The 66,312-nt window shown below is 45.5% G+C and overlaps 2 protein-coding genes across 3 annotated transcripts in view; both read left to right on the top strand.

The window, feature by feature from the left end:
- The window catches only part of LOC106546120 (dual specificity protein phosphatase 22-A), a 17,468-nt gene extending 16,545 nt beyond the window's left edge, over positions 1-923 (top strand). For both annotated transcript variants that reach the window (XM_087729086.1, XM_087729087.1), the window contains one exon: positions 90-923. In XM_087729086.1, coding sequence (XP_087585212.1) covers positions 90-260 — 171 coding nt within the window. In that variant the 3' untranslated portion in view covers positions 261-923. The remainder of the gene's footprint in view (positions 1-89) is intronic.
- Positions 924-6,041: 5,118 nt separating this feature from the next.
- On the top strand, positions 6,042-26,107 carry IRF8 (interferon regulatory factor 8). Its single transcript, XM_087728953.1, is given in 9 exon segments — positions 6,042-6,123; positions 9,543-9,717; positions 11,897-12,084; positions 14,713-14,800; positions 16,125-16,239; positions 17,573-17,623; positions 20,035-20,403; positions 21,898-22,013; positions 25,621-26,107. Coding segments are annotated over 9 exon segments (1,290 nt in total). The 5' UTR covers positions 6,042-6,112; the 3' UTR covers positions 25,798-26,107.
- Positions 26,108-66,312: the final 40,205 nt, after the last annotated feature.

Genomic DNA, 66,312 nt, shown 5'->3' with positions numbered 1-66,312 from the left:
TATAAGTCTAACTGATATTGCTATTGCTACTCTCTGTATCTTGGCCCAACCTTCTCACTTGCAGCTCCTCTGGAATTTTGTCTTGGCAGTACCGAACCTGGGTCCAGACGGAGTATGGCAAGAACCCCCTCCCTGACCAAGAGGAGCTACGGCGGTTGCTGTCCCCCAAAGAAGAGAAAGTGAATGAGCCACCAACAGGACTCGGAGAATCCAAATGGAACGGGGCTCCCAGCCCAGGGGACCACCAGCCGATAGGGTGACAGCAGCACCAGCAGCCACCACCAAGAAACCAACCAAGGAGCATTTGGAAAGAACCTTTTCGGCTTCTTCTTCTGATCGATATGAAGATCGATATGTTGCCTTCCTTTCTGGTCTTTCCTTGAATGTGTTCAGACTCCTTGTGGGTTGGGCTGCAACAGTGGACTTCTCCAGAGGTCAACCTAAGTGCCCTCTTGCTGTCCATTTGGAGGCTGCCCATGTCTAGAAGAAGAAAAATTGGGGGTCATTTAAACAGTTTCAAGGAGATGGGGGTACAGTTATCCCAAGCGTTTTGCTGGCTGAGAAGACGCAAAATATTTTGGAAATTCTTGAGGGATGTTCTCAAAAGTGACATGGAAGAACACTTGATTTGAACAGGAGTGGTGACTATGGTTGACAGGAGCATCCATCTTGGGAAACAGGTGATTTTTTAAAAAAAATTAGTAATAATCCTTAGAATTGGGAGTAATTTCAGCTTTTGAGAAACAGGTTTTATTAGGTTCGCTTCGACTGTTGTTTGAATTAGTGCCCCAAATTAGATGCGCTGTGATGGGAACAATTACTAAGATAAAGCCACCAATGAACTTAAATAATGCAAATCAATATGATGTTTACATGAACAACAACTAATACCCAACAATATAAGCCTGCCATTCTCTACGAAATGTCTAGGGTTCTACCATGTTATCGGATTGCCCTAAGTTTCTTTTCGTGATACTGCTTAAAAGGGATTTTCACACACATGCTCAAAAGAAGCCCTTGTTTAGTTTAGTTTTTAGTTTTCACTTTATTTGTATGCCACCCTTTTCCCTGGGGGGACTCAGGGCGGCTCACAGTTCAAAGGGGGGGGGGAAGGACAAACAATTTACAACATAAAGACACAACATCATTTAAGAACTCAACAGTCATACAATTCGAGTAGGGGTTAGAGTCTTTAACCCCAGGCCTGCCGGGATAGCCAGATTTTAAGGGCGGTGCGGAAGGTCTGGAGGGTGGTGAGGGTCCGGATCTCCACGGGGAGTTCGTTCCAAAGGGTCGGAGCAGCCACCGAGAAGGCTCTCCTCCGGGTAGTTGCCAGTCTACACTGGCTGGTTGATGGAATTCGGAGGAGGCCTAATCTACGCGATCTTATCGGTCTAGTGGAGGTAGATTTGCACAAATCTGGGCCTGCAACCTTCACACAACCACCATCAGGTCCCACAAACATTTAACTAGGGAAGGAAGCCCGATTTTTGCCATCAACACTGGGGATCTGTGGGCAAGATTTTTGTAGCAGAAGCTCCACCTTTTCAATTAATTTATTGTATCGTTATCCGTTTTAGATAAAGCGGACGTTCTTATAGCCCTTAGACTTATATCCCACTTCACAGTGCTTTACAGTCCCCTCCAAGTGGTTTACGGAGTCAACCTCTTGCCCCCAAGTATCTGGCTTCTCATTTTATTGACCTTGGAAGGTTGGAAGGCTGAGTCAACCTTTGAACCGGTCAGGATCGAACTTCTGCAGCGGGCAGAATCAGTCTGCAAAACTGCATTCTGACTACTGTGCCATGACAGAAGGAAGGAAGGAAGGAAGGAAGGAAGGAAGGAAGGAAGGAAGGAAGGAAGGAAGGAAGGAAGGAAGGAAGGAAGGAAGGAAGGACCGACCAGCAATAGCGCTTAGACTCATATCCCACTTTACAGTGTTTTACAGTCTTAAGTGGTTTACGGAGTCAGCCTCATGCTCCCGACCATCTGGCTTCACATTTTACTGACCTCGGAAGGATGGAAGGCTGAGTCAACCTTGAGCAGTTGTGCGCAAGAACCATCCTCCCCAAATCAGCAAGCCAAATCCCTTTGCTCCTTTGCTTGGGAGCCTGGCCTGCAGCCTCAACGGAGAAGCATCTGCAATTTTGCCAGTGGGTCAAAAAAATGGCTAATGAGGGAAGTTCAGAAGCAGCCTAGACAACTTGTCTGGCTCTTCTGCAAACAACACAGGAAGCCCACATGGGAACTCGGCTCGGAGAGACAAAATAGGCTGCTGCCTCTGGTAGGGACAGGAAATCATCGTAGATATGTGATAAGCAGAGATTACTTTTACAACGCTGCTGCTAGCAGATCAAAGCTACGGCAGGATATGTTGCCGAAATGAGAGCATTTGATTCCTGGATCCCAGCCTGAAAGATCTCCCACCCAGTTTGCGGTCTCACAGGGCGCACAATCCGTGTTTCTGGGAGAAAGGGCCTGGGTAGGAATTTCAGAGGTAAAAATCCTGTAGCGACAATATCTTGGAGCAGTGGTCCAAGCAGAGAAAATTTTGGTGCTCCACAGAAAAATCATGTGCATTTTTTTTTAATATTGCCCTAAATACTATTTATCTTTTTGAAAAATGCACATTAGTGGTCCGCGGGATTTAAAATTACGAATTTAGTGGTTCCTGAGGTCCGAAAGGTTGGTGACACCTGTCCTGGAGGGTTCTCCCTTATCAAGACTCAAAAATCAAATCTCAAAAGTTACTTTTTATCTATGGACATCCAAGAAGGTAGATGAAGAGGATCTCCCCAAAGGGTTGGTTTTTTAAAAAATAATCTTTTATTTTTAATTTTCAAAACAAACATCACACATAAAATCTTCTTTCTTTACATACTGTAGAAAGTGTTTCAGTTGGTTACAAAAAGCTGCATCTCTTCCACCGTCATCAAGTATAGTTCATACTTAACTCGAGTATTTTAACTCCAATGTTTATATATGTTACCATCATCATATCTCCAGTTTCATTTGACTTATCATTGTTTAGACGTCCTTCATCTTAAAATGTACCAAAATTTAATACGTAACCACATTCTGGCGTTTCATTGACTATTTCTAAAATCCTCCAATAGTACTGAGTCCTTATATCCTATTCTAACATCCATAATATTTAGTAACAAAATTTTCCAATCCTCCTTTTCAAAACACTGTTTGCAATTTACATCCAGTTTCCTTATGATGTACCCATACCTATATATAAATTATTTATCATTAACCCTTCTTTATTTGGCTATATCCTATAACATTTTCCCCCTAATAGTCAAAACTTGACTGTATCTAATTTAGTTCTTTTTTAAAACTGACCTTTATATATAATCCAAAAGGTTTTCTAGTTGTTTTTCAAAAAGCAACTAGATTTACTTTACTTTCCCACCAAGATGTGTCTCATCCACGAAACGTCTTCAGAACTGAAAAAAACTGTTTGGATGAGAAGTGAAACGTCTTTGTGGAAGAACATATGGCTGTAGCCCAGTGGTGAAATTCAAATGTTTTTACTACTGGTTCTGTGGACTTGGTGGGCGTGGCAGGGGAAGGATACTGCAAACTCTTCATTCCTTCCCCACTCTGGGGCCAGGCACAGGTGGCATTTGCCGGTTCTCCGAACTACTCAAAATGTCTGCTACCGGTTCTCCAGAACCTATCAGAACCTGCCGAATTTCATCCCTGCTGTAACCCCGTCTCTTTTCAACCCTTAGTAGCAATTCAGTTTGCTCCAACTATACCCCAGCTCTGCTTCTAAAATCATTTGCTAAGAGATGAGCAGCATCGGACCGGATAAACATTTCGAAGCAAAAGGTCTTTCATGCAAGAGATGAAGAACCATTAGCCATCCTTTGGGTTTCCAGGAATGAAGAGGAGGATGAGATAACTATGAATCGTGAATTTCCAAGAAACAGAAGAACAGAGATTTTGACCCAAGTCTCGACTTCCTTTTTTCAAGATTTGTCTGTTGCAAAGATTGAGTAGATTCCAATGTAGGAGCATATTTGTAGTTTTGGATTGAAATGAGGAGTTTTTGGTGCTCTCTGAGCTTGGTGGTTTCCTTGCTCCTCCTCCCCCCTCCTCCTCTTCTTCCTCCTCCCCTCCTCTTCCTCCTCCTCCCCTCCTCCTCTTCCTCCTCCTCTCCTCCTCCTCTTCCTCCTCCCCCCTCCTCCCCCCTCCTCTTCTTCCTCCCCTCCTCCTCCCCCTCCTCCTCTTCCTCCTCCCCTCTTCTTCCTCTTCTTCCTCCTCCTCTTCCTCCTCCTCCCCTCCTCCTCTTCCTCCTCCTCCACTCCTCTTCCTCCTCCACTCCTCCTCTTCCTCCCCCTCCCCCTCTTCTTCCTCCTCCTCCCCTCCTCCTCTTCCTCTTCCTCCTGCCCTCCTCCTCTTCCTCCTCCTCCCTTCCTCCTCTTCCTCCTCCTCCCCTCCTCCTCCTCTTCCTCCACTCCTCCTCTTTCTCCTCCTCCTCCCCCTCTCCTCCTCCTCTTCCTCCTCCTCCTCCTTTCCATGTACCCCACTCCCTTCTAGCACTAAGGAAGTTCCCTTGTTGGCTAATGAAACGTTTTAAGAAACCAGCCAAGCTCCGAGAGCACCAAGGACCCTCACTGGACAGATTTGACTGAAAGGGGGGGGTCATCTCCCACTCCTCATTTGCAAACTGAACTCCAAGGCTGAACTGCAGCCAGACAAGGAAGTTAAACCGGGTTGATCAAACATGAAGATGAGGTGCGAGATCCTAGCTTCCATATCCCTGGGAAGGCAAACAATATTTCAGGGCAGTTGGCCCCTTAGATTTGATAAACACTGGAGACTGCGTGACTTCCCTCGTCCAGGCCTTTGCAAACCTCCTTGGGGAAGTTTAACCTTCAGGACGAAACTTTATTGAAATGCATGGAATGTGGGCAGCATATAGACAGAGAGAGAAAATAAATGCATCAAATGAGGAAAATGCGCTGGGTTACCAACTCTCTACCAGCTGGCCAAATACTTCTGTAAGCTTTACAGTTTCCTCCGTAGCATAACTGTAGGCGAGGAAGGAAGAAATGCCATTTTAAAGAAAGTCCCTGGAAATGAGAGAAAGCTGCCTCCAATATTGTCCTGTAGTGACGTTTCTCAAATTTTTAAATAGATGTTCAGCTGCCGGGCCCTCACAATTCTCACCCTCCTTGTGGTGACACCCTTAGAAATTGACACAATTGCCGCCCTTCCGGTGGAGGAGCCCGTCCTTCACCTGTCAACCTCTGCTAAGTTTCCACCCTAGTCATCTTTTTTTCCCATGCTTCGGACCTCTCCCCCTTACCTCTTTCCTGGCCTCCCCCCCCTTCCGCCATTAACTAAGAAAATCAATAAAAGAAACAAAACAAATAAAGTGGAAAGACAGAAAGACAAAAGAAAGGGAAAGAGAAGAAAGAAAAAACAGGAAGGCAAACGAAAAAAAGGAAAGGAAGAGAAAGATAGCAGCGAGGCAGGAAAAAAGAGCAAAAGAAACGATAGGGAGGAAGGGAAGGAGAGAGGGAGAGAAATGAGGGGGAAGGGAGGAAGGAAGGAATGAAGAAGTAGGGAGTGGAGAGGGAGAGAGATGGAAGGGAGGAAGGGAGGGAGGAAGGAAAGGAGGGGTGGGAGAGACAGAGGGATGAAAGAAAGAAAGGAAGGAAACAGAAAAGGAAAGGAAGGCAAGGCAGAAAAAGTTTTCCGACAAGGAGAAGCAGATACTCCTGGCCAAACCACGCAACTCCTCCGTCTCCGCCTCGCGGGCGCCCAAGAGTTCCCTCCACCCCCGGACGGGCAGTTCAACGACCGGGGCACGGCCAGGAAGACTCCCACCTGTCGGGAGAGAGTGACGCGCCCGCCCCGCTGATTTCTCTGAAACGGCTCCAGTGGCAAGAAACCCCTGGGCATGCTTCCCCTCCCATTGGCCAGCCTGCCTCCCGCTCTCGCTCGCCATTGGCTGAGCGACCCGCGGGGCCGACCCCCTCCGCTCGGCCGGAGTATAAAAACTACTCAAAGCTTGCGAGTTTCGGGCTAACTTTGCGGGCGGTGCGCGTATCCCGGGAGAGCTACTCACCTTGCTGCAGGCGGCGCAGTCCAGATGTGGAGCAGGTCAGCTGGAGGAGAGGGGGGGGGGAGAGGACTTCCATGGAGGAGGGTGGACACTAGGCAGGTCTTGCCAGCCTAGTAGCTTGTTGGGTCTTCTCCTGGAAGGAAGATAGGCTTCCAGATCCAAGGTTCTTAGGTTCTTAGCATCCAGAGAAGGTCCCCTTTCTCCTGGGCTTCTGGACATTCAGGACCTTGGACATCTTCTCTGTTGTTTTTGGACCTTTTCTTTTGACCTCGTAGTTGCCATCTTTGCTTGATTTGGGTTGGTTCTTGCAGCTTTGGGCTGCCCCCCGCCCCACTCTGAAGTCGGATGAGCTGTCATCCCTTGGCATGGCCTTCTCCAAGGTCTCCAGCTTTTTTTCTCCTGAAGTAGGGGCTTCAGAAGGAGAAATGGAGGCAGAAGAAGGAGGGAGAAGAGACGGAAGGGGAGGACACAGATGGGCATGCCTCCCCATGGCAGGGAGACCAAGCGATGGTGCAATCAGCATCTGTCTTGAACAAGGTTTCTCAACTCAACCACTTTCCGATGTGTGGATTTCGATTCCCAGAATTCCCCCGGCTGGGGCGTTCTGGGAGTTGAAGTCCCCACGTCGGAAAGTGGTTGAGGTTGAAGAAGGCTGATCTAGAAGCCACTTGGGGACATTTCTGCTGGCCCCGAAGAACATAGAAGCTGCTGTTCTCCTATATTTATGCGTCCTGCACGGGGGCCGACTCGTGAATGATCTTACAGGGAGAGGAGGTCTTCCTGTAGACTTCTTCATTGGACTGTGGTTGCTATTTTGTGACAGCCTTCAAAAGGAAATTGTGGCCACGGCTTCAAAAAAATGGCTCACCGGCTTGAGAAGCCCAAATTAGAAACCTCCCCCTAACGCTGAAATTTAGAACGCAAAATTCTAACCAAGAATTTGCAGTGAGATATTCTAGATCGCTGTTTAAACGCGGTTTGTGTGACCCGTACCCACACTTTAATTCCGGTTCTCTAAGGCTCATGACATTCTAACTTAAGACTTCTTGGATTGCAGTGTTTTCTTTAAAACAACAACATGAAAGGAATCTTTGAACCAGTCCTATGATTCTATGATTATTCAGATGCTGCTCAGAAGCTGTTCTTCAGATAAGTTTCTTGAGAAAAGAACAACAAAGATGATTAGGGGACTGGAGACTAAAACATATGAAGAACAGTTGCAGGAACCCAATATGTGTAGTCTGATGAAAAGAAGGACCAGGGGAGACATGATAGCAGTCTTCCAATATCTCAGGGGTTGCCACAAAGAAGAGGGAGTCAAGCTATTCTCCAAAGCACCTGAGGGCAGGGCAAGAAGCAATGGGTGGAAACTAATCAAGGAGAGAAGCAACTTGAGATTGAGATTTGTTTTATTTATATGCCGCCCTATTCCCGGAGGGACTCAGGGCGGCGAACAACTCAAAGGGGGAAAGGGAACACAAAAGTACAAGACAGGATTTAAAATAGCCAACAGCCACACAAGTCGAGAGGGGAAGGGAACTCATCAACCCCAGGCCTGCCGACACAGCCAGGTTTTAACGGCTGTCCGGAAGGCCTGGAGAGAGGTGAGGGTCCGAATCTCTGCAGGGAGTTCGTTCCAAGGGGCCGGAGCTGCCACCGAGAAGGCCCTCCCCCGGGTCGTAGCCAGATGGCATTGGCTGGTAGACGGAACCCGGAGGAGGCCAACCCTGTGCGATCTAACGGGTCTTTGGGAGGTAATTGGCACTTCAAACTGAGGAGAAACTTCCTGACACTGAGAACAATTAATCAGTGGAACGACTTGCCTCTAGAAGTTGTTGGTGCTCCATCACTGGAGGCTTTTAAGAAGAGATTGGGCAACTATTTGTACTGGTGCAGGGGTCTCTTGCTTTAGCAGGGGGTTGGACTAGAAGACCTCCAAGGTCCCTTCCAGCTCTGTTATTCTGTTAAAATATCTCTCCATTAGAAAACATCTGCTTAGCTCTTATTGGAGTTTAGGGCTAGCAATAACACAGGTGAACAGTGGGCATTGACATGTGAATAAATACTGTTGGGACAGTTGACCTGTTCTTAAATAAACAAATAAATCTATAAATAAACAAATAAATCTATAAATAAACAAATAAATAAACAATCTATCTTAGTAGGGATGGTTACAGTTTAGGAAATGGGTGCAGAAGCCCCAGCTTTTCACCTATTTTAACAAAACAACAAGAATCACAAAACATGAAGCTTTAATCTTAGTGTTCTAGAATAGATTATCCACCATGGACATCTGAAGATTTCCATTTGTATTAAGAGAGCGAGGGGGGAATCTGATTTTTACAACATTTTGAGGAAGCTCTTTTTCAGGGAAAATTGTTGATAGTTCTTGATTAAAGATCGTTTGGGCAATCCCCCCCCCGCCCCCCGCAGTCAGCTGATACATTTTCTCACACAGTTTTTACACTTGTTTGTGAAGAGACTTCCCTAAAATGCAGTTGAAATCGCCTCTCTTGTGCAGTTTTGGGGGTTCCATATTTTTTTCCCCCTCAGTTGTGGTGTATCTCTGTCTCTTGCCTTCAGTGAAACTTCTGGTGACTGATTTTAAGAAAAATCACGGCCCTTGAAAACACTTAGAATTTTGTCGTGTTGATCTTTCCCTAATATTGATATAAGCAATTTGAGAATTTTCACTCAAAAGCTCCCCAAGGACATAAGTCTCCACCTGTTATAAAATATTGTTCCTAATTTGGATCTCTTGTTGACCCTCAAGTCAAACCTGTCTCCTCAAGTCCTCCTGGACATGTCCATTCCATATTGTTATTTGTCAGATGTGTTTGTTATCCATTTTGCTTCGAAGCAATAATGCAAAAACACGGAAATTGTTATGACTGGCATCGGGAACAATTTCTCCCCCTAGTCTTCAGCCCCAAAAATCCAAGTTCTAACTATGATTGACTCTGCCGATCAGTTTCAGAATGAGCCAACATTGAATTTAAGTGTTGTTATCTAGCTAGCTTTGAATGCACATCAACATCTGCTAATATAAAAGATGTTTGAGCTGAATTCATGACTTTTGGTACAAAAGCATTTCATAAGGCCAGTCTATCTGCCTCAAGCATTCTGTGGTTTATACATTATATTACAACTACTAGACTTTTTCTTATTATTTCCTAGATCTGAATTTACTACACAAATGCACACCTTGTTTCTTGAGGTCCTCCCTGCTTACACCTGTTAGTTCAATTTCATAGAGGGTTAAAAATGGGGCACAGGATCAAAGCAGGTCTAAGGTGGGTGGACCTCAACTCCCAGAATTCCTCAGCCAGCCATGGATGAGAAACACTAGATTAGGGATGGAATTTTTTGACAATATCGACAAAAAAACTTTGCTGGAACTTTCCACAGCAAAAGAGCACAAGTGTTGAAGAAAACTGTTGACGTGTTCTCCTTACAGGGTGTGTGACCGAAACGGTGGAAGGCGGCTTAGACAATGGCTGATCGAACAAATTGACAGTGGACAGTATCCTGGTTTGATCTGGGAGAATGAGGAGAAAACCATGTTTCGTATCCCGTGGAAACATGCGGGAAAACAGGATTATAACCAAGAAGTGGATGCATCTATTTTCAAGGTATTAAAAGCTATCTTTTGATGGTAACCATAGGCATTCCTTGATTGGGTTATTGGTAGCTTGGCCTAAGATCCAGAGAAGTCTCAAATACGAAGTTTTCTATCCCCTTTTTTTGAATTTTACTAAACTCAAGCCCATCCATTTCTTGTATTTATTTACCACGTCAAATACATAAATAGATTTGTTGCGCCAAATCATCTTGCTAGCCAAATCATGGTGTCCAACTTAGATTTCTTTTAGAAGGTCTCTTCTCCTCGCCTCCATCCTGTAAAAACTGGTTCCTACTTTGGAACAACTATTGTTTAGGTCAGTGTTTCTCAACCTTGGCAACTTGAAGATGTCCGGACTTTAACTCCCAGAATTCCCCAGCCAGCGAATGCTGGCTGGGGAATTCTGGGAGTTGAAGTCCGGACATCTTCAAGTTGCCAAGGTTGAGAAACACTGGTTTAGGTGATTATCTACAATTTGTTTTGAATTGCCCGTCAAGTCGGATGATGGTTAAATAGATGAGATGCCAATTTCTCACTCCCACCCTCACCTAGGAGATATTTTTGTTTATTTTGTCACTAAGTATTGCCATGTTGTGGCATGCGGTGGCTCAGTGGCTAAGACACTGAGCTTTTCTTGATCAAAAAGGTCGGCAGTTCGGCGGTTCGAATCCCTAGCGCCATATAACAGAGTGAGCTCCCGTTACTTGTCCCAGCTTCTGCCAACCTAGCAGTTCGAAAGCACGTAAAAATGCAAGTAGAAAAATAGGGATCACCTTTGGTGGGAAGGGAACAGTGTTCTGTGCGCCTTTGGCATTTAGTCATTCCGGCCACATGACCACGGAGACGTCTTCGGACAGCGTTGGCTCTTTAGCTTTGAAACAGAGATGAGCACTGGCCCCTAGAGTGGGGAACGACTAGCACATATGTGCAAGGGGAACCTTTACTTTTACCTTTAAGTATTGTCATAGTACTGAATTGGAGAGCTGGGTAATTTAGATTGTAGAGCTGGCAGTAATCATGGAAAAAACAGCTGAACACACACCTTGGTTCTCTGTAGAAATTATATTTTAAAGGGGTTACCTGCAGGCCTTGTGTTTAAACACAAGATGTTTCAATGTGGCACTAACTAGACGTAGAAGAAATCCAAGAATAAGAACGAGAAATGATCTCCACGGGACCAATGTCCCATCAAGGCGCTTGGATGGTGGAAATGGCCTTACTAACCGTCTTCCTTATTTTCTATTTAATTTTTTTGATTTGCACCCCACTTTTATTATTTTTATTTCTTTGCATCCTGCCTTTATTATTTATACAAATAACTCAAGGCAGTGAACACACCTAAAACTTCTTCCTCTTCCTGTTTCCCTCACACCCCAGCCCTGTGAGGTCTGAGAGAGGGGGGGGGGGTCTGGCCCAAAATTGCACGTACACTTGAGTGCTTTTGCACCACCAGAGAGATGTTCCTTGTGTGTCTAGTCACACCTGGCCAAATAAAGTATAATGTAAACTTGCCCAGCGGGTTTTCGTGGCTAGGATGGGACTTGAACTCACAATCCCCCGCTTTCTAGCCTGATGCCTTAACCGATAAACCAAGCTGACTCTCCTTTGTCCCTTTCTTGGGAATCTTTCTCTCTTGGGAGTCCCTTTCTCTCCACTGTGTCCCTGACTCTCCTTTGTCCCTTTCTTGAGAATCTTTCTCTCTTGGGAGTCCCTTTCTCTCCTTAGTGTCCCTGACTCTCCTTTGTCCCTTTCTTGGGAATCTTTCTCTCTTGGGAGTCCCTTTCTCTCCTTAGTGTCCCTGACTCTCCTTCGTCCCTTTCTTGGGAATCTTTTTCTCTTGGAAGTCCCTTTCTCTCCTCTGTGTCCCTGACTCTCCTTCGTCCCTTTCTTGGGAATCTTTCTCCCTTCCTTGGGAGTCCCTTTCTCTCCTCTGTGTCCCTGACTCTCCTTCGTCCCTTTCTTGGGAATCTTTCTCCCTTCCTTGGAAGTCCCTTTCTCTCCTCTGTGTCCCTGACTCTCCTTCGTCCCTTTCTTGGGAATCTTTCTCCCTTCCTTGGAAGTCCCTTTCTCTCCTCTGTGTCCCTGACTCTCCTTCGTCCCTTTCTTGGGAATCTTTCTCCTTTCTTAGAATCAGGATCTCAAGCACTTGAGTCCTTCCTTGTAAGAACTCTTCCTCTCCTCCCTTGTAGGCTTGGGCGGTATTCAAAGGCAAGTACAAAGAAGGCGAGAAGGCCGAGCCGGCCACGTGGAAAACCAGACTCCGTTGTGCCTTAAACAAAAGCCCGGACTTTGAAGAGGTGACGGAGAGGTCACAGCTGGACATTTCTGAGCCCTACAAGGTTTACCGCATTGTTCCAGAGGAAGAACAGAAATGTAAGTGGGGCCCGGCCGCACAGCTTTGCATCTGCCCACTGCAACTGTGCCCGGTTGTAGGTATTAGACGGTGGGCATCGTTTTTAATTGGCTTCTCTTCAAAAACCAAAACCTTTCCCAGGATAAATTGCACGTATTCTAAAAATCTTTAGAGCTGCAGAAGTTGAGAAACGATTCGAATGGTTTCTCTCCAAATCAGTGTTTCTCAACCTTGGAGACTTGAAGTCTTGTGGACTTCAACTCCCAGAATCCCCCAGCCAGCACAGCTGGCTGGGGAATTCTGGGAGTTGAAGTCCACAGGACTTCAAATCTCCGAGGTTGAGAAACACTGCTCCAAATTATCGGAGGGAAGAGAAGTAGATCTCCCCTTGCTTAAGAAGGGCTAAACACTGGGGCATTTAAAATAAATGGTTCCCTGAAAAAAAAATAGCGTGATTACAGGTAATTATTATTATTATTATTATTATTATTATTATTATTATTATTATTATTATTATTTAATGGATTTATAGGCCGCCCAATCCCGGAGGACTCAATCCCGTAATCCTTGAGTTAAAATAACAATAGCACATATACTGCTTACCAGTGCTTTACAGCCCCCTCTAAGCAGTTGACAAAGTCAGCATATTGTTCCCAACAATCTGGGCCCCTCAATTTAACAAACTTCAGAAGGACGGAAGGCTGAGTCAATTTTGAGTTGGTCAGGATCGAACTCCTGGCATTGAGCAGAGTCAGCCTGCAATGCTGCATTCGAACCACCGCACCGGCCCCAAACAACAACCATTGCTAACATTTGTTTAGAAACTGTTTGAAGTTACAGTGGCACTCAAAAAGTGACTTAGGACTAGTTTTGGGGGCCATGCTTAAGACACACATGGAAGTGGCATCAAGCAAAGGACTGCCCTTTCCAGCCAGATGTTAGGACTTCAACTCCCAGAATTCTCCAGCTGGAAAACGATAATACAAGCAAAACCATTTTAAGTTTTGATTTTGCACATCTGGTGCATTGAGAAAGTATCTCAAGCAGCTTGCTGTCCCCCAGCCGTCTCTCTTAATCCGCCATGCCGGTGAGAAGGTTTGCTCCCCCTTTAATCGAGCACTTCTGCGCCCCCCCCTTCCAAAACTCCATTTTCCGGGATTGTGAGAATGGGCAAAAATACAACTCTGGGTCAGCTCTTTTGTCGCAGCTCAATGTTGTGGTTACAGAACACCATGTCTGACTTTGCCGGAGATGTACAGCCTGCATTATTTTTAGCTGTGGTTCTTCTGGTGTGGTGTCTTTTCAACCATGCAAAACTGAATTTCAAGAAATCTGTCTCTGCAACAGGCCTTCTGCTGCTGATTGCATGAACTCTTTTGCCTGGGAAGCAACCCAAAATGCTGTTTTCTCACTCCCTTTGCGTGATGTGTCGAAGGTGTCAAGGTGGGGGGGTCTCTGCAGCGAAACCCACAACGCTTGGTTCCCTGCGATCAAAAGACAATTTGTTTTCTCTTTGTTTTGCATTTAAAAACTAATAGGAAAGTGAGTTTGTCATCCGCCCTCCCCCCCACTCCAAAGAGGCCACTTTATTTAGATTTTAAAACATGTTCAAAATATCGCTCTGTTTTTTCTGTGCTCTGTCTTTTTGATTTAATGGGAAGAAAATCCTCATCAGGTTTAGAGTTCTGAATATTCCTCATTTCTCCCCCATCTCAAGTGCCAAATCCACAGATTTGGAATTGCTTTTTCAAAAGACAGCTGGAGGTTTTTTTCCCCCCCTTGAAGATGTTTTGCTTCTCATCCAAGAAACATCTTTGTTCTGACTGAATGTTGCGGATGAAGATGTTTTAACTTCTTAACTGAAGAGGCTTTGACTCAGGGATCTCCAAACTTGGCAACTTTAAGACTTGTGGACTTCAACTCACAGAATTCCCAGGCCAGCTGGGGGCAGTTGAAGTCCACAAGTCTTAAAGTTGCCAAGTTTGGAGTCCACAAGTCCACAAGTCTTAAAGTTGCCAAGTTTGGAGACTCCGGCTTTAACTGAAGATGTTTCTTGTATGAGAGGCGAAATGCCTTCAAGGTAAAACAAAGTCCAGTTGCCTTTGAAAAAGCACCATTGCAACAACCAGGACCTGGATGGTTGAGAACCTCTACAGACAGGTTGACAGAATAACAGAAGGAACCTTCGAGGTCTTCTAATCCACCCCCCTGCTCAAGCAGGAGGCCATATATTATTTCAGACAAATGGGCATCCAGTCTGCTCTTAAGAACCTCCAGCGATGGAGCATCCAAGGCAAACTGTTCTACTGGTTTAATTGTTCCCACTTGCAGGAAATTTCTTCTTTAGTTCCAGCTTGCTTCTCTCCTTGATTCGTTTCCATCCGTTCTTCTTCTCCTTCAGGCGCTTTGCAAAATAGTTTGACTGCCTCTTCTTTGTGGTAGCCCCTGAAATATTGAAACACTGCTATCATGCCACCCCCAGTCCTCCTTTTCACGAAACCAGACATACAGGTTTTTAGAATCATTTTTTTCTTCTTGCTTTTCTGTACTTCTTCTCCTGTTGATCTCCTTGTTATAAAGACCCACTGAATCTCTCGCAGAATGACGTCCTTGTAGAGTGTGCAGTTGGACTCAAAGGCTTTTTACTTCCAGGTAAATTGGGATGGGGACCAAATGCACCTTGAATGAGATGACAGATATGGGCTGCAATCCTTCCTCCATAGAAGAGTTAATGAAAGAGGTAAGTAACTAACTTTGTTGCATGCCGGGCTAAAATATCAATTTTTCTCTCTCTCTCCTTGGAATTGTCTCTTCTGGCCAGAATTTCTCCATACAGTAGGGTCTCAACCTGTGATTTGCAGACCCCCACAGTGGGGTCATCTCAAGGGGTCTCTGAATGCTTGAAAAAAACATTATGTCTTAAATCTTGAGTTAAGTCTTGGCGGTCAATGGCCACAAAAGGAAGTCCATGGTGAGAAAAAGTTATAGTAGAGTAAATGAACCAATGGTGGGATTCAAATAATTTAACAACCGGTTCTCTGCCCTAATGATTTCTTCCAGCAACCAGTTCACTAAACTGCTTAGAAAGTTTACCAACTGGTTCTCCCGAACTGGCTGAATCCCACCACTGAAATTAACCCTAGTCCAATAAAATGGTTGCAGGATGGAAGAAATTGGTAAAACCCTTTCTCAGGACTTGGCCCTTCCACCGATGATGGGTGCCATTCATCCATTAGGGTGCAACCATTCTCCTCTAAGTGGATTCAGTGGTGTCTGGAGAGCGTGGATTAAAAAAAGCCAACCTGAACCTTTTCACGTACATTAAACACACAACTGGTATGTTGTGCAAACTCTGATTGCACTGCCATGGCCGCCATTTTGGTTTTTCTAATCCCACCAGGGTGGCTCCGTGGCTAAGATGCTGAGCTTTTCGATCAGAAAGGCCGGCAGTTTGGCAGTTTGAATCCCCAGTGCCGCATAACGGAGTGAGCTCCCGTTACTTGTCCCAGCTTCTGCCAACCTAGCAGTTCGAAAGCATGTAAAAAATGCAAGTAGAAAAATAGGAACCACCTTTGGTGGGAAGGTAACAGCGTTCCGTGTGCCTTTGGCATTGAATCTTGCCGGCCACGTGACCACCGAGACGTCTTCAGACAGTGCTGGCTCTTTGGCTTTGAAACGGAGATGAGCACTGCCCCCTAGAGTTGGGAACGACTAGCACCTATGTGCAAGGCTAACCTTTATCTTTAATCCCACCTAACTGACAAACCCCTGAGTGCTAATTGCTGTGTACACTGGAGGCAATTGAATCTGTTATGGGAAGGGTATCTCCAGCCTTCTTTTCAGCTCCTTCCACCCTCTAAGTACAATTCAGGAGGACAAATGTGTCGGTGACAATATGGAAGAAAGATCATAGACAAAATTAATAATAATGGGCCACTAAATATAGCATTCAGAGATGGCCAATCTCAAAATGGTTTATGGCAAGATAAACTGCTTTCGGGAGGCAGCCTTGTTTGCTTGGTCGTCTCAAAGGTTCCATGTCGTCTTCTCCATAAACTCCACAGACTCCTTCAACCGTGGAGGAATACCTTGGCACAATCAAAAGGAGCCCTTCACCACCACAGGAGAGCAGCCGAAATCCACCTATCCCAGACTGGTGGATCCATCAGTCGAATCCTGGTAAGGATTACCTGTAGCTCAGGGTTGAATTGTGGGGTTCTTGGTCCTCCCTGAGCCTGGTTGATTGATAGTTTGCAGATGTTTCATTATTCGACGTGATACAATGAGCATCGTTATCACACTGATGAGGCTGGCCAATGAAACATCTGTAAGCAAACAAGCCACCTCAGACAGAAGTCATTCCTTATCATAGGCATCCATTGATTGGGAGAAGGAGACAGCAGGTAATGTCACTCTTGTCATAAGATAAGATAAGATAAGGGTGAATATAATCTTGACAATTCCATCAAGATACTACAGAAAGTATATAAACTGGACTTTGAGGAAGTGAATTAGGATGCCAAATTTGAAGAAGGGCAAGAAAATTACCAATTACCTCCACTAGACCGATTAGATCCCACAGATTAGGCCTCCTCCGAATCCCATCCGCCGGCCAATGTCGACTGGCGACTACCCGGAGGAGAGCCTTCTCTGTGGCTGCTCCGACCCTCTGGAACGAACTCCCCGTGGAGATTCGAACCCTCACCACCCTCCAGGCCTTCCGCAAAGCCCTCAAAACCTGGCTGTTCCGACAGGCCTGGGGCTAAAGAGCTGTTGCCCCCGTCTCGAATGGTATGACTGTTGTGAGTTTTTAAATTATATATTGTTATCTTGTTGTTTTTAAATCTTTTTGTCTGTATTCCCCTCCCCGGTTCGAGTTGTGCGCCGCCCTGAGTCCCCTTCGGGTGAAAAGGGCGGCATATAAATTTAATAAATTGAATTGAATTGAATTGAATTGAAAACCCAATTAAATCGGTCCTTGACTTAACATCCAGGAATGGCAGTTTCTGGTCTTGAACCCAAGCAAACTTCTGGCTGAAGGCGCAAAGTTCAATGCCCAACATTGAGACTTCTCCATCTCGGTTGGTAGAAAGTGATGGGAATCTTCAAGAGTTGCTCCCCATGAGTCAACAGCCCTCGTCTTAGATGAAGTGGTTCATCTAAGGTGGCCAAGGTGGCGCAGTGGTTAAATGCAGCACTGCAGGCTACTGCTAGATCAGCAGGTCAGCGGTTCAAATCTCACCGGCTCAGGGTTGACTCAGCCTTCCATCCTTCCGAGGTGGGTAAAATGAGGACCCAGATTGTTGTTGGGGGCAATATGCTGACTCTCTGTAAACCGCTTAGAGAGGCCTGAAAGGCCTATGAAGCGGTATATAAGTCTACTGCTATTGCTATCATCTGAATTTTAGTCCAGCACCGAAGTTAGAGAAGGGAAGCCTCGATTTGGAGATTCCGGATGTATATTCTGCTCAGGAGAAAAAATTAATAATAATTTTCTTTCTTTCACCCATAGCTTTATCCCTGGTGACTGGTTTTGCTGCATACGAGCCGCAGCCGCTTCTAGGTATGTTTTTTCAATCAGGATCCGGTGTGATTAGCTTAGATTTAGACTTAGAATAACTTTATTCTCACTTTGGCAGACATTAAAATGAAATTTCGTTGCACACAATTGGAATTGGAATTGGAATTTTATTATTTATATGCCGCCCTTCTCTGGGAGGACTCAGGGCGGCGAACAATTCAAGGGGGAAAAAAGGGGGAACATAAAAAACAAAATACAAATAATAAAAGTAAACAACAGTCGCACAACCATACATGTCGAGAGGGGAGGGGAACTCATCACCCCCAGGCCTGTCGGCAAAGCCAGGTTTTGACGGCTTTTCGGAAGGCCTGGAGAGAGGTGAGGGTCCGAATCTCTGCGGGGACCTCGTTCCAGAGGGCCGGAGCTGCCACAGAGAAGGCCCTCCCCCGGGTAATAGCCAGGTGGCATTGGCTGGTAGACGGAACCCGGAGGAGGCCAACCTTGTGAGATCTAATGGGTCTGTGGGAGGTAATTGGCAGCAGGCGGTCTCTCAAGTACCCAGGTCCAATACCATGAAGGGCTTTATTAAAAATAATGATGCCACTCCACTTCCTTTTCAATTAGCTTCATCTCTCCCCCCCCCCCCCATGTTAAACAGCATAAGCATTATGCCTACCTTCAGGGAGAACATTGGAATTAAGAATGCCAATATTAATACCGATAATACTGTGGAATCAAATACAAGACCTCAATACCAGCAATCGATTTACGTTTGAGGGCAGAACTTTGATATATTGAATCGAATCAGAAGAGAGCTGGAAGGGACCTTGGAGGTCTTCTAGCCCAACCCCCTCCTCAAGCAGGAGACCCCTGACTATACCATCCCAGACAAGTGGTTGTCTTCTTAGAAACCTCCAGTGATGGAGCATCTACAACTTCTGAAGGCAAAGCTGTTCCAGGGTTAATTGTCCTCATAGTTAGGGAATTTCTCCTGAATTCCAAGTTGCTTCTCTCCTTGTTTAGTTTCCATCCGTTGTTTCATCTCCTGCCATCAGGTGCTTTGGAAAATGAGCTGACACCCCCCCCTTTTCTTTGTGGCAGCAGCCCCTCAAATATTGCAATACTGCTATCATGTCACCCCTTTTCTCTAGCTCATCCATGCCCAGTTTCTGCAATAGGATGACACTTTTTTGCAACAGATTTTTTAAAATTATTTTTTCCCTTCTACAACACCTTACAGTCATTACATCAACATTGTTATGTCATCATACCTGTACATGTATATAATATTTCACTTCTATATTTACACACCTTTATACACAGTTCTGTATATATTGTTTTTGGGCTTAATTAATTTTGTTCCTGTTTTGCAGCCATTTGTACCAATTGTTCCAAATTTCATAATATTCCGACTCTTCTTTATCTTTTAAGTTCAGTGTTAATTTGTCCATCTCTGTACAAGCCAAAGTTTTTTTAATCACTAATTCATCCGAGGGGGTATTATTTTGTCTCCAGCATTGGGAAAATGCTATTCTAGCTGTAGTTAGCAGATGTACTTAAGTTTCTTTGTATATTTCCCTTTGATTATTCCCAGTAGGAAGATTTCGGGTTTGTATCTTATCTGTTCTCCTGTAATTTCTTGCGCCCATTTCCAAATTTTTGTCCTATATTTTTGTGCTTCTGGGCAGGTCCACCATATGTGATAATAAATCCCTTGTACTTTTTTTACACTTCCAGCAGGTCGGCTTCATGTTTGGGTACATTTTAGCCAATCTTGTTGGTGACAAGTGCCAAAGATAAAACATTTTGTATATATTTTCTTTAAGTGCTGCTGATCACTCACTCTCTCACCCACTCTCACCCATGTACTCGAGAGACCGCCTGCTGCCAATTACCTCCACTAGACCAATTAGATCCCACAGACTAGGCCTCCTCCGAATTCCATCCGCCGGCCAGTGTCGCCTGGCGACTACCCGGAGGAGAGCCTTCTCTGTGGCTGCTCCCGACCCTCTGGAACGAACTCCCCGTGGAGATTCGCACCCTCACCACCCTCCAGGCCTTCCGCATAGCCCTTAAAACCTGGCTGTTCCGACAGGCCTGGGGCTAAAGATTCGCTGCCCCTATCTCGAATGGTATGATTGTTGTGCTTTTTAACTATGTATTGTTTTGCGTTGTTGTTAAACTGTCTGTATGCCCCCCTTCCCTTCTTTGAGTTGTGAGCCGCCCTGAGTCCCCTTAGGGAAAAGGGCGGCATACAAATGAAATAAAACTCTAAACTCACCACTCATGAAGTTTGATGTTGTCTTCTCCTTGACTTGCATCCTGGAATCCTTTCTTCTTCCACACCATTGTCCCGTTTTTGAGTTGACCACATGGGCCCTACCCCTTGCAGTCCTCCAAACGGAGTACCTGCAGGCTTCCCTGTTGATTTCTGTCTTTGTGTGTCTTTCTAGTCTACTCCCAACTGGTGATCAACTTCTACTATGGAGGGAAGCTGGTGGGAAGCACCACCACCTCTCGCCCCGAGGGCTGCCGGATCTCCCTGGGAGAGGCGCCCTACTGCATGGACAGCCTGGAACACGTGCAGTTCCCGTCTGCAGAGCTAATACCCAATGAACGCCAGAGGCAGATTACCAGGAAGCTCTTCGGGCACCTGGAACGGGGCGTTCTTCTCCACTGCAACAAACAAGGCATCTTCATCAAGCGTCTGAGCCAGGGAAGGGTCTTCTGGAGCGGGAACACCATGGCCTGCAAGGAGAAACCCAACAAACTGGACCGGGACGAGGTGGTCAAAATCTTTGACACCAACTACTTCCTCAGAGGTCAGTTGAGGACTTCCTTGGGTTTTGCCTAGGGAGACCAAATCACCCATGACGGGGGACTCCAACCGTGGCAGCTTTAAGCCTGAAGGACTTCAACTCCCAGAACTCTGCAGCCAGCTGGCTGGGGAATTCTGGGAGTTGAAGTCCTCCAGGCTTAAAGTTGCCAAGGGTGGAGATTGCTGATCTATGAGTCTCGGTGGCACAGTGGTTAGAGTGCAGTGCAGGCTACTTTAAAAAAAACAACAACATATTTTTATTTCCATTTTCATAACATACAATCACATGTATACTATACATAGCCAGTATCATATAGTATTAAATAATGATTACATCAGTTCCTCTTGTCCTCAACGCCCCAAAAAGATTAACACCCATTATTAGCTCTTCTACTCTCCCTACACCTCTTTCTTCTACCTCTCTCTTACTTCCTATCTTCCTTCCATCTTCCTTTCCTACTCCACTTCCCGTTCCTTTCTCCTTCTCCTCTCTCTTCATTCCACTCCTCCTTATCCTCCTCATCTTCCCCCCTCACCCTCTCTCCTATCCCTCTCTTCCTATCTTCTGCTCTCCTCTCCTTCCGACTCTTCTACATCCTGTCTTCCCTCCATCATTTTCTACTCTACTTCCCCTTCCTTTCTCCTTCTCCTCTCTCTACATTCCACTCCTCCTTATCCTCCTCATCTTCCCCCCCCCCTTGCCCTCTCTCCTATCCCTCTCTTCCCACCTTTCTTCTCCCTTCTGCTTCCCACTCTTCCTCTCATTGGTGTATTTCCGCTTCCATACTACTCTACTTCCCCTTCCTTTCTCCTTCTCCTCTCTCCCCTTACCACTCCTCCTTATACACATCATATTCCCCCCTCACCCTCTCTCCTATCCCTCTCTTCCTATCTTCTGCTCTCCTCTACTTCCGACTCTTCTACATCCTGTCTTCCCTCCATCATTTTCTACTCTACTTCCCCTTCCTTTCTCCTTCTCCTCTCTCCCCTTACCACTCCTCCTTATACACCTCATCTTCCCCCTTCACCCTCTCTCCTGTCCCTCTCTTCCTATCTTTCTTCTCTCCTGCTTCCCACTCTTCCTCTCATTGGTGTATTTCCGCTTCCATACTACTCTACTTCCCCTTCCTTTCTCCTTCTACTCTCTCCCCTTACCACTCCTCCTTATACACCTCATCTTCCCCTTTCACCCTCTCTCCTATCCCTCTCTTCCTATCTTCTTCTCTCCTCTACTTCCGATGAGTCAGTGCAGGCTACTTCTGCTGCCTGCCGGTTGCCTGCAATTTAGTAGTTGGAATCTCACAGAGGCTCACGATTGGCTCAGCCTTCCCCCCTTCCAAGGTCAGTAATACGAGGACCTAGATTGTTGTGGGCAATAGGCTGACTCTGTAAACCACTTAGAGAGGGTGATGAAGCACTGTAAAGCGGTATGTAAGCTTTAAGTGCTGTTTCTATTCCTGGTTTCATTGAAGTTTGCTTTTTTCCCCTCCCCTTCTAGAGCTCCATCAGTATTATAACAATCAAGGACGCTTTCCGAACAGCAAAGTGATCCTGTGTTTTGGAGAAGAATTTCCAGATGCCGTCCCCTTACGTTGCAAGCTGATCTTGGTGGAGGTGAGCAGGAGAACCGGTCAGGAATCGGTCAGTCACGGAACCAGCTCTGACTTGAGTTCCCAGGTCAAATTTCAGGACTTGCTAAGGTTCATTGCAAAGCTGGCCCTCCTTGTTTGGGTTAGATCCACTTTCCTTTTTCAAAACAGCCACATATGATAAGAGGACAATCAACCCATGGAACAGGAAGTTGCCTTCGGAAGTGGTGGGAGCTTCGTCACTGGAAGCTTTCAAGAAGAGGCTGGACATCTGCCATATGTCAGAAATGGCATAGGGCTGGGATGGCAAGCCTATGGCATGCAGAGCCCTCTCTGTCACTAGCTTTCTTCTGTTTTTGGGCCAGCTGGTCTTCGCAGGTACCAAAGCACTAGAAAGCGGTCTGAAAAACAGCCAAAAAACCAGGCCATTTTCAGGCCGTTTTTGCACACCAGACAGCTGGTCTTTGCAGGCACCACAGCTCCAGAAAATGGCCTTAAAAACAGATTAAAACAGGCTGTTTTGGGGCCATTTTCTGCCATTTTGGGGCTGTTCTTTTGAGCCAGAAAAAGGCCTGAAAATGGCCTGGAAAAAAAAACCCTGAAAATGGTGTGAAAAACAGCCTGAAAACGGCCCCAAAACAGGCATGTGCCCACTGGCCAGCTGGTCTTCAGATTTTTGGTGTTCCGGCATGCCGAATACTCAGTGCGGAAAATGTTTGCTATCACTGGTGTAGGATCCCTTGCTTGAGTAGGAGGGTGGGCTTTCCAACTCTGTTAATCTGAGTAGTGGGATCCATTCTATGACTGACACTCATGTTTTGGGACCTTATTTGATGTGGGTGATTTGGAGTGTCTTGTTTCCCACACGGACCCTCTGCTTTTTCTTCCTTGGCCTTTGAAACTGCTTGCTAAAAATCTCTCTGCTTCTGAATATCTTGGCTTGGCATGCATTTGCTGCTCTTCAGCATAGCAATAGCAGTTAGACTTATATACCGCTTCATAGGGCTTTCAGCCCTCTCTAAGCGGTTTACAGAGTCAGCGTATCGTCCCCACAGTCCGGGTCCTCATTTTACCCACCTCGGAAGGATGGAAGGCTGAGTCAACCTTGAGCCGGTGAGATTAGAACCGCTGAACTGCAGATAACAGTCAGCTGAAGTGGCCTGCAGTACTGCACCCTAACCACTGCGCCACCTTGGCATGGATTTGCCATAGTAGCAATGACGGGCCATGTCATAAATAGCAAAAACTCATATTTCTTGGGGCACAACTGAAGTGTGCATCGAACGGAGATGGCTGGCATTGGCTCCCAAGTTGAGGGCAAACCCAACATAAAATCCAAAGAGCATGCAGTGAACCACCAAGAGGGTTATTCAAAACGTTGGCATGGTTGACAGAGAGCTGGCTTGGACCACCTGCCTGCACCAAATAAAGTCACCTCAAACCCTCAAGCTTGGCCAGGCAGCTCCTGATACTTCTTTGCAACTTGCCTTGACTTCCTTGTTGAACGTCGTTGCCAAAAATCTATCTGGTTTGGGCTGGTTTAGTGCAGGGAATTAAAGAGGGCATATCTTATTAAAGATGCCCCTAAGATATGCCCTCTTTAATTCCCTGCACTAAACCAGCTCAAACGGAAGGGCCCTATAAGTCAAGAAAGTGGTCCTGATTATGAGCTCAAAGCTTTCTGTGAGCTTTCAACATGTCTATATGCAGGAGCCTTCTCATATGACTTCTATCAGGCTCCTCTGCTGATTCTGGACTCTCAAGGTGACTCAATGAACTCAACGACCCACACAAGGTGGAGTGCGAGGAACGCAGTGCGAAGACACAACAGGATTAACGAACAATGGAAGACTTGGCAACAGAGAAGCATCTTATAAATGTCCCCAGGAATCTCAATGCAATTTGGGAGAAAGAGCATCCCCCAGTTTAGGAGCGAGGGAGGGGAGTTGGAAGAGGGGCGAGCCCTTGGCATGAAGGGGCATCTTCTGGAGGGTCTTCCTCCAAGCCTTAATGCCCAAGAGAGGGGCCGGCTGGAGCTGTGCTAAGGATTCATGATGTACTCAACCATATTCTCTTAAATAAGCCACAGCTGGATGGAGGCATGCACAGGCTGAGGGCAATGCATGGCTCTTCTCACCACAAAGGCTATGCTCATGTTTGAACGAAACCAGAGAAACCACCCGAGAGCTCGACGCAATGTCTGAACCAGAGAAGTCTCTCCTTGCTGGAGCAGCTCAGCTGGCTGGGCTGAGGAGAGCAAAGGAAGCGGCAAGCGTCATGGCTGCTGCCTGCAGAGCTCTTTGGCTTAGCTAACAGGTGACCCGTTGCATTGACTCCCCTATGCTGTGCAGAGACCAGAAAGCTGTTAATCAGGAAATCCTCCTTCACCGTCGGGCTCGAGAACCAAGAGCAGCAAGTGAAGTTCCTTCACAATCATTTCCTCCATTCTTCTCTCACCGACAGACAGAATCTTGCCTCTCTTTGCTCAGTTTCCATCCGTTGCTGCTTGTCCTGCCTTCTGGTCCTTTGGAAAATAGCAATAGCAATAGCAGTTAGACTTATATACCGCTTCATAGGGCTTTCAGCCCTCTCTAAGCGGTTTACAGAGTCAGCATATCGCCCCCAACAATCTGGGTCCTCATTTCACCCACCTCGGAAGGATGGAAGGCTGAGTCAATCTTGAGCCAGTGAGATTAGAACTGCTGAACTGCAGATAACAGTCAGCTGAAGTGGCCTGCAGTGCTGCACTCTAACCATTGCACCACCTTGGCTCTCTTCTTCTTAGGTGGACCTTTTCTTCTTTGCGGAAGCCCCTCACGGAACTCAAATAACTATTACTACAGATAGACTCTAGGAAAAGTAGGGAGGAATTACTGTATTTTTCAGAGTATAAGATGCACCTTCCCCCTCAAAAAAAGAGGGTGAAAATCAGGGTGTGTCACTGAATACAGCATTTTTGGCCTCCCCAAATCCCACCCTGCACACCCCGTTTTTCACAAAACTGGACATGCAGAGGGTTTGGGAGACCTTCTGGGGCTGGGGAGGGGAAAAACAAGTGAAAATGGGCTCGTTTCTCACAAAAACGGGGGTATTTTTGCCCTCCCCAGTCCCCCCCAGGAGCACTTTACAGGCCTCCCAAACTCTCTGCATGCCCCATTTTTCACAAAAACAGGGAATGCAGCGGGTTTGGGAGGCCTGCAGAGTGCTCCTGGGGGCTGGGGAGGGCAGAAATGTTTTTTTTTTAATTTACCTCTTCAAAATCTTGGTGCGTCTTATACTCCAGTGCATCTTATAATCCGAAAAATACGGTATCTTACCCTTCTTCCTGCTGTCGCAACTTTTCAAGTTCCGCTGCTTCTTTGCCCTGTGAAAAGCCGCTTTCTGCTTCCCCACAACTCATCCCATCCCATCTCTCTCCTGAGAGATAGGTTGGATATTGCGCAGGGTATACGTCGCCACTCTGGACTCCGTGCAACAGCTACCAGACGCAGCTGCTCTTTTGATACTTGAGCCTTGGCCTTTACCGCTTCTTCTTTACCGTTGCATTTACAATCTCTCTCCTGCACTGCGGGGTCTTCCTACGGAGCCGATATGACCCAACCCAAGGTTTTTTCCTTGTCTTCTGAATGCAGATCGAGCAGCTGAGCATCCGGCAACTGGTGGAGGAAGCCCGTAAGAATGAAACCGGCCCCATGGGGCACCCAGCCGGAGAGGAGGTGCATTACGACCCGATGTACAGGAACTTCCAGGATTCTTGTGGGCCTCACCAAAGGCCCATTTTCAGAGAAAACCAGCAAATTACCGTTTGAGACTCCGGAGAAGTCTAGTTCATCCGTTTTTTTTCCAAGCTATTTTTTTTAAAAAAAATCTACTTCCTCCCCCGCTCCATCTTACAGCTTAGACCTTCCCCAACTTCAGTTGAATTTTTTTTTAAAAAAAAAGGTTTTGTATGTAAATATATAACGGGGTTGAAATAATTCAATTCAGTCTTTATTGCGGTAAACAGACCAGCACACACGAAAAATTAAATGTTAAAATAAAGCAGAACCGAACAGAACAAGGCACAATAACGTGTTACAATTGATGGGGAAATCATCACTGGGTGACCAAATTCTACCTAACTTTACAGAGTCGTCGTCGTCCTCCTCCTCCTCCTCCTCCTTCTCCTCCTCCTCCTCCCCCTCCTCCTCTTTTCTGCAAACCTTACTCAGTTCTAACACTGGTGATGTTCCCTTGTTGGGTCATGAAACATCTGCAAGAAAACCACCAAGCTCAGGGAACATCAAGGACCCCACAGTCCCCCTCCTCCTCCTCCTCCTCCTCCTCCTCCTCCTCCTCCTCCTCCTCCTCCTCCTCCTCCTCCTCCTCCTCCTTTCTGCAAACCTTACTCTGTTCTAACACTGGTGATGTTCCCTTGTTGGGTCATGAAACATCTGCAAGAAAAGGATTAGGATTTATTTCATTTATATGCCACCCTTTTCCCCGAAGGGGACTCGGGGCGGCTCACAATTTGGTCAGGGAAGGGGGTACAGACGGGATAAAAAGACGAAACATAACAATACACAATTTAAAACACACAACAACCATACCATTCGAGGAGGGGGGCAAAAGCTCTTTAGCCCCAGGCCTGTCGGAACAGCCAGGTTTTAAGGGCTTTTCGGAAGGCCTGGAGAGAGGTGAGGGTCCGAATCTCCGCGGGGAGTTCATTCCAAAGGGCCGGAGCTGCCACAGAGAAGGCCCTCCCCCGGGTAATAGCCAGGTGGCATTGGCTGGTCGATGGCACCCGGAGGAGGCCAACCCTGTGAGATCTAATGGGTCTATTGGAGGTAATTGGCAGCAGGCGGTCTCTCAAGTACCCAGGTCCAATACCATGAAGGGCTTTATAAGTGACGACTAGCGCCTTGAAGCGTATCCGAAGACTGATCGGTAGCCAGTGCAGCTCGCGGAGGATAGGTGTTACGTGGGTGAACCGAGGTACACCCACGATCACTCGCGCGGCTGCATTCTGGACAAGCTGAAGTCTACGAATGCTCTTCAAGGGCTGCCCCATGTAGAGCATGTTGCAGTAGTCCAGTCTAGAGGTCACAAGGGCAAAACCACCAAGCTCAGGGAACATCAAGGACCCCAAAGTTGTCGTCGTCCTCCCCCTCCCCCTCCCCCTCCTCCTCCTCCTCCTCCTCCTCCTCCTCCTCCTCCTCCTCCTCCTCCTTTCTGCAAACCTTACTCAGTTCTAACACTGGTGATGTTCCCTTGTTGGGTCATGAAACATCTGCAAGAAAACCACCAAGCTCAGGGAACATCAAGGACCCCACAGTCCTCCTCCTCCTCCTCCTCCTCCTGCTCCTCCTCCTCCTCCCCCCTGCCCCATCCTCCATCCCACAAACCCTACTCCTTTCTAGCACTGCTATTTCTGGCAACATCTGCAAGAAAACTGCTAAGCTCAGAGAGCACCAAGGACCCCACAGTTCAACCGTGAGCTGCAAACATTCTCTTCTGTTGCTCTTGGCTTTTGTTGGGACAAGGGGTTGACTTAAACCCCTTACAACGGCGGAGGAATCTCTCAAAACACATGCTAGATCAACGCCCTTCAAGGTTGACACCCGTGGGGTGATCATTCATGCAGACCTAGCCTGCTGGTGATTATGTAGCGCTGGGACTACCTGGATCCCCGATTCCATCATGGTTTTTAAAAGGCCATGAAGTTCATTTGCTGAGTTGAAATAAGGATGCTCTCCCTTGGCTCCTGGGCCGTTGTTCTGGGCCTCTGTGGTGCTCCAGTCCTCGACTTACGAACACAATTGAGCCCAAGATTTCTGTTGCCAAGCGAGGCAATCATTAAAGTGATTTCCCCCTCCCCATTTTACGACCTTTCTTGCCGCCCTTGCTGAGTGAATCACTGCAGCTGTTCAGCGAGTGACACGTTTGTTAAGTGAATCCAGCCTCCCCACTGACTTTGCTCATCAGAAGGTTGCGGAAGGGGTTTGCGTGAACATTGCCACCGTCATAAATATGAATCGGTCTCCAAGCGGCTGCATTTTGGTTCCCCGCGGCCACGGGGCGATGCGGGGACGGTCGTAAGAGTGAAAAACAGGCATGAGTTGCTTTTCCCAGCACTGTCATAACTTCGGACAAACTGTTGTAAGTCGAGGACTGCCTGTTTGGCCCCACAATTCCTCACGGGAAGCAGGATCAATTGCAAACGGTGTGCTTGTAAGCATGATGATGTGCCTCTGAGCATCCCCAGGGCAATTTAGCCTGATTGCAACAACTCTCTTGAGAATTTATTTTGTTTAAACTGTTTCGCGATTGTTTTATCAACACGGGCCTTCCAATAAATAGCCACTTTTCATAGTCAATTGCCTTCTGCCTTCTGATGGTGGTGGTGGGGGGACCCAAACATGGCCTTACCTTCAAGCCTTCAGGAGGGCTTCCTCCCACCCTGTCTATGAAGATACTCAGTTCTCCAGTTCTCGCGGTTGTCCCAAAGGTGCTTTATTTTTCAAGAGGCAACTGGAGATTCTGGTTTTTCTCTGAAGACGTTTCAGCCACAGCTGAAGAAGCTTCTTGGATGAGAAGTGAGACGTTTTCAAAGAAGAACCAACAAACTCCAGTTGTCTCTTGAAAAAGCACCTTTGGCCTCTCCCACCCTGTCTATGGAGATTCTTAGTCCTCCAGGGCACGGTTGCCCCAGAGGGGCAGTGTGTGTGTGTCTGTATCTCTGTGTCTGGGTGTGTATGTGTGTAATACATATTAGAGCCGAGGTGGTGCAGTGGCTAGGGTGCAGTACTGCAGGCCACTTCAGCTGACTGTTATCTGCAGTTCAGCGGTTCAAATCTCACCGGCTCAAGGTTGACTCAGCCTTCCATCCTTCTGAGGTGGGTGAAATGAGGACCCAGACTGTGTGGGGGCGATATGCTGACTCTGTAAACGGCTTAGAGAGGGCTGAAAGCCCTATGAAGCGGTATATAAGTCTAACTGCTATTGCTATTGCTATATTATTATCTTACAGATAAAAAAGTCTACGGAGATTCTCAGTCCTCCAGGTTACGGTTGCCCCAGAGTTGATTTTTTCTTTTTTCTTTTTTTTGTGTTAAAATGTTCTTATTTTCCATTTTTCATTTTCATACAGTCAGTTCAGTTCAGTTCAGTTTATTGTATTTATATGCTGCCCTTTTCCCCCCGAAGGGGACTCAGGGCGGCTCACAACTCGAACCGGGGAAGGGGGATACAGACAAAAAAATTAAAAAACAACAAGCATAACAATATATCATTTAAAACTCACAACAGTCATACCCTTCGAGACGGGGGCAACAGCTCTTTAGCCCCAGGCCTGTCGGAACAGCCAGGTTTTGAGGGCTTTGCGGAAGGCCTGGAGGGTGGTGAGGGTTCGAATCTCCACGGGGAGTTCGTTCCAGAGGGTCGGAGCAGCCACAGAGAAGGCTCTCCTCCGGGTAGTCGCCAGTCGACACTGGCCGGCGGATGGAATTCGGAGGAGGCCTAATCTGTGGGATCTAATCGGTCTGTTGGAGGTAATTGGCAGCAGGCGGTTTCTCAAGTACCCAGGTCCAATACCATGAATACACATATATACTGTGCATAACCGGGGCCATACAACATTAAACAATAATCACAGCAGTTCCTCTTGTCAGCAATACCCCCGGAAATATAAATAAAATAAAATTCAAACTCAAACTCAAATAGAAACCCAATATACCTCTTCCGCTCTCCGTACACCTCTTTCTTCCGCCCCCCTCCAACTTTCTATCTTCCCTAGAGTTGCTTTTTTCAAGAGATGACTGGGCTTTCTGGTTTTCTTCCGAAGATGTTTCGCTTCTCATCCAAGAAGCTTCTTCAGCTCTGACTGGATAGCGGGGAGCCAGACCTGAAGAAGCTTCTTGGATGAGAAGCAAAATGCCCTCAAAAGAAAAACCAGAAAATGCGGTTGTCTCTTGAAAAAAAAGCACCTTTGGCCCCTACCATCCTGTTCTGCTGGGGGTTGAAATCCAACCTTTTGTAAAAACAGCTCGTCCCTTTGAATAATTTAAACAAATCCAACCTTGTGTGCCAAGACTAGGGGAGATCGCACTGAATCTTCTGGAGGAGAATGGCTTTAAGGGTTAGGTTGATGAAAAGCAGATGGACGTAAGGCTGAGCTGGGATCTTTCGTATCCTCATGGCACATGGCACATTTTGGTGGTGGAATTTGGGCATTTTTCCTGCAGAATAGAATAGAGTAACAGAGTTGGAAGGGACCTTGGAGGCCTTCTAGTCCAACCCCCTGCTTAGGCAGGAAACCCTGCACCACTTCAGACAGATGGTTATCCAACTTCATCTTGAAAACTTCCAATGTTGCAGCATTCACAACTTCTGGAGGCAACTTCTGTTCCACTGATTAATTGTTCTCACTGTCAGGAAATTCCTCCTCAGTTCTAAGTTGCTTCTCTCCTTGATTAGTTTCCACCCATTGCTTCTTGTCCTGCCTTCAGGTGCTTTGGAGAATAGTTTGACTACCTCTTCTTTCTTCATTGGTATTGTGCTAGACTGGGCTTTTATAATCTCAGGCAAGTTTTTGGGGAATTCAACCTCACCCTGCCAAAGTCAACCTGGAGATGTGATTACCATTAGTCCACGACTTACAACAGCTCGTTTAGTGACCAAAGTTTCCACTACACTGCAAAAAGGGACTTATAACCATTTTTCACACTTACCACCATTGCCTTTGCTTGTCAGAAGATCGCAAAAAGACATCACGTGATCCCGGGGGACACTACGACTGTCATAAATATGATGGCCACGTTTTCGTCCTCCAGAGCCTTCAGGGACCTTGAGGCTTCCCTGAAGGCTCCGGAGGACGAAAAACGGCCCTACGAACAAACCGGAAGTCCATTCCCGAACTTCCGGTTCGCCCATAGGGCTGGTTTTTTGTGCTCCGGATGCTTCAGGGAAGTTCCTGAAGCCTCCGGAGGGGCCAGGGGAGGCTGTTTTTGCCCTCCTGAGGCTCTTATAAAGCCTCTGGAGCCTGGGGAGGGTGAAAAATGGCTTTAAAAAACTCAGCTGGCCTCGCGTGCCCTGACAAATGGCTCTGTGTGCCACCTGTGGCATGCGTGCCACAGGTTCGCCATCCCGGGTGTAGGGCCTCCTGCTTGGATGTGTGGTGGTGGGTGGACTTGATCACCTACAAGATCCCTCCCAACCCTGTTAATCTAACCAGAAGCAACCTAGATAGAAAGAGGAAATTTCTGACAGTTAGAACAATTAAATCAGTGGGACAGAAGTTGCTTTCAGAAGTCGTGGGGGTTCCATCACTGGAGGTTTTTAAGAAGAGAATAGACAGTCATTGGTATGAAATGCTATAGCGGTGATGGCAAACCTTTTTCTTATGGCATGGCAAAATGGCACATGTGCTATTGCGCATGCACACGTGCCCAACATCAATTAAATCCCCACCCACCTATGCATGCGTGCGGCCCCCATGAATGTGTGCACGACTTCTCCCCAGGTTCCGGAGGCTTATCTGAAGCCTAGTGATGGAAAAAACGGTCTCCTCTGGCCTTCCGGAAGGGCGAAAAAATCAGCTGGCCGGCGCACGCACCAGCCAATATGGCTCCATGTGCCACCTGTGGCATGCATGGCATACGTTCCCCATCACGGTGCTGTAGGGTCTCCTGCTTGAGCAAAGGATTGCACTAGATCAGTGGTGAAATTCAAAAGAAATCATGACCAGTTCTGTAGGCATGGCTTGGTGGTCGTGGCAGGGGAAGGATACTGTAAAATCTCTATTTCCTCCCAATCAGGTGGAACTTAGGAGGCAGAGAATAGATGAGGGCGAGGCCAGCCAGAGGTGGTATTTGCCGGTTCGCCGAACTACTCAATTTTTCCGCTACCGGTTCTCTAGAACCGGTCAGAACCTGCTGGATTTCACCCCTGGGCTAGGTGACCTATGAAGTCCCTTCCGACTCTGTCAATATTGTATTGTATTGTACTGTATTGTATTATTTGTATGCCGCCCTTCTCCGGGAGGACTCAGAGCGGCGAACAATTCAAGGGGGGGGGGAAAGGGGGAACATAAAAGACAAAATACAAATAATAAAAGTAGACAACAGTCGCACAACCATACATGTCGAGAGGGGAGGGAACTCATCACCCCCCAGGCCTGCCGGCAAAGCCAGGTTTTGACGGCTTTTCGGAAGGCCTGGAGAGAGGTGAGGGTCCGAATCCCTGCGGGGAGTTCATTCCAGAGGGCCGGAGCTGCCACAGAGAAGGCCCTCCCCCGGGTAATAGCCAGGTGGCATTGGCTGGTAGATGGCACCCGGAGGAGGCCAGCCCTGTGAGATCTAATGGGTCTGTGGGAGGTAATTGGCAGCAGGCGGTCTCTCAAGTACCCAGATCCAATACCATGAAGGGCTTTATAAGTTACGAATATGCTTAAATTTTTAATTTGAATCGTCTGAAGGGCTCCCAGGGTGTGAGCTGAAGGCTGCATCTGCTTCCTCTGGCTCTCTTGAACATCACTTTCTCAGAAGTGTGAAAACATGCGCTAGAAAAAGTAACAGTCACCCTTCTTATTTTATTTTCCTTCCCTCCCTTTCCTTTCTTCCGCTTGCAAACGCCGAGGTTTGCAATTGCTCAATCTGCCAAATTCAGTCCGTTTCCAATAAAAAAAAGAGCCCTTGGGTTGTTGTTTTTTTCCTTCCTGTCTTGGTGCTGTTGAAATCCGGGACAGGCACATCCAGCATCGCTCTTGAGCGGCTGCAAAAAACGTTAGGGAAAATCTTCCTTTCTTTACCTCCGCTAGAAGCACTGCCAGATTCAAATAAAACCGGTAAAATTAGATTATAAAAGTCTAGCATGTGGTAAGAAGGACAGGTAGTTCCCGACTTGCAGGAATTTGTTTAGTGACAAGGAGGTAGAACCGTCCTAAAAAAAAGGGACTTATGATCCCTTTTCACAGTTACAACCTTCGTGGGATCCCCAGGATCATCTTCTTGTCTGTCACTGGATGTTGGCGATCCTATTTTTATCAACAGCCGCACAAAAGACGGCTTAGATTTTGAAGTCGCAATGTTCTTTTTTTAGCAATAGCAATAGCAATAGCAGTTAGACTTATATACCGCTTCATAGGGCTTTCAGCCCTCTCTAAGCAGTTTACAGAGTCAGCATATTGCCCCCAACAACAATCCGGGTCCTCATTTTACCCACCTCGGAAGGATGGAAGGATGAGTCAACCCTGAGCCGGTGGGATTTGAACAGCCGAACTGCAGAACTGCAGTCAGCTGAAGTAGCCTGCGGTGCTGCATTTAACCACTGCGCCACCTCGGCTTTTTGCTTGGACCTCATTTCCCTTCAATCTTTCCCTGGAGGATTAAACGAAGGATGGCGTATTTTTCCAGGTGTCGCATCCCATGTCCACAATAGTCTAATTTTCACTTTTAAATGACTGGTGATTTCCCTTGGCTTTCCCAGGTGGCTCATCCTCTCCTCCTTTGTGATTTTGTCAACCCAACTTATACGTAACAGCTGTCTGTAAATCCACATTTCGAATGCTTCTAGTTCCTTCAAGTGGCTTTCCGTCAGAGACCAACTCTCTACTCCGGAGATTGATTTTCAGCCTGAGGCTTATGTTGAAGACTTTTTTCATTTGGAAGAATGCTGTTCGAGCTTTCTCAATCCTTGTCTTGACTTCACTGATCGTGTCCCAGCTTCCTTGTATATTAGAACTGAGATACATGATCCCCATGATCCCGTGATCAAAATCCAGATGCTTGCCAACTGGTTCAAGGAGCCGAGGTGGCGCAGTGGTTAAATGCAGCACTGCAGGCTACTTCAGCTGACTGCAGTTCTGCAGTTCGGCTGTTCAAATCTCACCGGTTCAAGGTTGACTCAGCCTTCCATCCTTCCGAGGTGGGTAAAATGAGGACCCAGACTGTGGGGGCAATATATGCTGACTCTGTAAACCGCTTAGAGAGGGCTGAAAGCCCTATGAAAGCGGTATATAAGTCTAACTGCTATTGCTATGATCCCGTGATCAAAATCCAGATGCTTGCCATCCGGTTCATACTCATGACTGTTGCAGTGTCCCAAGGTCATGCAACCTTCTGACAAGCAATGTGGCTGGGGAAGCCCGATTCACTTATCCACCATATTGCTAACTTTATCCAGTGCAAGGATTAACTTCACCACTGTGGCAAAAGAAAGGTCGTAAAATGGAGCAAAACTCACCAAATGTCTCACATAACAACGGAAATGTTGGGCTCAATTGTGGTCATAAGCGAAGGACTGCCTGTACAGGCGGTTCTCGACTTACAATAGTTTGTTTTGTAAGTTGGCCATGCTGAGTTGGCCATGCTGAGTTGGCCATGCTGAGTTGGCCATGCTGAGTTGGCCATGTTGAGTTGGCCATGTTGAGTTGGCCATGTTGAGTTGGCCATGCTGAGTTGGCCATGCTGAGTTGGCCATGCTGAGTTGGCCATGCTGAGTTGGCCATGCTGAGTTGACCATGTTGAGTTGGCCATGTTGAGTTGGCCATGTTGAGTTGGCCATGGCAAGATGGCTGTGGCAAGTTCTCCCTTTCCCCAAAGCAACCCCCGTGTTGGGACATTCTTGGGAAACCATGGTAGCTGAGAAGGACAAAAAAGAGTAAACATTGAAGGAAAGAGGGCAATTTGGACATATTAACCGAGAAAGCCTTTTGAGGTGTCACTCTCTGGAGTGAGGAGCTTCTGAAAGAAGCTTCATACCAGCTGCCTGGCTGTTGCGGTTATTTTGCTTGGATTTTAAGAAGCCAATATACCAGCCGGAGACTAAAGAAAATACTTGATGAGGGCAAACTCCACCTTGCCATTCACGTCTACAATTTGTTTCAGGTTAAACCAGATTAACACTTGATTTCTCAAGGGGCATAGTTCTCATTGGTTAATCATTATTCCCATGACAGCTAGAGGAAATCCGTTTTCGAGGCCATAAATACCCTGATTATCTACTGTACGGAGAGAAGGCACAAGGACATAAAGGTAGGAAACAGCAAAGGAGGGTCATCTGTAGGCGGGGAAAATCTCCAGATCCCAGTCAGCGGTAATGTAGTTTCTCACGAGACCTTTTCAGAATAGTTCTCCCTTTGCAAATGACTTCAATAACAAAGATTTAGTTACCAAAATCTGGCACGGTATGATTCAGGCTGAAAAATTAAATGAGTTCTATTTCCTTTGAAATAATTTGAGCGATCATGTGCACTCCTCTGACAGCCAGAGTGAAGTTATTGTGGAGGTATTACTTTCACTATTACAACCTGTCTCAGTTTAGGGACTTGTTCACATCCTACTTGGTTTCCCTGAAAATAAGACCTCCCCAGATAATAGGCCCAATCGGGCTTTTGAGCACATGCACTAAAATAAATCCTCTCCTGAAAATAAGCCCTTCCCGAAAATATTGCAACACAGCAGCAGCCATGAAGTGACCACACTCCCCGTCTCCTGCACCTCAAAAATAATAAGACCTCCCCAAAAATAAGGCCAAGTGCTTATTTGGGGGGGGGGTTCAAAAGAAAATAAGACCCTGTCTTATTTTCGGAGGAACACAGTAGGGCAATGTTGTTCCACCTTAGCAGCTTTTAAGATGGGTGGATTTAAACTCTCAGAATTTCCCAGTTATTCTGGGAGCTGGTTCACCCCTCTTAAATTTCCCTGGATTGAAAACATCGCCCAGGAGATGTCATGTGAAGCGCAGATGTTCAACCTTGGCATGTTTAAGAACTAATGACTCCCAGAATTCACCAGGCAGCCATGTTTTAAGGGGGTGGGGGTGGACTTTAACTCAGCATGCTGGTGGGGAATTCTGGGAATTGAAGTCCACCGGTCTTAAACTTGCCAAGGTTGGAAATCCGTTGATTTACATGGCGTTTCCAGGACAGGGATTTCAACTTGTACAACTTTAAGAGGAATGGACCAACTCCCAGAATGGTTGGGGAATTCTGGGAGTTGAAGACCTCAACTCCATACTGGATGGGGAATTCTGGGAGTTGAAGTCCGCAAGTCTCAAAAGTTGCCAAGGATGGACATCCCTGATGTAAACCCACATTTTCTGTTGGGCTACAAATGTTCAGCTGGAGACTTCCTCCAAACAGCCATGATGTGAACCACAGAAAAAGGTCTCCAATGCAGTAGAATAAATTATTGCACAGCCTTTTAACTTCTGGAGTTAAAGACCTCCTCCTCAACTCTGTTGTGAGCTCAACATGAGCCAAAGAGCCCCTTTGAACTGTTGGCTGCAGTTTGTAACCCCAACAGCTGGAGGAGATCCCTGTAACATAGAAACTAACCTGAAAGGTCTTTTTCAGACAGCTTCCCTCAGTCTGGGGAATAGTTGGCTGGGGATATTGGGGTCTGTAGTCCCAGCATCTCTCAAACACCCTCTGGGAGGCTGTGATTACCCTGAAGTATGCTCAGTCTACTGTTCTTCAGTGATGGCAAGGCACATTTCTCCCCTCTGCTATTAAGAATAGAATAGAATAGAATAATAGAGTTGGAAGGGGCCTTGGAGGACTTCTAGTCCAACCCCTTGCCTAGGCAGGAAATCCTACACCACTTCAGACAAATGCTTATCCAATCTCATCTTAAAAACTTCCAGTGCTGGAGCATTCACAACTTCTGGAGGCAACTTATGTTCCACTGATTAATTGTTCTAACTGTCAGGAAATTTCTCCTTAGTTCTAAGTTGCTTCTCTCCTTGATTAGTTTCCACCCATTGATTTTTGTCCTACCCTCAGGTGCTTTGGATAATAGTTTGACTACCTCTTCTTTCTTCATTGGTATTGTGCTAGACTGGGCTTTTATAATCTCATTTTTTTCAAAATTTCCCGAGCTTCTTGAGTTGTTTTACCCTTGAGTATTCTCATCCATGCAATCCTTCCCAAGCTCTCTCTAAGTTTATTGAAATTAGCTCTCTTAAGTCCAAGACCCTAGTTTGACTTTGTTCTACTACTTGTGTTTGCATAATGTTGAATTCCAATATTGCATTAAAAACAAGAGGGGTTCCCCCCCCCTCCATTTATGACCCAAACCTCTCCTTGACCTACTTTTTCAGTTGCAGGTTTTAATGGAGCTTTTTCAACAAAGTTTTATCAACGCCTTTAATAAATTATACAATACAGGAAAAATACAGTCAGCCTGGTTGCTTTATAAATCACCCCGGTCTAATTTATTGCACAAATGATAAAGCCTGATTTGTATTTTTAACGTCTTTCCTTCCCCGCCTTGGAATTTACAGGGCTGGTGGTGAAGCTGCCCTTGCAGGTGGCAAAAAGCGATGGCTGAAACATGTGGTTGGGAGGAAGCAGCTGCCGGTCCCCAGCTGTTCTCGGCGCCAATAGAAGAGAATTTTTGTAGCGCAAGATTAAATGGTGGAGTCTTTTTGCTTGTCACTCAAGAAGCTTCTTCAGCTCTGAAGAAGCTTCTGGGATGAGAAGCAAAATATCTTCAACAAGCAAAGCCCAGTTGCCTTTTGAACAAACCTCCTGTAGGGAAATCTCATGATCCGAATCATTGAGACTCTCCATAGACATGTGGGATCCTTGGTCCTCTCTGAGCTTCGTGGGGGAATCTACCCATTCTTTAATTTTAAGTCTTTATCACAAGAGAACAAATCAAGATTGTTAAATGTCTACTGAATCACAAAAGCAAAGAATACTAATGGATGCCTCTGGTTGATAGCTGGATTAGTTGCACTGGTTACCGATCGGTCTCCGGATACGCTTCAAGGTGCTAGTCGTAACTTATAAATCCCTTCATGGTATTGGATCTGGGTACTTGAGAGACCGCCTGCTGCCAATTACCTCCCACAGACCCATTAGATCTCACAGGGTTGGCCTCCTCCGGGTGCCGTCTACCAGCCAATGCCACCTGGCTATTACCCGGGGGAGGGCCTTCTCTGTGGCAGCTCCAGCCCTCTGGAATGAACTCCCCGCAGGGATTCGGACCCTCACCTCTCTCCAGGCCTTCTGAAAAGCTGTCAAAACCTGGCTTTGCCGGCAGGCCTGGGGGTGATGAGTTCCCTCCCCTCTCGACATGTATGGTTGTGCGACTGTTGTCTACTTTTATTATTTATATTTTGTTTTTATGTTCCTCTTTTTCCCCTTGAATTGTTCGCCGCCCTGAGTTCTCCCGGAGAAGGGCGGCATACAAATAATAAAATTCTATTCTATTCTATTCTATTCTATTCTATTCTATTCTATTCTATCCTATCCTAGCCTAGCTTAGTTTAGCTTAGCTTAACTTAATTTAGCTTAGCTTAGCTTAGTTTATTGTCATTGCACATTGTATAACAAAATTAAATGCCAGCTTCAGTGTACATTATAACTATAAAAATAAAAAACACAAGCACACATCCTTCGCATTCTATATAATTAAAATTGAAAACCCCTGACATTGCTTTAATGTTGCACCACACCGTAGAATTCAATATAGTTACTGCCCTGGGATCGAAGCTGTTTTTCAGCCTATTTCTCCTTGTTTTTATTATCCTGTACCGTCTGCCAGATGGTAATAGTTTAAAAAAAAGGGCGCCTGGGATGAGATGGATCTTTAAGATTAGCAAAATGGCCCAGTCAGAGACAGAGATGGGATGGGGTTTTTTTGAGGGGGGGGGGAGAAACATGGTCTCATTCTTGGAAAATGAACATCTTTAAGACTAGCCGTTGAGGTATATTCCTACCAGGTAGCTCAATTAAGACTGTGTACACTTGTCCAGGAATTCCATCTGCTTTTTAGGGAGTCAGAAAAATGACTTTGTGGCTACACCTGTTTTCTATTGACCTACCTACCTGGGAGAATTGGTTAATGTGTATCCCATTACTCATTTGTGTTTTAAAGAGAAAAGTTTTGAAAGAGTAGTGTGCTTTTTCAAAATCCTTCAAACATCAAGAGAGACGCTCTCTAAAAAGGCCACAATACATAGAAAGAAGACTGGCAAAAATGTTTAGCAATCTGTTCTGACCCCCTCCTCCGTCCAAGCTGAGACAATCTTAACTAGAATGTCCTTTAATAGCAAGACCAAAATCTCGGTGGCTGAAAGCCAAGCAAACAAACAGATAAGGACCTTGGCAGCAACTCAGACAAAACTTGGCAGCAATCCAGCCTGCCAAGTTAGTTACAACAGTTCTCTTTAGTCAATGCGTTGACTTCTGCAAGAGGGGCGTGCACAAGCAGTCTTTTTTATAGTCTGGAGTGGAGCCTAATGGCCACCAGCTGAGCACAATTACCTCCTGTAATTGCATAATTGTTCCTGACGCCTAGTAGCTCTTCGATGGTGTGCATCCAGGAATAACTCACTGCTGGCTTCTGGATCACTCTCCCTTGTCTCCTCCCCACTGGTCCAAGGCTCAGGCACCACCTGGTGGCCAACCAGTCTCTCTGCACCCTGCTCGGAGTCGGAACCCTGTCCAGGGTCCTCCACATCCTCCAGAGCCGACTCATAGGGCCCCTCGCTGTCGGAGTCTGGTGGCAGCTCCAACGGCTCCTGCTGGGCCACAACAGGAATCTATCTGCCAAATGCTGGAAATGCAAGCAGTCCCCTCAGATGTGGTGGACATGCATTAAAGCAAGAAAATATTGGGAGAAAATACATAGCTGGCTGGAAAAGATTATTAAATAGAATATAGATCTGAAACCAGAAGTATGTTTTTTTGGCATAATGCCGGAGGGTTATGGTCAACCTGGTGGCCAATATTTAATTTTACATATACTAACAGCAGCAAGGATCATATTTGCAAAATACTGGAAAAATGAGACCACTCCACCGGATGAAGATGTCATTTGAAAAATGAGGAGGTGATAAGATGCCCTGGGTAAGCAAAGGGCAATTATCAAAGCCATTAAAAAGCAAAAGTTAGAATATTTTGGACATGTGATGCGGCACCCAGAAAAATACAGCATCCTTCACTTAATCCTCCAGGGAAAGATTGAAGGCAAAGGAGATCCAGGCAGAAGAAGAACATCATGGTTTCAAAACCTAAGGGACCGGTTTGGATAAAACTCAGCAGCACTTTTTCATGCGGCTGTTGACAAAAATAGGATCGTCAACGTCCAGAGACGGATATGACACAAGAAGAAGAATTAGGAAGATTCTCCTTTATTCCAGGTTGGCTCTCTCCTCGATTAGTTTCTACACATTGCTTCTCGTCTTGCCTTCATGTCACTCCTAATCATATGATTTTGGGAAAAAAATAATAATTTGGAGGTTTAGATGTTGCTTGTAGACCCAGAGGAGTTTATACACTTTATGTGCTTCGTTTTGGGTTCTTAACCCTTTCCGCTTGAGGTGAAATATTTTGTTCAGAGGAAACTTTGAAGCCGAGACGATGAACAGGAAGTGGAGCAAACGTCGTGTGCTAAATTTGGAGACCCGTGCGCGCCGGCCTTCAACGCATTTGAAAACCAGCCCGGCGTTTCTCAACTTTAGCAACTTGGAAGTTGCATGGACTTCAACTCCCAGAATTCCCTGTGCTGACTGGGGAGTTCTGGGAGCCGAAGTCCAGGCAGATGAAAGTCGCTAAGTTTGAGAAACATTGGCTCATTCATTTGACTTCCCAAGGCTTTTGGTGAACTGAGCCTTAGATCTGGATAGAAGGGTAGAAGTAAGAAGGCTTACAGATTGTACAGTCTGTTTAATGACCATTTGTAGTTACAATGATGCTGAAAAAAAGTGGCTTACGGCCGTTTTTCACACTCACAACTATTACCGCATCCCCATGGTCATGTGATCAAAATTCGGACACTTGGCAACTGACTTATATTTATGACAGTCGTGGTGTCCTGGAGTCATGTGATTCCCTTTTAAAAATTATGGATGTTTTGATGGCTCTGGTACATGCAAACAGAGTCCATCTCTTATTCCCTTTTTGCTTTCTTTTGTTGTTGGTGAAATACTCCAGAAATTACACAAGACTTGATTTTTATTTTTTTGATGCAAAGAGCTATAATTACAAGCTTTTGACAATCATAAAATTTGCCAATCATTAAACTATAGGCAAGGTTCAAAAGAGCAATGCAGGAGAAAGGAAGTTTGAGGACTTTGTAACCGTTCAAAATAAGACAGCAAAAACCTAAGTAACATTTTTCTCGGCTTTTCCTCTTTCTGTTTTTGAGGTTCGTCCAAAAACAAATCAAGGTGATACAAGCTTCCCTCTTTTGTCCCCCAGAATGATCATCACGACGAGCTTAGTAAGGTAGGTTGCCTAAGGATCAGGGGTGAGATCCAGCAGGTTCTGACAGGTTCTGGTGAACCGGTAGCAGAAATTTTGAGTAGTTGGGAGAACCAGTAGCGGAAATGTTGAGTAGTTGGGAGAACTGGCAAATGCCACCTCTGGCTGGCCCCAGAGTGGGGAGGGAATGGGGATTTTGCAGTATCCTTCCCCTGCCACACCCACCAAGCCACACCCGCAGAACCGGTAGTAAAAAAAAAATGAATTTCACCACTGCTAAGGGGTAATACATATATCACATTTTACATCTACTTGGGTAGTTTAAGGCCAAACTGTAGTTTGAGAAAGCTGAAGAACCCCAGTTGAGGAAAACTTGTCTGAACTTATTAGCCCACAGATAATATGGGTTCCACACTAAAATAAAATTATGTATACATTGCCTGGGTTCACACATGATACCTTTTTCCACCCTGGGACCATTGTTGAGAAACGTAAAGTCCATAGGCCTGAAATATAGACTATAGCAATAGCAATAGCAGTTAGACTTATATACCGCTTCATAGGGCTTTCAGCCCTCTCTAAGCGGTTTACAGAGTCAGCATATCGCCCCCCACAGTCTGGGTCCTCATTTCACCCACCTCGGAAGGATGGAAGGCTGAGTCAACCTTGAGCCGGTGAGATTTGAACAGCCGAACTGCAGATAGCAGTCAGCTGAAGTGGCCTGCAGTACTGTACTCTAACCACTGCGCCACCTTGGCTCTCTCTTGACTACCATTAAACCTAGGATTGGAGAGGACTCTTCTAAGCCACCATGAGGTCAAGTGCCGGCAAATCAGGAGAATCAGGCAGTTCAAATGAATGTAAAGATTTATTGCAAGCTTAAGCTCTCTGCAAGAATCTGACCAACTAACAGTCAAGAGAAATGAGCGGGAGATAAGAAAGGCATTCCAAGTGGGCTGGATTTAGATATCTTGCAGGCACTCAGGGCCTAAGCATCTCCCACAGATGGTTTTCTGAACATGTTATGGGACCCGTCATGTTTATGATCGATCACATGGTAGGAATTAAAGCTTTGTGACTCTTTTCAGTGAACAATAGCTAAGAAAAACAGGTTAAGGGTAACTTGGGATCTTGCTGTTAAAAAAAAAAATTGCATATCACAGCAAAGTCCAAGTTTGGAGTTTATCTCCTTGATTGGGCTGGTTTTCTATGGACACTTTTCCCCTCCAGGTTTATCTTATTTGGTTCTTGGAAGCGAATCAGGCCAGGATGATTTGCTGTTTGTTTAGATTAGAACATCAACATCCTAATTTTGGGAAACGGTCAAAGTTTGTTCTTGGCGGGATATCAAGACGAGTGTCTGCAAGAAGTTGTGCTGGAGGAGTTCAATTCCTTTTCTTGTCCTCGGGTCTTAAACTGCAGCCTGCTGGATTTACTCTTTCCCCCTCGAATTTCTGGGTTGGTTTTAAAAAAAAAATAGTTTTTATTAAACATTTTCAAGTTTAAAAAGCACAGGAAAAAAGAAAAACAAAAACAAATATCAAACAGATAAAAACACAAGCAATATAGCAATGTAATATAACTTTACAGCTTTCTGTACAAGCAGATAAATATTTTGCGTTTGGAGTTTGCAGTTCAATGATGGCCTTCTCTTAGTTTTCAATAATTCTAATGATAATGTGATAATTTAAGAGCCGAGGTGGTGCAGTGGTTAGGGTGCAGCACTGCAGGCCACTTTAGCTGACTGTGATCTGCAGTTCAGTGGTTCAAATCTCACCGGCTCAAGGTCGACTCAGCCTCCCATCCTTCCGAGGTGGGTGAAATAAGGACCCAGGCCACTTCAGCTGACTGTTATCTGCAGTTCAGCGGTTCTAATCTCACCGGCTCAAGGTCGACTCAGCCTTCCATCCTTCCGAGGTGGGTGAAATGAGGACCCGGACTGTGGGGGCAAGTTGCTGACTCAATTTGCTAAAAAAATTTGTAAACCGCTTAGAGAGGGCTGAAAGCCCTATGAAGCGGTATATAAGTCTAATAGGTAAATAAATAAATAAGGTTATAATATAGTAGTATCGTACGTATAATCAAATTTTACATATATGCATTTTTCTTCATAGTACATTCGATAGTTTTCAAAACTATCTAGGGCTGTTTTAAATTGCACCTTGGAATGGGGTCTCTTGCATCTTCGTATTTAAGGCCGCCTGCCCTGAAATGCGAATTTGGCACTTCACGATAACCCAACGAATTCAAAGCAGAATTTTCGCTCTCAGTAGATAACATTCGCGGGCGCTGTTTCCAACGGGGGGGGGGAGCCAGGTGATGGGAGCGGCGGTTAGTGAGTGAGTCATTTGGCATTTGTTTCAAAAAGTGAAAATGTGAAGTCGAAAGCATCAGACCTGGGGACCACTTCCCAAATCCCATCCTTGCTTATTGAGGGGACACCTAAAAAAGCATCGGTGTTTACAAGCGGTGGGATGTTCTTGGTAACTTTTATTATTTTCAGCAAAAAGGGAAGAGAAAGTTTCGGAAATCATGCTCAATGTGCTGTGTGCTTCTCACCGCCTAAATCCCCCTTCCTCAATGTTGTGTGCGTGCCTCCCCCCCACCCCACCCCTCAAGTCAGTTGTGATTCCTGGTGGCGGCTTGTAGGAGTCGGCAGTTTTCTTGGCAACGTTTTCGAGAAGTGGTCTGTCAAGGCTCTCTTGCTAAAAGCTAAGGCCCAAGTCACCTACTCGGTTGAGGCAATTGGCTGGTCCCAGGTCCTTGGAGACCACCATAGGGATGCTGAACTCAATGAGGGCACCTGCTTGGCAAAGCTTACTGCAGCTCAGAACTTCTGAGCTCAAGAGGTTTAGAATATAGAATAACAGAGTTGGAAAGGACCTTGGAGGTCTTCTAGTCCAACCCCCTGCCTAGGCAGGAAACCCTACACCATTTCAGACAAATGGCTATCCAACATCTTCTTAAAGACTTCCAGTGTTGGGGCATTCACAACTTCTGTTCCACTGATTAATTGTTCCAGTTGTCAGGAAATTTCTCCTCAATTCTAAGTTGCTTCTCTCCTTCATTAGTTTCCACCCATTGCTTCTTGTTCTGCCCACGGATGCTTTGGAGAATAGCTTGACTCCCTCTTCTTTCTGGCAACCCCTGAGATATTGGAAGACTGCTATCATGTCACCCCTAGTCCTTCTTTTCATTAAACTAGACCTACCCAGTTCCTGCAACCGTTCTTTATATGTTTTAGCCTCAATTCCCCTAATCCTCTTTGTTGCTCTTCTCTGCACTCTTTCTAGAGTCTCCACATCTTTTTTACACTGTGGTGACCAAAACTGGATGCAGTATATTCCAAGTGTGGCCTTCCCAAGGCCTTATAAAGTGGTATTAACACTTCGTGTGATCTTGATTCTCTCCCTCTGTTGATGCAGCCTAGAACTGTGTTGGCTTTTTTGGCAGCTGCTGCCCACGGCTGGCTCCTATTTAAATTACCAGTGCTTGTTCTATAACTGTATGTTTTAATGAACTTAACCAGTGGTTTGTAGAGATTCTCAGTCAACCAAGTCATGGTTGTCCCAAAGGTGCTTTTTCAGCTGGACTTTCTTGTTTTTTCTTTTGAAGACATTTCGCTTCTCATCCAAGAAGCTTCTTCAGCTCTGACTGGATGCCGGGGAATGGAAGGATTTATAGTTCCTTGCAGAGAACTGGCTGCTTGCATCCTTTTAGAGGGTCATTGAAGCACTTGGAGGTTTATCTGTGTCTCAGGGTCACCTGGGTGGTGCTCCTGGTTCCCCTAGTCTGCAATTTTTTCTCTATTTGTAGCTCAGGGTTGAATTGAGGGTCCTTGGTGGTCTCTGAGCTTGGTGGTTTTCTTGCAAATGTTTCATGAACCAGTCAGATAACATTGTCAGTCAGAGCAATGCCAGCATTGGATAACAGAGTTGGAAGGGACCTTGGGGTCTTCTAGTCCAACCCCCTGTTCAAGCAGGAGACCTATATCACTTCAGACATATATCTGTCTGGTCTCTTCTTGAAAATATCCAGTGTTGGAGCACCCACCACTTCTGATGAATTGCTCTAGCTGTCAGGAAATTTCTCCTTTGTTCTTTGTTGCTTCTCTCCTTGATTAGTTTCCACCCATTGCTTCTTGTTCTACCCTCAGGTGCCTTGGAGAATAGTTTGACTCCCTCTTCTTTGGGGCAGACCCTGAGATACTGGAAGACTGCTATCATGTCTCCCCTGGTCCTTCTTTTCATTAAACTAGACATGCCCAGTTCCTGCAACCGTTCTTCATATGTTTTAGCCTCCAGTCCCTTAATCATCTTTGTTGCTCTTCTCTGCACTCTTTCTAGAGTCTCCACATCTTCTTAAAAACCTCCAGTGTTGGGGCATTCACAACTTCTAGAGGCAAGTTGTTCCATTGATCAATTGTTCTAATAGTTCTAAGTTGCTTCTCTCCTTGATTAATTTCCACCCATTGCTTCTTGTTCTACCCTCGGGTGCCTTGGAGAATAGCTTGACTCCCTCTTCTTTGGGGCAGCCCCTGAGATATTGGAAGACTGCTATCATGTCTCCCCTGGTTCTTCTTTTCATTAAACTAGACATATTCAGTTCCTGCAACCATTCTTTATATGTTTTAGCCTCCAGTCCCTTGATCATCTTTGTTGCTCTTCTCTGCACTCTTTCCAGAGTCTCCACATCTTTTCTACACCGTGGCGACCAAAACTGGATGCAGGATTCCAAGTGTGGTCTTGCCCTTCTGTGTTATATGTTTGGTGCTTATGTTGCCTCCCTCTTAACTTTTGGCGTGATGAAGGGATTCTTCAGAAACACCTTTGCCTTTCCTGAAGCTCCTTCCATTTCTTCTCCACTTATGCAGTGGAAACATTGAGACAAAATCATTGTTAACACCAATACTGAGGTTTCTGTGGTTGAGAGAGGGTCAGAGACCAACACAGGTGCCATAGCAGGAAAAAGAACGCGAATTGGAGAACTTGAAAGTTGCCTGTGAAGAAACCAACCCGTTCCTACACTCAACATCTGGGCGCAGATGCCTTCGTCAATGGAAACTCTTTGCAAGTGTGCCAGCTGTTCTTCTTCCCCTCGTGGTCCAGGGCATTCAGTTTCCAGATAGGTGGTGCCTCTCTGGGCAATTGCTTCTCTTTTTGTTATATAAATAATTCCAACTCGTTTCAGTTTCATAGCTACTCCCAGATTTTCACTCATGGCCTAAGACAACTGTCTGAAATTTTTCTTAGGCTGGACCTTTGTAACTTGATTTATACAGTTTTTTTTTTCCATTTTCATAACAAATAACCACATGTATACTATTACATAACCAACATCATATTATATTGTTATATGTTTACATCAATTCGTCTTACCATCAACTCCCAAAAACAATTATTGGCTATTTTGCTCTCCATACACCATATTTGTACCTTATCCATCTCTTTCTTTTTCCTCTCTCCTCTCCCTCCCTCCCTCCTTTTCCCCCTCTGTCATCCTTCTCTACTTCTCCTTCCTTTCTCCTTTTCCTCTCTTCCCTTTCCACTCCTTTCTCTCCTCCTCTTCCCCCTCTTCCCTCTCTCCTATCCTCCTCTTCTTCCCTTACCTCTCTCATCTGCTTCCCACTCTTCATCTCATTTACTTGGTGTATTTCAGCCTCTGAGCAAGCTCCATTTTATGTTGATGGTATTTATAATTCCTTTTCAATATACACATTTAATTTTAACATATATCTTCCTCCTCCTTTTTTAAAAAGAAAAAAAAAGTATACATATATAATAATTGTATTTTTAACCTTGGTAACTTGGGGATCTGTGGATTTCAACTCCCAGAACTCCCCCAGCCAACATGGGAATTGAAATCCACAACCCTCAAGTTGCCAAGGTTGAGAAACTCCAGCCTAAGAAAAAAATTGTAAATGAGGCATGTTTTGACCTTTTCAGCATAGGAACATCTGGGTAGGATCCTTCCCATCCCACCAATTATTAGAATTTTTCTTTCTTTCTGCTTTTGCCTCGTTTACTTTCTATTTCCCCTGTCCTGAAAAAGCAAGAGCAGTACTCTTAAATCTAATTAAGCAAGTATTGTAAAACTTGCAAGCTCAGAGAAACAGTTTGGTCCAGCCAACGTTTAAATCTACCAATTTGAAACTCTTTGGTAGTTTCCAATATTTAATAAAGAAAATTAAGCAGGGTATCATGTATTTTTTTTTGTACTAGGGATCTCTGTGTCCCACAGAGTTTATGAGTGCGATATTATGAATCTCCATTCATAATATCACACTCATTTATTTTGCAGTTGCTTATCCATTCAATTCAATTCAAAATAGAATTGGGAGGGACCTTGGAGGTCTTCTAGTCCAACTCCCTGCTCAAGCAGGAGACATTATACCAGGGGTCTCCAAACTTGGCCACTTGGAGACTTGTGGACTTCAACTCCCAGAATTCCTCAGCCAGCTGACTATACCATTCCAGACAAGTGGCTGTCCAGTCTCTTCTTAAAAACCTCCAGTGATGGAGCATCCACAACTTCTGGTGGCAAACTGTTCCACTGGTAAATTGTCCTCATTGTTAGGAAGTTTCTCCTTCATTCCCGTTGCTTCTCTCCTTGGTTAGTTTCCACCCGTTGTTCCTTATTTTGTCTTCAGAGACTTTGGAGAATAGGTGTCAGGCCTGCAGTGGTTCCTTTAAGAATCTTTGGCCTGCCACACTCTTATTAAAGGGGGGGGGGGGATTTAGCAAAGGGTAGAATGTGTTGTTTTCAAAATAAAAAAATTCCTTCCTAGAAGCTCCAGGTCATCTTTTGTCTCCCAAACCTTTACACCTGACCGGAAGCAGTTAGGCATAGATGCAGGCGTGGAAGAAGAAGATTGGACCATGTGATGGACTGTGGGTGTGGGGGCAAGATCATGAACTTTTAACTGGGTGGGATTCTGATAGCAATAGCAGTTAGACTTATATACCGCTTCGTAGGGCTTTCAGCCCTCTCTAAGCGGTTTACAGAGTCAGCATATCGCCCCCAACAGTCTGGGTCCTCATTTCACCCACCTCGGAAGGATGGAAGGCTGAGTCAACCTTGAGCCGGTGAGATTAGAACCGCTGAAGTGCAGATAACAGTCAGCTGAAGTGGCCTGCAGTACTGCACCCCTAACCACTGTGCCACCTCGGCTCAATGATGTAACTTCCAGAGTCGGAATCCCCACAGCACTATGCCAACATGCCTGCTTTATTAAATTGGAACTTTAAGCATAGTTTTGGCTTCGACTCTGATTTAATTTCACATGGTATTTGGAACGTTGACAATAGTTTGACTCCCTCTTCTTTGGGGCAGCCCCTCAAATACTGGAAGACTGCTATCATATCTCCCCTAGTCCTTCATGTCTCCCTTTGCCCTTCTTGTCTCTAGACTATTTATTTATTTATTTATTATTTATTTATTTATTTGTCTTGTATGCCGCCCACTCCCGGAGGACTCCGGGCGGCTCACAAAAGACAAGGGAAAGGGGGGAAACGAGACAACGACAACATATTAAAAACAAAACCAACATTCACAATTTCCGTGGAGGTAGATGCTTCTCAGCTCCCCCCAGCCTGCTGGAACAGCCAGGACTTGGTGGCTTTGCGGAAGGCCGGGAGGGTGGTAAGGGTCCGGATCTCAACAGGGAGCTCGTTCCAGAGGGCCGGAGCTGCAACAGAGAAGGCTCTCCCCCGGGGGGTCGCCAGGCGACATTGGCTGGCAGATGGAATCCGGAGGAGACCCAACCTGTGCGATCTAATTGGTCTGAGAGAGGTAATCGGCAGGAGGCGGTCTCTCAGGTACCCAGGTCCGATGCCATGTAGGGCTTTATAGGTAGCGACCAGCACCTTGAAGCGGATTCGGAGACTAATAGGTAGCCAGTGCAGCTCGCGGAGGATAGGTGTAACGTGGGTGTACCTTGGTGCACCCACAATCGCTCGCGCGGCTGCATTCTGGACTAATTGGAGTCTTCGAACACTCTTCAAGGGCAGCCCCATGTAGCAGTTCCTGCAAGCTTTCTTCCTATGTTTGATTCTCCTAGGCCTTGAATCATAATTGCTCTTCTCTGCAATTTTCCTCCAAAGTCTCACCCTCCTTTTTCTAATGTGCTGACCCAATCGGGGTGAAATATTCCCGGTGCGGCCGTACTGACTTTCGCCAAGTCCGAGCTCTGCTTTAGCATCTGGAAAGGATGCTAGGAAAGCTGAGATTTTGGAAAGCAAACACAGCACAACACCCACCACTGTTTTGCAGAAGCCTCTGTCCCTCTCCTTCCCCCCCCCCTGCCCTTTTAGATGTGCAGAATTGAAAACTCGGTGTAACAACTTGCCCGTATCAACCCCCCTGGGAAATAAATGGGTCTCATTAAACCAAAGAGACGGAAGAACTGGCGGATGAAACCGGCGGATGAAACCATGACAGTGTGACTGTTTTAAGGTGGGGGAGAACCCAGACGGAATTCCGCTTGACAGCACAAACCACCTAGATTGTCAGCCTGGTTTTGTTGGTACGGTTGTTGCTTTTCATCCAACACTCTCAGATGAGTTGGATCGTGGTAGCTCTCAGGAACGACGGTGGGATGTGGTGGGAGATACAGGCCTACAGCCATTCCTTTAATGACCGTTCCAAGTTACAGCGGCACTGAAAAAAGTGACTTATTACCATTGACCACCATTGCAGCATCCCCATGGTCACGTGATCAGAGTTGGGATGTTTGGCAACTGACGTGTACTTACGATGGTTGCAATGCCCCGGGGTCACGGGATCCCTTCTGACAAGCAGTCTCTGAGGCACAAACCAGGATTAGCAAATGTTTGGAAAGAAATACGAACTGTTGTCTCCTACAATCACCCCTCCCCTTTCCTTCTGTTTATTCCCCAGCCAGGGAGGGGGCATTCAACGTCCATGTGTGCCTTGTTTCCCAAGTCAGCTCCTTGTCCTCGGTTATACTCCTCTCCTAACAGCTCTGCGCATGCGCGCACCTGGAATAGGCCCCAGTTTGTTCTTCCTCCCAACTTATCTCCACCTCCAAAGGCAGCTGGGAAATGTTGGAGAACCCTGGCTCTGTTTCCGATGCACAGCATCCGGACTCCAGGACTGGCCCAAGTTCCTCCCCAACCTCCTCATCATCTGAGTCTGCCACCAGCTCCGCTGGCAGGTGGCAGGTCACAACATTTAACAATGGTGGCAAGAAAGATTGTAAAATGAGGCAAAACTCACTTAACAACTCTCTCTCTTAGCCACCGAGATTTAGGGCCCATTTGTCGTAAGTCAAAGGCTACTTGGATAGGTAAAGTTTTATAGGAGGAGGAAAGTTATCTCTGCAGGACTTCTTGTGGATAGGAATGTTACGGAATTTGGTGGGCCTTACTTGGGAGCAGAAGAACTCATATTTACTTTCTCAAGGATGCTTCTTGCAAATTTTGTTAGCCAAGTCCTTTTATTATTTTTAACCGACGCGATTTACCGCCTGAATTGTTTGGCTCCGAAAGTTATTCATATGATAACTTAGGTCAGGGATGTCATATTCTGAAGAAGAAGAAGGAAAAAAAAGGAAGGATGGTCTTGTTAGTTTTTTGCTTTTTTTAAAAAAAGTTATGCATTCTTTGAAATGAAGGCCTTAAAATACTTTCTGACAGTTTGTGGGGATATTATGAAAGAAGGCATCTTAGTCAGAACGTGGTAACACACAGATCTACCCAAACTCTCTCTCTCTGTCTCTCTGTTACCCATGTATAAGTTTATTTTGTATCGTGGAATCACAATTTCAGAATCTCCGTCCTGGAAAACGGCGCTTTTTGATAGATCTGTTTCCGCCTGATAATTGAGCCTATAAAAAGTGCCATCGTTGTATAATGCAGAGTTCTGAACACCCCGAGTTCATATCTCTCCTACTCCTCTTTTCCATTTGAATACTTTAAAGAAAATACATCAATAAAACAGCAAAAAAACATGGTAAAAGAATAAAAAACATGTTTACTGATGATTAAAGTTATATGCTGCCCATTGCACGATGTGATGTGATTCTGGGCGTCTGTTGTATCCTTGTGCAATGATTGTGTACTGTGTAAAGGTAACTCAGTAGCCTTTGAAGGGATATCTCAGGCATTGAGTTGGTGAAGTATTAATATTGTAGAATGAAGTGGGAATTCAGCTTCTAAATTTGGTTCATTCTAGTGTGAATCATTTTCCAAAATTGAGTAATGTTTATTGCTTCATCACTTTAAAATGTGTTATTTAAGCCCTCTTGTTTTTTTTAGGGGGTAGGGTGGGGGCTTCTCTGATAGGATAGCAGCTTAACTGCGTGAATTGTTTAGTTATGCTATGCTACGCTAATGCTAATGCTATACTAACTGTACTGTACTGTACTATACTAACTATACCATACCATGCCATGCTATACCACATGATTGTTGTGGTTAAAGACGTTGAACTTGTCAGCTGGACAGCCCAGGTTGAGGACCCAACTGTCCCGCTAGGGGTGAGCTCCCGTCCCTTGCTCCAGCTCCTGCCCACCTAGCGGGTCAAAAGCATGTCAATGCAAGTAGAGAAATAGGTACCACTTTGTTGGGAAGGTAACAGCGTTCAGTGCCCCTTCAGTGCTAGGCCTCCTCCAAATTCCATCCGCTGGCCAGTGTCAACTGGCGACTACCCGGAGGAGAGCCTTCTCTGTGGCTGCTCCGACCCTCTGGAACGAGCTCCCCGTGGAGATTCGCACCCTCACCACCCTCCAGGCCTTCCGCACAGCCCTTAAAACCTGGCTGTTCCGACAGGCCTGGGGCTAAAGAACCGTGCCCCTATCTCGAATGGTATGACTGTTGGGCTTTTTAAATTATGTATTGTTTTGTGTTGTTGTCAAATTGTCTGTATCCCCCTTCCCTTGTTTGAGTTGTGAGCCGCCCTGAGTCCACCCCCGGGGGAAAAGGGCGGCATACAAATGAAATAAATAAACAAATAAACAATAAATAAACAAGTGCATACAGCCACGCCAGACAAATGACCATAGAAATACTGATGCTGATTCCCTCAGCTAAGAAATGGAGATGAGGATTGTGCCCTAGAGCCAGACACAACTGGCCAGGGAAGCCTTTACGGTTACTATACCATACGTAATTATTATCCCTTTATAAATTCATCATTTATTGGCCCATAGGATAATATAATTATTATTACTTGATAAGTTATGCCTCTTAGGACATTTGGAGTGGTGTTTCCCATCTTCTACTCTATGATTATAGACGCCGCTTAAGAATTCACGGTTAGTCTACGATGATTGATTTTTGAGGACTGAAACCAGAATCAACAGCGCCCTTCTCTAATCTGGCACTGCCAAAATGTTTCGGACTGTGATTGATTTCTAGCTAGAAAGGCTTCTCCAATCACCGGAAGTTGAAAATAGATGCCACTACAATTGACCTTTGATGGACAATTAGGAGGTGAACATCTCTGGCCATGGTTAGAGCAGAAGGAGAGCCGGGCGAGATGGCTTTTCATCCAACCAGCAAAGCAGCTGTGACTTTTGCTCAGAGATGCCAGAGTGTGGGATGAGCTGAACTGAGATCAGGGGACACACACACACACACAGAGAAACACACACACACCGACCCTAGTGGGTAGCCACATGACAAGCAACGCTCAGATGCAATGACAACAACAGGAACAATCTGTGGGAGAGGAACTTGGAATAGGACCAACTTCCCTAAAAGAAAGAAAAGAGCCCTAGGCCACAAAACATGTGCCTGCCCCTCCTCCTTCTCCTCCCCCCCCGACTTTTAGAGTTCCTGCCCCACATCTTTGACCGTTGGAAGAAAGGAGGAGAGACAAGACACAAGGGAGAAGAGAGGAGAGAGACAAGAGAAAACCCGACACGGTCCGTTTGTGTGTGCATTATTCTGAGATTGTGCAATTCGCACACCACCCTTAGCTCTGTGCCTTTCCCTCCCTGGAGAGGAAATGTAATGAAACCACACACACACACATGCACACAAATGCACAAATGCAGAGTACGTACATGACATTCAGAATATATTTTACACGAAAGCCATTGAAGCAGTTGAATCAACTGGGACAGTCAGGATCTCTTCCTGCCGTCTCTCTCTTCCACAGAGTTTCCATGTTGTTTTTTCCTGCTTCCATCCGCCATAAAGTATCTGTGCATCCCACCTCATGCCACCCTGAATGTGACTGAGTCAACCCTGAGCTGATGAGATTTGAACAGCCGAACTGCAGAACTGCAGTCAGCTGAAGTAGCCTGCTGTGCTGCATTTAACCACTGCGCCACCTCGGCTCAAGATTTGATTATGAGTCCATTTCCAGTCCCAATTCAAAGTCCTGCTTTCAGCTTTTAAAACTCTCCCTTTATACATTTCTCTCTTTCTTTAAAAAAAAAAAGTATCTTTATTAAGTTTCAACATCATACCTTAAAATGCAAACTAACATTAAAAAAAAGGGGAACGGAAGAACAAAACAATTAAAAGTGACAAAAATAGATCGAACTAACCAATATAATGATGGCCAAATGCCAATCTGTGGTTAGTTTCAATAACAAAGACTCCAGTGACCTGGATCCTAACCAAGATCTAAGAATCATGGAAGTATCTCTACAAAATGCATCCTGGTCTTTTGCAAGATTCGTGGTACCAAGTCCAGTAAGTTGAACACTTCTAAATAGTTGGGAAGTTCTTTTAGTGATGTTTCAGTTCAATCAGTAGGACAATCAACGTTTTCCTTGAAAAAAAATTCAACCTCAGTTGGTAAATCATGACATTCCGTTAAGAGTCCCCAGTCGTGCTGCAGGAAGCCAAATGTCTCCAGGTATTGCCACATCAACCAACCACATTAATATCTGGTGTGCTCTATTCGAAGGGCCTATCAGGATGAAGGTTGAAATCCCACAACCTTCGGGTCTCATTTTGCACAACTTTCTCAAGCACATGGTCCCAAACAGGAAAACTGAATTTCCTACCTAAGTTCCATAGAATAGGTTTTGCAATCTTATGGTGGGGTTCGCGTTCTGAACGATTTCACCATAGCTGCCGATGACTTTCAAGGCCTTATAACTGTCTCCCAAAGTCTCTCGAGGAGAGCAACTTCTGGAGAACAAGCTGTTTGAACCACAAAATCCATTGTGTGGGGGAGAGGGAAAAAGAAACTCGGATTAGTTCACAGCTGGAACAAGCTCAGCTCCCAAATTGTCTTCGTCGTATGTTGTGGCCCAGCAGGTGCCGTTGGAGCTGCCACCAGACTCCGACAGCGAGGGGTCCTCTGAGTCAGCTCTGGAGGATGTGGAGGACCCTGGACAGGGTTCCGACTCCGAGCAGGGTGCAGAGAGGCTGGTTGGCCACCAGGAGGCGCCTGAGCCTTGGACCAGTGGGGAGGAGAGAAGGGGGAGTGAGCTGGAGGTGAGTAGTGAGTTGTTCCTGGATGCACGCCATCGAAGAGCTACTAGGCGTCAGGAACAATTACACAATTACAGGAGGTGATTGCACTCAGCTGGTGGTCATTAGGCTCCTCTCCAGACTATAAAAAGCTACTTGTGCACACGCCCCTCTTTGCAGAAGTCAACGCAGGATTGAATGTCGGAGGACGTTACTGTGAGCTTGGCAGGCTGGATTGCTGCCAAGCCTTATCTGTGTTTATTGCTGCCTGAGTTTCTCTGAGTTGCTGCCAAGGTCCTTATCTGTTTGTTATGCTTGGCTTTCAGCCACCGAGGTTTTGGTGTCTTGCTATTAAAGTACATTCCAGTTAAGCTTGTCTCGGCAGTCGTTACTGGACAGAGGAGGGGGTCAGAACATAGTAGTAGTAATAGTGACTTTTTGCTCAGTTGAGACAACTAATTGGTAAATATAACCGATGAGGGCACGTCATTACCTCTGCAAACATGGGTTAGACAATATTTATTTGAACATGCATGGTTTCTTTGCGCACGCAGTTACACCAAAACAAACGAAAGCCTTTGGTGGAGGCTAGCGTGAGTCATCCTTTCCACTGTTTTCAAACATTGGCAAAGGAAGAACCTGGATGAGGAGCTCCACGGGATGCTGAACGCAGCACATTTTGTGTCGTGTGGGAAGAAAATGTTTGTGGTTTCAAAGAGTCTTTCGGGACAGATTCCATGGGTGTTCTCTTAACGGGCATCGAGCAGCCGAAGGAAAATGGGATGTAGAAGAACCGGTAGCCTCTTTTCAACGTCCCCCCTTGCTTTAGCTGTGTTGGCCGCTCAACCGATTGTCTAAAGTTGGATTGGAGTTTGGACCATCACAAGATCGGTCGAGGCTCTGAACTGATCTCCCCAAATGAATTTCAACTTTGAAGCGCTTGAAATTCGGGCTGCAGGTTGCCGGTTTTAAAGTGTGTGTGTGTGTGTGTTTGTGTGTGTTGTAGAGAAAGAGTGAGAGAGAGAGAGAGAGAGAGAGAGAAATGTTTAAAAAATACAAATATTCCCCCAAGAAATGTACAAAAGGAGTAAATTAGAAAAGCTTGTTTCCTATTCTTCTTGGATCATATCCTTTCACAAGAACAGTAGCAGGAATTGGATATGTTTAGTTTTTTTTAAAAAAAGGACTAGAAGTGACATGATAGTGATGTTCCAGTATTCGGGGGGGGGGGGGGGGGGCTATCACAAAGAAGAGAGGGTGGTCAACCTGTTTTCCAAAGCCCCTGAAAGCAGGACAAGATGCAACGGATAGAAATTAATCAAGGAGAGGAGCAACCTGGAATTAAGGGTTAAACTTACTGAGAGTGAGAACAATTAAACCGTGGAAGCCTTGCCTTCAGAAGAATGTGGGTGCTCCATCACTGGAGGCTTTCAAGAAGAGATTGGATAGTCATTTGTCTGAAATAGCAATAGCAATAGCAGTAGACTTATATACCGCTTCATAGGCCTTTCAGGCCTCTCTAAGCGGTTTACAGAGAGTCAGCATATTGCCCCCAACAATCTGGGTCCTCATTTTACCCACCTCGGAAGGATGGAAGCTCAACCCTGAGCCGGTGAGATTTGAACCGCTGAACTGCTGATCTAGCAGTAGCCTGCAGTGCTGCATTTAACCACTGCGCCACCTTGGCTCTATTGAAATGGTCTAGGTCTCCTGTTTTGAGTAGGAGGTTGGACTAGAAGATCCCTTCCAACTCTATTATTCTGTTATTAAGGATAATGGTTTCTGGAGAATTAGGGGAAAAACCCACCTCATTGTCTCAGTTTCTCCTCATTGTCTCAGGAGAAAGAAGAAAAAAGAAGGCGAAAGAAGGAAAAAATAAGGAGAAAGAAGGGAAAAGAAGGAGAAAGAAGGAGAAATACGGGGAAAGAAGATGGAGAAAGGCAGAGAAAGGAGAAGTTTCTATGTCCTCAGCTATTCTGAGACACTCCTTTCCCCTTCGAAGATAAATTATTTGGAGAACAGCAATCTTCCTTTCCAATAAATACACTAAATAATGAAATTATGCAGGCAAGAGAGCAGTTTTATCACCTGAGTGACGACTTGGATATCTTTCTTGAGTATTTTGAGTTCCTAAGGAATAAAAAAAATCACACACACACACACAAAACACACACACCATGGCAACAACTTCAAATCAAAGGAGGTCCCTGGGTTTGTTCCTTGTTTCTGAGAAATGTGCTTTGAAACTAGAAACATGGTAGGGATTCCTAACATATTTTGACCTGGTCCTCTGTTCACATACTTATTTAATCTGCAAAGAAAGTTGAGCAAATGACCCATATGGCTTTAAGCGGTGCAGCGTCACATAAAATCCAGGAAGAAGAAAGAATTTATCTCAGTTTGGGATCCTGCAAATTGATTTAAAGAGAGGAGAAAGAAGGAGAAAGAGGAAAAAAGAAGGGGAAAGAAGGGGAAAGAAGGAAAAATAAGAAGGGGAAAAAAGGAGAAAGAAGGAGAAAGACGGGGAAAGAAGATGGAGAAAGGCAGAGAAAGAAGGAGAAAAGAGAAAGAAGGAGAAAGGAGAAAAAGGAGAAAGAAGGAGAAAGGAGAAAGACGGAGAAGGATCTTTGAATTAGAGAATAAAAATCTTGGCTAGCTGTCGCTCTCAAGAACGAAGTTGATTCTGACATTACACCAAAACTGTTTTGTTTTTCAATATTTACATGAAATTAAATCCCACTGATCTCAGTTATATCCTATCACCCACCATAATGATGTGTTTAGGATTGGGGCACAAGCAGATTGGCAACTGAAAAGAAAAACACAGCCTTTTCCTGTAAATCAGTCTATTGTACTATTGATGGTGCGGTTTAAAATCTTCTGGGGTTTTTTTTAGTTTTTGTTTTTAGCTTCCTTAAATATTCAGTTCAATTCTTAAGTTCACACAAATGAACTCCCCTCTTCCCCCAATATCGGACTGGGGAAATCCAACGATTCAGCTGTTTAAAAAACTAACAAAAACATTTAACTGAGAGAAAAATAGAAAATATTGGTTTTGCTTGGGGTTTTTTCCCCCCAGTCATTGAAGAAAAGAGATATTAGTTAATTTTTTTAATGATGTTACATTATGTAATGTAATGTGTCTTTATGAATATTTCTCTCCATCTCTCTCTCTCTCTCTCTCTCTTTCTCTCTTTCTCTCTTTTTTGCTAGTACATCCTGGTCCATTTGGTAAAGCCGAGAATATTTTTTAAAAACACACGCACTAATTTTTAAATATATTTCGATGCACCTTCATCCAAACACGTGCTTTTTCTTTTTTTTTTGCAAAAGTCATCATTATTAAACCGAACTGCACATCGTATCACATGATGCAGTGCATTGCACTATTAAACTGCAAACTTCCAGAGCTAAATAATGAAATGACAACTTCGGTACTGATTTGAAAATGCAGTTAGCGAAAATCTACATTCAACTGGCCCCAAGAAACATTTCAAGCAGGATTTGAAATGTGGCAGGCTGCACACTAGATGGTGCTACAATGTTGGTGTGCAAATATGTATATAAATCCACAACTCTGTATACAACATGCGCTGCCATCCGGCCAAGCAAAGTGTGTATCTGCTTAGTATTTCTACAGTGTTCTTTTCTAGTGCCTTTCCAAATTGCACAAGTAATAGTTCCATTCTGTTCTGCATTGGTCAACTGTACATTGCATGCTTCTATCAGTACTGAATTTCACTGATAATTTAATTAGGGATAATGCATCAAATTGCACAAGTAGTAGTTACATTCTGTTCTGCATTGGTCAAGTGTACATTGCATGCTTTGATCAGTATTGAATTTCACTGATAATTTAATTAGGGATAATGCATCAAATTGTACAAGTAGTAGTTCCATTCTGTTCTGCATTGGTCAACTGTACATTGCATGCTTTGATCAGTACTGAATTTCACTGATAATTTAATTAGGGATAATGCATCAAATTGTACAAGTAGTTACATTCTGTTCTGCATTGGTCAAGTGTACATTGCATGCTTTGATCAGTATTGAATTTCACTGATAATTTAATTAGGGATAATGCATCAAATTGTACAAGTAGTAGTTCCATTCTGTTCTGCATTGGTCAACTGTACATTGCATGCTTTGATCAGTACTGAATTTCACTGATAATTTAATTAGGGATAATGCATCAAATTGTACAAGTAGTAGTTCCATTCTGTTCTGCATTGGTCAACTGTACATTGCATGCTTTGATCAGTACTGAATTTCACTGATAATTTAATTAGGGATAATGCATCAAATTGCACAAGTAGTAGTTCCATTCTGTTCTGCATTGGTCAACTGTACATTGCATGCTTTGATCAGTATTGAATTTCACTGATAATTTAATTAGGGATAATGCACTGTTCTAAGCAGAAATAAGGGTAGAGATAACCTTATAAACACCCACAACTTTTAGAAATATTAACTCTTTTTTGGGGGGGGGATTTATTTTATTTTAATACAAACAATCCATCTTCCATTAAACAGTGTATCATCTGGGTACAAATATCTTGTACAATAGCAATTAGAATTTACAACCATATTCACTATTCATCTGATCATGACTTAATACTGATATACGTAACATATCTGATACTATAACAATCCTCTTCTTATCCTCTTATTTAATTCTGCTAATATGTTTTCTATATTTCACTAATCTACTTTCATTTCTAACTTTCATATTTGTTCTCCAACCATCCGTAGAATAATTCCCCTGTGATATAATACTCAATTTGTTCCTTCTCTTTAAATGCAATATTAACTCAAAAGTAGAATTGGTGTGGTGTTTAGGTTCCAGGAGTTGGAACATGTATAAATATGATGATGTTCTCCATTCAGTCATATCCAATTTTTGGCGATTATCTGGGCCAGGTTTCTCCACAACTTCTGATCTTGCATTGCTTCTCTTGAGTTATTCTATGCTCTGGTTGGGGTCACTTTTGAGGGTGTCCAACCATTGTGGTCTTTGGTGCCTCGGTTTCCTTTTATCGCTAACTCTTCCCAACCTATAATGGCTTTCGCTACTGAATTCCCCTGCGTAACATGGTGGCCAAAAGAAGAGAGACATTGTTTGGTGATTTTGGACCACAAAACCCAACTCAACTCAAGCCCAACTCAAATCCAGCTTCAGTCGTGGAATCTCAGGAGTGACTTTTTGACTCTTAGCCCTACCCGATAGGATTGTTGTTATGGGGAAGAGTAAATGCTGTGGAACTCTTCTGGAGGGAAAATGGGAGGGAAACCAAATGCATGATCTCAGCTCAACGGACCATGTTAGGAATAGATTGTCATGGAGAAAATCTACATGGTCCCTAGGAGTCAAGAATGCCTTGATAGCACATTATCCATCTGTCTGTCAGTCTGTCCCTTTTTGTGTGTTTTAATGCATCAGATGGAGTCGGGGAAAGGAGCTGAGTGTTTATTGGCTGGATGCCCTTCCTGTCGCCAATGCAGAGTTCGCAGCAGATCCATCCATCCAGGGACTATATTAAAGCCTTCTGCCTCAACAAAAGGACAGGCAGAATTTTACCACTGTGAACAAAGAACCAGCATTATTTTGAAATCCTGATGCTGTGAGCTGCGATTCCTGGCTGATGGACCAACTCCTAGAATTGTTTTGAAAGGCCAGTCAGTAGTAGACAGATGGAACAACTGGAGTGGCTGCTCAGAATGAAGATATTCAGCCCATCTTGTCCTTGAATGGCCCCTCAGAAGATACAGAGATGCCTGCAAGGTATCCCGGAGAACAGGACTTTAGATCAGAATGATCTCCAATTTATCTTTGTAGCTCTGAAAGGCAATACCGCCAAGGTTGATTTCCAAGGATCTGCCTCCCTCTGCTGAACAGAATTGAAACTACTGGCAGGTGGTGTTTGCTTTGCTCATGGTTTAAGTAAAGCAGAAGACGCACAAAATATGGGATAGGAGAAGAAGGGAGCAAACGAAAGAAATTCACTGCAGAAAGAACTGACTCTATGTTTTATCTCACGTGGATTTTATTAGTATTAAATAACTATCCTGAGAAGTAGTCCTCCTCCTCCTCCTCCTCCTCCTCCCTCTCCCTCTCCCCCTCCTCCTCCTCCTCCTCCTCCCCCTTCTTTCCTCCTTTCCCTTTTCCATTATTATCACTTCTTGGCCTTTTGGCTAAGATCAAGTGTACTTTTCTTCTTCTTCTTCTTCTTCTTCTTCTTCTTCTTCTTCTTCTTCTTCTTCTTCTTCTTCTTCTTCTTCTTCTTCTCCTTCTCCTTCTCCTTCTCCTTCTCCTTCTCCTTCTCCTTCTCCTTCTCCTTCTCCTCCTCCTCCTCCTCCTCCTCCTCCTCCTCCTCCTCCTCCTCCTCCTCCTCCTCCTCCTCCTCCTCCTCCTCCTTCCCCTTCTTTCCCTTCTTTCGCTTTTCCATTATTATCACTTCTCGGCCTTTTGGCTAAGATCAAGTGTAGTTTTCTTCTTCTTCTTCTTCTTCTTCTTCTTCTTCTTCTTCTTCTTCTTCTTCTTCTTCTTCTTCTTCTCCTCCTCCTCCTCCTCCTCCTCCTCCTCCTCCTCCTCCTCCTCCTCCTCCTTCCCCTTCTTTCCTTCTTTCGCTTTTCCATTATTATCACTTCTCGGCCTTTTGGCTAAGATCAAGTGTACTTTTCTTCTTCTTCTTCTTCTTCTTCTTCTTCTTCTTCTTCTTCTTCTTCTTCTCCTTCTCCTTCTCCTTCTCCTTCTCCTTCTCCTTCTCCTTCTCCTTCTCCTTCTCCTTCTCCTTCTCCTTCTCCTTCTCCTTCTCCTTCTTCTTCTTCTTCTTCTTCTTCTTCTTCTTCTCCTTTCCCTTTTCCTATTATTTTCCTTCTCCTCCTTCCTCCTCCTTCCTCCTCCTCCCCTCCCCTCCCCCTCCCATTGCATGTAGACTTTATTTTGCAGAATGAGAGGACACGATAAGTTTGAGGGCTGCGTGGCTCCAAGAAGGTGCTTTGAGAAACAGCAGAGCTAACAGATTAGCGCAGGCACTTTGATTCCACTGAGACCGGCCCAGATGCTCCTTTCGGTTGAGGAAGATAGGAAGGTTTTACGACTGTCCACATCCTGGGGAATGTGCACCGTGGTCTCTAGAGGCAAAGACCATGACGGACTTTACGGGCTTGGAGGAAAGGCCAACCTTGGTTCAAGCTATTAAGAGAAGAATGCCAGCACATTCGAGTAGAGGAAGGAGGCTCACAAGAGATGGCCATGAGAAACAGTGGCTCTTTCTTCTTTTTAAAAAAATCAAAGTTCCTCTCCCTCCATTTCAGAGGAACGTTTACGTGCTTTCGAACTGCTAGGTTGGCAGAAGCTGGGACAAGTCACAGGAGCTCACTCCGTTACGGGGCGCTAGGGATTCGAACTGCCGAACTTCTGACCTTTCTTATCGATCAGCTCAGCGTCTTAGCCACCGAGCCATCGCACGCCCTTTCTATCGCACGTGTTGTACATGTGAAAAAGTGAAGGAAATGGAAAGTTAGCAAAGGGCTGCCTTGTTTCCCTTCAAAAAACAACAACACCGAGGTTGGCTTGTTGGAGGAAAGCTAGTCTGGTGCCCTTTGATACCTTGAGGTTGGGTTGGATCCAAGAATCTGCTTTCCTTCAGACTCCCGGAGATTCTGCAGGTTGCTTTCGCAAACAGCCTTCGGAGAAGTGTCGGTGGGCAGTCTTTACTTTCCCAGACAGACTCAGCCTAAGAAGGAATGCTCAGATGAAGCAATAGCAATAGCAGTAGACTTATATACCGCTTCATAGGGCTTTCAGCCCTCTCTAAGCGGTTTACAGAGAGTCAGCATATTGCCCCCAACAATCTGGGTCCTCATTTCACCCACCTCGGAAGGATGGAAGGCTGAGTCAACCCTGAGCCGGTGAGATTTGAACCGCTGAACTGCTGATCTAGCAGTAGCCTGCAGTGCTGCATTTAACCACTGCACCACTTTGGCTCTGAAGGACTCTGAAAACATGGCAGGGCCAAAAGAAGAACACTCAGTCCAGCGATAGGACCCTGGTGTTGATGAGGGTGACATCTTGGGGCCGAAGGAGATCTGGTTTGAAGGATTGTTTCCAGTCTCCCCTCAACAGTAGGTTTTTGATCTAGAACAGGATGCTGTTGACCGTTCCAGAGCTTGAGTTGCTCACCAACGGCCAAGTTCTTGGAGAAGTGGATGAAGATCCCAGATCTGATCTACAAAAAGGGTTTGCGAGCGGAATGCCAGAAGATCTCTCAGGTCGAGCATGAGCTTCCATCCTGCGCAGTTCTGTCTCCACACCAGGGGATGTATCAACACCACCACTGAAGGCCTGTTCCAAGGCTGGACTCGTGCCTAACCCAACCGCGGGATCTTTTTTTCTTTTTTTGCTATTTCAATCATGGCTTGTTGAAACCACAGTTGTCAACTCCCACTTCAAGCTAAGCCATCATGATGAGTTCATCCAACCCCTGAAGCCTCAAAGCATATAAACCACAGTACGGTTCAGTGTTATGACTGAACCACATGTCAACATTGGGCAAAGGAGAGAGAGAGACACACACACAGAAACACAGAGAGAGACACAGAGAGAGACACAGAGAGAGACACACACAGAGAGACACACGCACACACAGAGAGACAGAGACAGAGAAAGAGAGAGAGAGAGAGACAGAGAGAGGGGGAAGGGAGGGAGGGAGGGGAGAGAGAGAGGGAGAGAGAGAAACAGAGACAGAGAGAGACAGAGAAAGAGAGACAGAGAGAGGGGAAAGGGAGGGAGGGAGGGAGGGAGGGAGAGAGAGAGAGAGAGAGAGAGAGAGAGAGAGAGAGAGAGAGAGAGAAATAACCCACTTTCCACAAATACAAAGATTGAAGCTTGCTGTCCCGTTGAAGAAACCCATCATGTACCATATTTATAATGCAAATATTACATGCCTCTCTGTAGCAACTGATATTTCCTCTCTCCTCTTGTATGGACGGCTTGTTCCCCATCTCCCCATAAACTACATTTTTTTGGGGGGGGGTGGGGTGGGGGCGGAGGGAACACATTTTTAACCGAGGAGCTGAAAAAGCCCATTCTTGGTAGGTATTTACAGCCTGCCCAGGGTTTCCGAAACATTGCCCAGAAAACGGGCTGAATTTCTTTCAAGAGTTCCTTTCTACAGGGTAATTGGAGACGGGTCGAGTTCTTCAGCTGGCCCAGTACAAGCCTCTCTCAGAAAGCAACTTCTGTTCATTAGTTTGGCCGAGAGACCCTTCTCTAATGAGGAACTGGAATGGCTCCAGAAACCCAGTCCGGGGGGAAGACAAAAATGGAATTGAGGCTTTCTCTATTCCGCTAGGCCAACTTCTCAACCGAACCTGTTTACCGGGAAAGGAATGTTTGTTTTTTCCCTGCGGTGCTCCAACTTATCTTCATCCCTTTGGTCTCGGGTGCCGGAGCACCAGGTTCTCCAAATGTGCGGATTTCCCCATTTTAGGCCTTACTTATCTCTGGCTTCTTCTGCCAAACCCACCACTCGCGAGGGCCTATTGAGGTTTGAAATTCTACACGCCCGAGGTTCTTGGGGTGGGGGGGGGGGGAAACTCAATTTCTATAACGTACCGAGGAAACATTAAGGAGTAATGGCAGTGAAAAGCAGAACGAAACGTATTTTCCGGATGGGAAGGAAAATGTTATGTTCTGAAGCTGAGATTTGGCACAACTCGCTATTAGATCTAAAGAAAGCGGATTACTCGGCCGGCTTCCCTGGCCTCCCCAGATAAGAGCCCGGTGGCTGAAATCCTTGCCTTTGAAGTTTTCACCCATTCCCAGACGGACGAAGGTTTTCTTATCCTCTCCCTTGTTGGGTCTTTGAATCTAAATTTACAAAGGACGAACGAGTCCAACTGATGGACAAGGATAACAAAATGTACGTTTTGCTGTGGTTAACAAACTATTTGCAGAAACGGTGATAAATATCATTAGGGGAGCTTGGCTGGATTGTACTATAGATTATGTTCACGTTTTCCATCTCGCAACAGCCAAGAAGATGCCTTCAGAGAGCTCATCAACAGCTATCTCTCGTGTCTTGTTGGGTCTTTGAATCTAAATTTACAAAGGACGAACGAGTCCAACTGATGGACAAGGATAACAAAATGTACGTTTTGCTGTGGTTAACAAACTATTTGCAGAAAGATCATTAGGGGAGCTTGGCTGGATTGTACTATAGATTATGTTTACGTTTTCCATCTCGCAACACCCAAGAAGATGCCTTCAGAGAGCTCATCAACAGCTATCTCTCGTGTCTTGTGTTTTTTTTGGGACACGGGTGCTACATCTTGTTCGATACCATTTGGACCCATCTCTCTTTCCTTTTAAATTCTTTGATTATAGTCAAAGCAGGCGCCATGAGCCTAACGTCAGGTTCTGTAACTTGCACCTACATTCAAAGGCAGCCAAACTCACAATTTATTTGTGGGAAGGACATGTCAGCTGACAGGAGACCCAGCCAAATATAAGCCATTTCTATTGCAAAGCTTAGGGACAGGAGTGGCTCGGGGGCTAAGGTGCTGAGCTTGTCGATCAGAAAGGTCGGCAGTTCGGCGGTTCGAATCCCTAGCGCCGCGTAACGGAGTGAGCTCCCGTGACTTGTCCCAGCTTCTGCCAACCTAGCCGCTCGAAAGCAGGTGAAAAATGCAAGTAAAAAAATAGGGACCACCTTTGGTGGGAAGGGAACAGCGTTCCATGTGCCTTCGGCGTTGAGTCATGTTAGGCACATGATCCCGGAGACGTCTTTGGACAGTATTGGCTCTTTGGCTTTGCAACGGGTAGCTTTGCCCATCCCCAGTTAATGGGCCATTGAGATGGCCAGGCTAGCTCACTTTACATAATAAAGACTTCACCAGCAGCTACAGAAAGGCATGATAATATACTCAACTGACCACAAGGCATCTGAGAACTCATCACAGCCTAGAGAGTAGCCCCCTGCATGGCACCATGGGAGTCCGACAACCAATCAGAATACATTTCTTACACAGGAACAGGAAACAGAGAGGTGGGACTGAACAGGTTATAAAAGCCTAGCAAGCCCCTCCCTCAGCCCTTCTCTTCTTCTCCACCAACATCGAAGCCTGTGATCACCTTTTCTGTTCAGGACTCAAGCCATGTGGCCCTGTCTACCATATAAACCATCTTTCCAAGCAGCCCTCCATGTCTCCAGTGTCTTCTTCCCCACTTGGAGCTGAACCCAGAAGGACATTTCTTTCAACACCACCATAATTGGTTCCCTAGGAGGAGGGGCATGCATATTGGAGCATCTTGTTCAATCTCTGCTCTACTGTAACGTGTTGGATGCTCAGGAGAATCGGAGACGCTTCTGCACTTGCCAGTCAGAGTGGGAAGGACAGGACTCCACTGTTGAAGTTCAGACGAAACTATTTGGAGGCCGGGCCAAAAGAAACATTTGAGGGAAGAGCGATTCCCAGAGAGATTCATAAGAGGTGATGTGTTAAAGGTTCGGCCAGGTCTCTTATTTACTTACCATTTGGAGGGCGCAAATACTTGGTGTAAACTGTAATGCTGTCCTGGTGACAGATGATGGTGGAGCCAGTGTGTGATGTAACTGCTGTCCATGTTTTTGGCACAACTGGCAAGTTTTCTTTGAATGCTGGCAAGTCCTTTCCCAGGCCTGGAGCATCTCCTGAGGAGGAGGGGGAGGAGGAAGAAGAAGAGGAGGAGGAGG

This window comes from Thamnophis sirtalis, unplaced genomic scaffold, assembly GCF_051295495.1.
Source record: "Thamnophis sirtalis isolate CommonGarterSnake01/CBP01778 unplaced genomic scaffold, rThaSir2_p1.2 scaffold_14, whole genome shotgun sequence".
Lineage (NCBI taxonomy): Eukaryota > Metazoa > Chordata > Lepidosauria > Squamata > Natricidae > Thamnophis > Thamnophis sirtalis.
The sequence above is the reverse complement of the archived record's forward strand: the minus strand, read 5'-3'. Positions and strand labels throughout refer to the sequence as shown.